The sequence below is a fragment of the Lycium barbarum genome, chromosome 4 (genome assembly GCF_019175385.1).
Source record: "Lycium barbarum isolate Lr01 chromosome 4, ASM1917538v2, whole genome shotgun sequence".
NCBI lineage: Eukaryota > Viridiplantae > Streptophyta > Magnoliopsida > Solanales > Solanaceae > Lycium > Lycium barbarum.
The window spans coordinates 2,242,222-2,314,310 of record NC_083340.1 but is presented as its reverse complement, the minus strand read 5'-3'; the positions used below and the strand labels follow the sequence as shown (position 1 = coordinate 2,314,310).

General features: G+C 36.5%; 2 protein-coding genes and 1 pseudogene across 3 annotated transcripts; all 3 read right to left on the bottom strand.

The window, feature by feature from the left end:
- Positions 1-929: 929 nt before the first annotated feature.
- Positions 930-6,175, bottom strand: LOC132634817 (uncharacterized). Of its 2 annotated transcripts, none has more exons than XM_060350907.1 (5): positions 6,023-6,175; positions 5,105-5,783; positions 4,508-4,627; positions 3,429-4,149; positions 930-1,508 (listed from the first exon to the last, which is right to left on the bottom strand). In XM_060350907.1, the coding sequence occupies exons 2-5, from the start codon at positions 5,760-5,762 to the stop codon at positions 1,322-1,324; spliced, it is 1,686 nt and encodes a 561-aa protein (XP_060206890.1). In that variant the 5' UTR covers positions 5,763-5,783; positions 6,023-6,175; the 3' UTR covers positions 930-1,321. The 2 variants fall into 2 exon arrangements, with proteins under 2 accessions (XP_060206890.1, XP_060206891.1); XM_060350908.1 differs by having other exon boundaries at positions 5,990-6,167.
- A 1,698-nt stretch (positions 6,176-7,873) lies between these two features.
- LOC132634816 (uncharacterized) lies at positions 7,874-17,512 on the bottom strand. The gene is made up of 9 exons (XM_060350906.1): positions 16,489-17,512; positions 14,163-14,862; positions 13,099-13,193; positions 12,621-12,776; positions 11,026-11,428; positions 10,811-10,937; positions 10,448-10,726; positions 10,239-10,352; positions 7,874-8,427 (listed from the first exon to the last, which is right to left on the bottom strand). The coding sequence occupies exons 1-9, from the start codon at positions 17,279-17,281 to the stop codon at positions 8,194-8,196; spliced, it is 2,901 nt and encodes a 966-aa protein (XP_060206889.1). The 5' UTR covers positions 17,282-17,512; the 3' UTR covers positions 7,874-8,193.
- A 21,560-nt stretch (positions 17,513-39,072) lies between these two features.
- Positions 39,073-65,627, bottom strand: LOC132637067 (uncharacterized; annotated as a pseudogene).
- Between the last annotated feature and the right edge of the window lie 6,462 nt (positions 65,628-72,089).

Here is a 72,089-nt window from a genome sequence, read left to right as displayed (position 1 = left end):
GAAGCAACGGTTGTAAAGCCGCCACCAGATGCAACAGTGCAATGGCTAATGAAGGTTGATATTGTGTGTATCACATGGACATCCCATGGGACCAAATCTTCCCTCCTTCACACATTGGTTCTTTCCCACCAACGTCATTTCCATCACAGTTGGGTTACCTATGCTTCAAGTTGTTTTTCTTCTTTCGAGTATGGTGGCAGTAGTATTCACACGGAAACTTATCGCTTGTTAATGCAACAATTTATTAGTACTTTCCGATATAGCAGCTTATTATACAAAATATTGCAATTGCAATTTGCAACAGCTTATCATATGATGCTTCAACATCTTATCACCTTATCTTTTGTCATAATTATCTTCATAAGATTAGTTTTCATCCTTTTCTTTTAGGTTGTAATCCTGATTTGTTTTCATATTAGTTGACGATCCTTACTCATATAAAGGCTTTGTGCTTTAGATTGATTCTTCTTAATAGGTGAATATCCTTAGAAATAGTCCAACTATTGTGGTCTCTTTATTTACTTTCGCGTTATAGTGACGTTTCGAACCTCATCAATATTGGCACAACTCGGATGCTCTGGTATCGTGTATATTATATCTCAACACTCTCCCAGATAATCCTATTCATGCTGGCTAAACCACTAAACGATAAAATGCCCCCCAGTTTAAGATTCTCAAAGCTCGAAATCGAAATCTTAAGAATAAATGAATCTCAATTGTCGCATCATGTCTCTTGATAGTTTCTTCTGATTCATTTTACCAATTAAAAACATACAAATTTAGCTACATTAGTGAACAAGATAAATATGTAAAAGCATTCAAAGTTGAGGTCTTTCAAAGCCAAACCAAAGTCAGCTCCTTCGACATTCTGTATAGCCTGGGGTAGGGAGGTACCAAAGCAGAAAAAGAGACAAATTAAGGAACCAAAGAGGTGACACGAAGCCAAAAGCGCCCAATATAAGAACCTTACATACAAAAGAGAACGAGTCTTCATCATGGGGATACAAAAAACCCAAACTGGCAGAAGCACAACTCCTATCTTTTTACATTTCTAGTATCATCTATGACCATGAAAACCTATATATATATATATATATATATATATATCAGTTGTTAACTATCCATAATCAGTTATCCACATCAAAGTCACAAAATAGGAATCAACAAGTCATCGTGGTTACCAACTTTTGTAAAACTTCCAGAGACAGCAAAAGGTTCCATCTTGTGCAGCAATAGTTGGGGACTGAGAGTTCATATTAGTATAGTTTTTCCTCTGCAACAGCATATGTGTAGCAGAAAGGCAGATCACCTTTCTGCTAAACTAGAACTTTGAGATTTGGCTAAACAAAGGATCCTCCTTGCTAAGGTATATCTGATATAGTTGATAGCAGTATTTAGTAGCTAATCTTTTACATTCGGCATGATCCTTTGGACGTACTTCTTCCACGGCTTTTCTGAGTTTATTTTCTCGATCCCCGTCGATCAGATATTCACCCAAAGCAGCTATGCTGCACAAAAAAAAAACATAAAAATAAGTTAGAGAAAGTCCCTAGAAAGTATAATGGATATAGTGCCAGTTTAAAGAAACTCAAATTCACAGCCAAAAGAAAAACAATCGCATTGATTATTAAAACAAATAGGATACTGCATGTTCCATTTGACATTTGGAATAAACAAATGCAATAAGATCTGATCAAGTAGTTGGAATCGGATCTAATCACAGATCACTTACCCCACCAATAGGCATGTCAAATATCTGTCTTGGGTGCATATTTTTTTTTTATCACAATCCTTCAGTAGACAATCCCCTTTTAAATTGTTTCTACTAAATTTGCATGCTGTCCCTTTTTATTGTGGTGTTATAACTTACAAATGTTTTTTCTCCCTATGTTTTCACTACTCCCACTTCTAACCACCTTGAACCTAATGCAGACACCCCAAAAAATGACGTTCTTCTGGAATTTTTGGACGCCAAACTCTACAGTAAATCGTTCAAACAGACAATTATAATTGATCATTTTCTGAGTAACTTGAGCATTGATGCTGAAAAAAGAGGAAAGTTTTAAGTCTCACAGAAGCCACACGTGAGTTATTCCATCAAATGAAGACAGCTTTAAATGTACCTTTCAAGTTCAGCCTCGTTAGCACCAAAGAAATACTTAAGCTTAAAGCAGTGTGTGCAAAGAATACAAGGAAAAATTCTACTAATACCTAAAGCCCACCGGCATGAAGTGTACCTCAAGGATAAACATTGATTGATCTCATGTTATGAAGACATTAACAGGCAAACCATGCAGAGAATGCAACAGTTAGTCATGAGAATCGACCAGAGCAATCCAATGAAAAGGGGGTTCAGATACCCTTTTAGGAACAAATTAACTAATCTAGAACTTTCCCTGAACCAGGAATAAATTTTCAATATGTATCATCAACATTTTGAAATATCCACATAAGTGCCATGTCCATCTGCTAGAATGAAGACACAGGTAAATTAAACATCTGGTTCGACTAGACAACCTTTTTTTCTTTGATAGGTTAACTAGAGACCGTTAAAGAAATGACAGTTGGAAGAAGTAATATCACCTGAAATGAAATACGAGGCATTGATCAAGGCTAGAGGCAAGAAAAAGGTAGTTCGTTAATTAGTACTAGTGAATCCAATATAGTATACCATGTTGTAAAATCAAAAGTAGATATTACCTCATATGACCCAAAAGACATTCAAGTAGGACATCGAGAGGGTAGACATTCTTTTATGTTAGTATACCCAATTAGTGACTTTTAGAGACATTTGGAACTTGGAAGTATGGTGCATTGTGAGAAACAGTACATTTAGCACGAAATACTATAACAGATTTTTGGACTACTTTCAGTCTCAAATTACACACTACGAACTTATTTGGGAGGAAATTTGTCGTACCAGTAAATCAAAATTAAGAATGAATATAATTTACATGACATGAAATATTGAGACCCTTCTGCTGCAATTAGGTATCCATTCTCATTTTTCAGTAAATTTTAATTTGCATGACAAGTTTCAGATTTACAATAAGATTTCTGTTCTGATTTCCTCTTTCTATCACTAAGTCCGTTTTCTGCAGAACGAAAAGGAAACATTAATGCATTGACCTATTCGTGAATATGTCTACAAAATAAACTACAGATTGACAAGAGTCATGGCATTGGAAGAAACATAGTTATGCTGTTTTTTTTTTTTTTTTTTTTTTTATGGAGTAAGGTGTTTCATCTGCTGTTTTTTCTCGATAAGTACAAGATTGGAATTCTTAATCTTCTTTGCTATTAAACACTGACAATAATACTTGCGTAGCGGTTACGCTGCTAAGGTAAAAATAGTAGTTCAATAACCAATCTAACAATGTTACCACTAGAAAGATAAATTGTCAAAAGATCAGGAAGTAATTACACACCTGATTTTATCAGATTGACTCAACCCCTGACTCTTGGTAAAATGAAGGCCCTTGGAGGAGATGTTTGGAGAAATTTTTTGCCTATAAAGTGCACATATCGCCTTCATACAAAGTTCGGGGTCTTTCTCAAAGGACGATCTTAAATCATCTTCCGATGAGAACATTTCACGCTTTATAATTCTTTTGATTAACAAATTCATACTTTTGTCACTCAATGGATCATCTGACTCTGAAGAACTATCATCACCAATATCAAGCTTGTATAAATCAGATCTTCTGGAAGAAAGTTGAGAATAAGACTTCCCCCCATCTTTGTCATCACATCTTCTTACGAATGCTGCTTTATGGGAATTTTCATGAGCAAAGGGCAGTTTTCCATCACGATCTAATTCTTGAATAGATCTTGTCTTTTGTGTGCCAACTGAGCTATCCCCATGGTCACTCTCACTTAAGCTTCTTTTCCTTTTGGACAATGGAGTTCCCTTTATATCCTCTTCTTTTATCTTGTGTGGAGAAGTTAAATTCCTGCCTACAGCATTACTGTTTGAAACACAAGCCTTTGCATTCTCATCATCGCTGTCATTAATGTGAACAACAGTTGAAGACCCAGCCACGCCAAATACTTTATTCAAGTTATTCTTAACGCAGTCTCCTGCTTCACATGCTGATAGATCTACAATAGGCGCTCTATTCTCACAAGTCATGTTGACAGGGGGAGGGCCTGAAAGAAAGCACAAAGCATTTATTCAGTTTGCACAAGCACGCAGTATCAGAAACATTTGTCTTCAATTAAATATGAGAGCCATCAATATAACCTGACCCATTGACATCCCTACCGACACCCATGTGATCATGTTAATCCTAGACTTTGAAACTAAAAACAAACGAGTATAAACCTCATCCACTGCATGCATCGGCAAATCAGTGTCTACCACATTTCCAGTTCCATACAAACACTAAAGTCCACAACCAAGCAAGAAAATCACATCATTCATGCAAAGATAAGTATAACCAAAATTGAAAACCCTACGCAAACACAATCTAACTGTAACAAAAAGGACATTTATAAGCACAAATACCTTTATCTCCTGATTTATCACTTCCATTTCCAGTCGAATCAATCAAAACCCTAGGTGAAAGCCGCTTCTCATCAGCACCAGAAGCTTGACAATTCATTTCTACAACATCATCCTCCTCCACTGCACGCAATAACCAAATCAGTGTCTACCACATTTCCAGTTCCACATAAATATTTAGGTCCACAACCAAGCAAAAGTTACACATGCATAGGTAAGTAAAGCTTAAGGACCCGTTTGGCCATAAAAATTATTAACTTTTTTCCGGATTTTTTTTTTCACTTTATTTGAAAATCAGTGTTTGGCCCTAAAAATTCCAAATACAACTTCTAGTTGTATTGGAAAACACCTAATGCCCTGTTTTCACTTTTTTCACTTTTAATACATTCAAGCAACCAAATATTCTTTGCAAAAACTATAACCAAACACGACTCCATCTTCAAAAATTCCAAATAAAGTGAAACTATTTGGTTTCTATGGCGAAACGCCAACTAAGATAACACAATCATTATCGCTCAATAACTGTAACTGCAATTAAAAACCCTACACAAATACAATCTAACATGTAACAAAAAGCTCAAAAAAGACACATCATAATACCTGCATCTGCCCTAGGAGTTAACTGAGCTTGACTATTCACTTCTACAACATCATCATCCATATCGGCTTCCAAATCTTCCACCAATTTTTGTATCACCGATACATCCACAGCATGTTTTTTCGCCGTATCCTCCTCCAAAAGCAACATTCTAACTTCCAACTCCTTGAATTTTTCAATATACATCTTCAATTTCACCTCAACTTCATCTTTTTCATTTTGTAAATCCTCACATTTCCTCTTCAATTTTTCCTCAACTTCATCTCTTTCCTTTTTCAGTTCCTCACATTTCCTCTTCAATTTTGCCTCAAATTCACCTTTTTCACATTTCCTCTTTAAATTTGCCTCAATTTCATCTTTTTCCTTTTTCATTTCCTCATGTTTCCTCTCCATATCCTTCAATTCCTTGTCATAACTTAGCATTTCCACGTCATCTCTCCCTATTTTCACGAAATCAATATACTTCTTAAGATTCTCAATTTCAGCATTCAGTTGTTTTTCGCGATCGATAAGAATTCTCTCAACTAGAGAGAATTCCTTATCACGAAAAGCGGATTTTAAATAAGTAATCAGTTCAGGTATAGAAGCAGCTTCAAAAGCAACTGGTTTCAACTCGTATGACCTAAGCGAGGTAACTACTGGCTTTGTTTCCGTACTCATATCGGGAAAACCTATTGAAAGCTAAACAATGACGAGAATTAGTGAAAACCTAAAATATAAACTACTGAAAGCTAAAACAAAATGACGAGAAAAAGTGAAAATATAAACTAATGAAAGCTAAAAAAATGACGAGAAAAAGTGAAAATCTAAAATACAAACTATTGAAAGCAGCTAAAAAGTGAAAATCTAAAATATGAACTATTAAAAGCAGCTAAAAAGTGAAAAACCTAAAATATTTTGTGAAAGAGAAGAGATGTTACGGTTTAAGGAGAGAGAGTGTAGTTCACGCGCCGGTGGATTTTTGGAGTGTGTGTTTGAGGAAAGGCGTTTCGGGGAGCAAAGGAATACAGAGGTGAGATGAAGCGGGAACCTCGGGACAATAACCACAAAAAAATAAACTGTCTTTATTATCCAATTACACTTTGTTACGTGGCTACGAACTAGTAGTACTAGTGGAGAAAAGGCTATCGATAGTCTGTTATATATGGGAGTAGGTCTAAAATGGTTCCTTAACTATATACTTACCGATTTTAGTCTTTTAACTATCCAAAAACTTATCAAATTTGGTCTCCATCTATTTTTTTATACAAACAACGTACAAACTCATAAACCTTCATGAGATTAATCATTAAACCATTTCTCAGATCTATATTTCTCTCTCCCTGTTTCTTTTTCCTCAAATTCCTCTTGTTTTTTTTTTTTTTTTTTAAAAAAGAGCATTCTGGCACTGGTGTCGCTCTCGAGTCTCTAAAATTCGAAAAGACAAACTCAGGCACAAAATTTCTATAACCATTCTTCTCAAACACTACTAAAAAACTGGTAAGAACCGACGGAAAAAAATCGATGGAAAAAATCAACGGAAAGACCGACAGATTTCGTCGGTTTTTTCAATAATTTTTTTAAAATATTTTTTTTTTTAAGAAAACCGATGGACTGCGTCGATTATTTTTTGCACAAAAATGCGCGAAAAAATATAATTATTTGTTATATTATTTTCTAAAATAAACCGATGAAGTCCGTCAGTTTTGTATTTTTATTTTTTTAATAAAAAAACCGATGAAGACGGAGTCCGTCGGGTTTTAGAGCGAAAAAACAGTATAAATTAAATCAATATAAGTATATGAACAAAAAATATCAGTGGTAAAGCCCTTTAATGTCAAGGAACATACCCGGGTTTGACTCCAAGTTCCTATGGAACATGAGGAATGTAAGTGCGTTTTTTTTTTTTTTTAACAAGAGGAACTTGACGAAAAAGAAGCAGGGAGTGAGAAATATAGGTCTGAAGAATGGTTTAACGATTAATCTGACGAAGGTTTATGAGTTTGTACGCTGTTTGTATAAAAAAATAAATGGAGACCAAATTTGATAAGTTTTTGGATAGTTAAAGGACTAAAACCGGTAAGTATATAGTTAAGGGACCATTTTAGACCTACTCCCATAAATAAGGGACTATTTATGGCCTTTTCTCAGTACTAGTGTTTAGAAGAATCGGGAAATAGAAAAGTTAGCAATTTGTATGAAAATGGGTTGAAAAAGAAATGAAAGTGATTAAGAGATTGGTTTAGTTTGTGAGATATCATGGACCTTCACTTTTAAACAAGGTCATTTCAAATCGGCTAAAGTGAGGAACTACTATATTGACGGGCTATAATTTTATTAAATTTTAGTTAAGATTAAATACGAGGTGATTCTCTTTATTTGTATAAATTTTGATAAACAAAACTAATATGTACTCACGTTGCCTTTGGGAGAATAGCAGATACCTCTTCTACATGTCCAAGTCATAATATAATAACTTGTATTGATGAGAAATAGTAGGTACCCATAAAATAGTCGACATGTGCAAATTAGTTGTTGGAAAGAAAGTTGATCATTTGGTTCACATGCTCGTTATGTGAAAATTATAATACACGAATAGTTATTCAGTGATTTAACAATGAACTTCTTGTTTATGTATTTCAATACTTATTAAAACACTTTGCATAATAGTTGATCCTTTGGTTTCTCACACGATGTCCAATATCCACATTGAACCCTGACAATATATGAATTTGCGTAAAAAAATCCCATATTAGGGAATAAAATGTTTCCTAACAAAAGTGACTCCATACTCAAGACTTGAACACGAAATATCAGATTTATGATCAAAGAGTACTTACTGCTCTACCACAACCCTAGGTGGTCGTACTAATTGATCTTAAGCGATGCAATAATGCATCAAACATCAAAACATAAATCAACTGAATACAATTTACAAAGATGTACAAACATATAACTTGTGTCAAATGTAGAATAACGACTTAAACATTATCATCATCCTTGTCTCCTCAAACTCATTTGGATTTTGGGACAAAAGATTCTTGCATGAACACGTCAACCTAAGACTTGGAGAATACTAACTTCTCTGCTCAACTCCTCATGATTCATCTCCTCATGATTCATCTGCTTCCGTTGTAGCTTTAGCACGAAGGTGATACTCGCGCTCAGCCTGCTGGTGCATCTCCTCGTCCATTTTCCACCGAAGAAAAAGTCCAAATGAGCCAAGGCCATAAGCTTTCCCTTTCTTCTTCCCACCAATCACTTTAAGCCAAACATCAACTTCATTAACAGCATCCTCGGCTGACTGAGTATGTTTGAGACGTTTCAAAATCTGCTGATATTCATTCTGCAAAGAAACCATTCAGAAAAACTTAAACGACAATAAATATAAAAAAGGGCAGCTCGGTGCACAAAACATCCCGCTTTAACAGGTCTGGGAAAGGGCCGCACCTCAAGTGGTGTGATGTGGACAGTCTAGCCTAATGCAAATAATTAATGGCTGTTTCCACGACTCGAATCCATAAACAAAAAGATCACACAGAGACAGTTTTACCGCTGCTTGCTCCAAGGTTCCCCTTCTAAACCACAACACACACACACATATATATATATATATATAACAAATTACAATAAAAACTAAACGATTCAAACATCCTTAGGTTATAAGCAAATCACTACAAATTTCAGCAAAGTTTTCCCGGTATCTGGGAATAACTCCATCACACAAAATGTGCAACAGTTCTCCTCGCTATACAAAAGCACATCAACCATCACATATAATATGAATTAAAACTCTCAGGTAAAACCATAGTTAACATAAATATAAGGGCAGAATGGCTTGGGACCCCCCTGAACTTGTCGATTTTTATTCAGTGTACACCTAAACTTTACGTTGACCTAATTACCCCCCTCAATTTGAAAATATGATAGCTTCGACCCCCCTAGACGTTGATGTGGCAAAGAGCGTGGATACACTCTCTTTTAGGTGCGTGGAAGGGTGAAAAATCGAAGAATCAGCTTCCAAATAGGGTATTTTTCAACTATTAATTGCCACATAATCAATTTAATGATTTATTTGATCCAATTGTATTTCTTATTGGTTTTTCTTAATATAAAACATTGCATATTTTATCCCAATTGTGTTTTTTTCTTTTTCGATGTGATGATTATTTATTTCAGCTATGTATTTTTTTTTTCTTTTTCGAACCCAAATCTAAATAACTTAGTTGAAAGTTTCAACTTGAAACTCTATTTATTTTAGCCAAATAAAAATAGGTTTAGCAAAAGTAATGAAGTTTAGACGGTGTATTTTCTACAAAAATATTGTGTATTTTTCTTTTCATGCAAGCACTATTTATTTCAACTGTGCAGTATTTTTTTCGGGTCAAATTCGTAAAATATTTGGTTAATATTTTATTTGATTTCTTTTTTAGATTCAATGATTATTTGTTCTTACTGTGTATTTCTTCTTTTCCTGGCCAAATATATAAAAATAACTTGATTAGAATATCATTATCTTTAGCCAAATAAAAAAAAATTATAGTCAAAATATTTTCAAGTTCTTTGTTTACATATTTGGCCCGAAAAAGATGATTCAAATAATTGTTGAACTTAAAAAGTAAAAAATATATATTTTATCCTTTAAAAAATGCCCCATGGACAAAAAAATCCATGTGGCAGCATGTGTTGACCATTTCCATGTGTTGTCTGCGTCCAGGGGGGTCGTGCCTATCATATTTTCAAGTTGAGGGGGGTAATTAGGCCAACGTAAAGTTTAGGTGGACACTGAATAAAAATCGACAAGTTCAGGGGGTCCCGATCTATTCTGCCTAAATATAAGTCTCTGTATTCACTTATATAACTATCAAATTTTACTCATACTGAACGTCCAATATTTTCTTACAAATTCACAAGATTCCCTAAAGATTTCGGAAAGTTTTTCTCATATCTAGGCATAACTCAACCTTACATCAGTTACTCGTTTCCCTTACTACACGAATAACCCACCAAACAGCACAATAGTAAATATAACTACACGGTCTTCTCCTTACTACACAATATATAACACACTTAACAATCCCAATTAACAAATCCAACAAGGCAACGACACAACTAAATTATTAAACCTTATAATTTCAAACTGAATTGCAAACTTACATATGTTTTCTCCGCGCGGGGCTCCACCCAGACCATCTGGCCATCAGGGAGCTTCTTCATGTGAGTACGCTGAAAGATCTCACCTAATGTGGGTGGTCTTCCCAACTCCTCCTCCTGTAAAACAACTTTTAAAAATATATAATTCCTTTAAAACAACTTTAAAAGGAAAACAAAATCCATGTGCACAAGATTGAAATTGAATAATAAACCATTCGCCTCCAAAGCGTCCCAAATGAGATGGGACCTCCAGTGTGCAAACAACCACCCTTCTCAGATGCACGGTTAGCCTTTGCTTGGGCACTCTTCTTCTTAAAACCTTCAGAGGACCAATGTTGTACAAGTCGATTCCATATCTGCTCCTCGATCCACTGGGGCCTCTCATTCTTATTCCGAGCCTGAGAAAGTAAGTAGGAGAGCCGATTTTTTGCTCGAGCCTCAAATGACTTCCATATCTTTCTCTCGTTCTCAGGAAACCACCACACATGCTTCTGCAAATTAAGTAAAAGGTTCAAAAGGAATGTTAATTTCTCATGTTACTCAATTAATTTTAATACATATCTATATAAGTTTACTTTAAACTCCTCAAATAATATCTGACGAAGTGAGTATGGTATGTCACTCCACGTCGGGTAATAGTCCTTATAAAATGCCTTGATGATCTCAGTGATTGCATGTACAGGCTGAGAGGAAGGATAAAACCTGCATCAAATCGAAGTGAGATACTAATCATATGTACACAAGACACAAGTTAACATGCCATTAATGAAATTAACAAGGTAATTCTTACGTGTTATTACAATCTGGGATGATATAGACCTTCCCACTAGCATCGACCTGTCCAGGCTGAATGGATGCGGAGGAAGCGGCACCACCTCCAACAAGAGCATCGGGAGAATCATGGATGGGGGTTACACCCTGGTGAAGAGATGCAGAGGGAGTGACAGATGAGGGTGGGGAGGATGATGATGGAATGGGATATGGTGGTGCAATGGATGCTGGGGTGGAAGATGAGAGTGGTTTTAATGTATATCCAGGGGGAGGCGTCGTATGAAAGCCATGGGTGAGAGGGAGGACAGGTGTACTAGGCGTATGAGTAACCTGCACCTTATCTGTACCACTAGACTGTTCCTTCTTGGTGATCTTCCTCGGTGTAGAATCACACCAACTATCACGACTTCCAGAAGACATCTCTAAAATAAATTTATAGTAACATACAGTAAGGTGAACAACATTAACCAAGTAATTAATGAAACAAAAAACATAAAACACCTTAGCATTAGATTTAATACAGATTAATCTAACTGCAATTCTAATTCCCAGTGTAATCTAATGCTAAGCAGCTTCAACTTAGTGTGAGGTAGAGAGAAAAGAGATCCAGTGTTGGAAATCAAAAGATCCACTAAGTTATATGTCTTCCAGATATTTGTTTTTTCACAGCAGGAGATTAAATTACTGATTGTTATACATCTTTGATGACTAAAAGTTATATAACAAGTCATGCTCTACTTCAGGATCATTACAAATATGATCGTAGGTGCCACTACTAACCATGTACTAAGAAAGGACCAAACACATTTAGAGTGTAAAAGTATTAAAAAAAAACATATTGTTTATTGGTTTTCAGGGTTTTGATAATAAAAGATAGTGACTCAAAGTATATCAAACTATTAGTAGGACTGAAAAGCCAATATAGGAAGAGAACACTGTTAACTGCCATCTTCTGAATCTGATAGTTCTTTTTTTTTTTTTTTTTTTTGACAGGATCTTCTGAATCTGATAGGTTACTGTCACAGTCACACAATATAGCCTGTTATATATAGATTTTTTTTATAAGGACAATCAATATCCTAATGCAAATGTATTGCATTGCCTTTGGATATTGATATCTAAGCAACAGAAATGGCCTATAACTTCTTGAAACTGCTACCTTAGCTCCTAATCTAACAGCTAAGTCCACTCCTGCTGTAGCTCTAATAAAAAAACCTGTTTTTGACAGTTTTAGGATACTGCAAATTAACTGATTCGCTAGTTTCACTGAAATCCTTAAATACTGCACCAGTTCTAATACGAGGATTTGAATTTCACTAAGCCGAATTTTAAAAAAGAGGTAAGCACCCTGCGATTCTTCATCTTAAGCACAAGCTGCAACTAAGCATTTTTGTTAAAGTTTGTGAAATCAATAAGAATGATTCCACATAGAATGATACTTTTGAATTTTATCTGATTACCACATGTGCATGGACAATATAGCAGAAATATCCTGGTTTTTGGAACCAAAAAGACCAGAGATTTTTACTCGTCACACCAAAAGTTAATACAAAACTGGTTCATGCCACAAATAACCAAAAAAATGTTTTGAAATGTACGAGAAATCAGATATACCTGTTTTCACTGTAGAACAACTTTTCTTTTCTTTCTTGGAACCATCGCTACTGACATGAGCTGATTCACAAGCAGAAGGCACGTAACCCAATGTCTGGGCATTGAGGCAATTAGACGGATTCTTTTTGGTTGAAACTAGGTCAGTATTACCACTCCCTGCAGCAACACCCATGAGACCATGTCATTTATAGACTTCAAAATAAAAAGGGAATACAAACCACATTTCTGCTGCACACTTTTACAACACTGGTGTCTACCACATTGCTAGTTCAAGACTCTACCCACAGCCAAACAAAAGTTACATCATTTGGACACATAAGTAAAGCTCGAGCATAGCACATATATTGTCATTTTTTAATAAGTACCAAGTACATAGCGCACTTATTGTCACTCTATAATTGTAACCAAAATACGTAAATACTTAGGCATAGTACTTGGTAGCAGTTACAAATGTCAAAGATCCATACAAGTGTAATACCTTCACCTCCTGATTGACCACATCCATTTCCAGTTGATTCACAACCAATGTGAGCCCCAGGTGAAAACTGCTCTTCCTTGGTAGAGTCCAAATTGCTGCATACGACCCAAGAAGACATTCGGTTAGGAAGTCGAGAGGGTTACTGCATTTGAGACTTCTACTTTGCAGAAGTTTTGGCACCCGAATGTCAGTCTCAATTAGCATTACTAACTTATTTAGGAAGAATTTGTAGTACCATCAGATCGAATAAAAAAAATAATATAATTTATGTGACGTGCAATACTAAAGCCCTTACACCGCAATTAAGCATCCCATCTCATTGTTCATTCAATTCTAATTTGCACAACAAATTTCATATTAAAAGTAAAGTCTCAGTTCTGATTTCCTCAACTGTGAGTTGTAAGTTCTTTTTCTACAGAACCAAAAAGACACATTAATGTATTCACCTATTCGTGAATACAACAACAAAGCCTCAGTCCAAACAAGTTAGGGTCAGCTGTTTGTGAATACATCCACAAAATGAACAGCACATTAACAAGTTATGGCATTGGAAAACACATAGTTATCATGATTTTTCCAGATCAATACATGATTTTTTCTATTGGATTATTGGTAAAGGTATTCTATTGAAGAGCGGTAAAGTACTGCAAGATACATGATTGGAATTCTTAAGTGGGTGTTTGTACATAAGAATTGTGAAATTTGGAAAAAAGTAGTAGTTATTTGTTTTCAAGTTGAAAATGGTATTTGGAAATTGGAGTTGTGTTCGGACATGAATACAAATTGGAGTTGTTTTTAAATTTTTGTGAGTGATTTGGAGTGAAAATTGTGAAACCAGCTTTTTGGAGTTTTTCGAATTCCAGAAAATTGTAACAATTCTATGTCCAAACAGTTTTCCGAAAAAAAGTGAAAACTATCCATGGCCAAACGGGATCTAATTTTCTCTGTTATTAATCACGGACAATAATACTTGCTTCATTGTTATGCTGCAAAGGTAAAATAGCGGTTCAATAATCAGACGAATAAAGTTACCACTAGAAAGGTCAGGCTGTAATTATACACACCTGAATTTATCAGATTGACTCACTTCCTGACTCTTGGTAAAAGAGAGACCCTTGGAAGATATGCTTGGAGAAATTTGTTGCTGATATAGTCCACGTACCGCATTCGTACAAAGTTCAGGGTCCTTTGTTCCTAAACTATCTTCCGACAAGCACCTTGTACCTTCTCTAGCTCTTTTGATTAACATATCCATATTCTTGTCACTGCATGAATCATTATCTGAATCTGATGAACTTTCATCATTAATCTCATTAAGCTTGTATAGATCACATCTTGTGGATGAAGGTTGAGAATAACACTTCACTCCAACTTTGTCATCACATTGTCTAATGAACACTGCTGCATTTCTGAAACTGTCAAGAGCAAAAGACTGCTTTTCACTACAATCTAATTCTTGACTGGATCTTGTCTTTTCACTGTCAGAATCCCTTAAGCTTCTTTTCCTCTTAGACAATAAAGTAGAAGATTCCTTTATATCCTCTTCTTTTATCTGATGAGGAAGTGTTAAATTTCTTGACACACGATGACTATTTGAAACACATGCCATTTCTTCATCACTGTCAATAATGTGAATGACGGTTGAAGATCCAGGGCTGCCAGAGATTGTATTCAAGTTTTTCTTATTGCAGTCTCCAACTTCAAACGCTGATAGGCTTCTACTAGGTGCTCTATTCTCACGAGCCAAGTAGATAGGTAGAGGATCTGAAAGAAAGCACCAAGAATTTATTGAGTTTGCTCGAGGTATCAGAAACATTTGTCTTCATTAAAATAAGAGCCATCAATACACATGACTGCACCTGTATATGTGTGGGTATGTAATATACACATTATCAAGAAGCTGTAAATGACTTGTTCCTAGAATCAACCATTATATTTAGAACTTACAAATGAGCGGAAAATGAATCTCAACTCTAATTTTTGGACAGAAAAAACAGAATCAATTAATTGATCTTTGAGTTATAATAAAAGTGTAAATGTGACTAAAAGATTACTCAGCCTTTGAATTATACACTGTTTAAAATTTAAAACACAAGTTAATAAAGTAACTATATTTTAAGAGTGGATATTATCTGAATTGATCCAAGTTAGAAACTTAACTTGAAATATGAAATAGGGGAAAAATAGTTTCTCTAAATAAACGTACAAATATCAACACTTCCACGAAAATAAAGGTAAATATCATGAACCTTAAAGAGCTGACCAAGTGCAATTATGCAATTATTAAGAAGCTTTACTGTGTGTCAATAGGTGTCTGAAGGAGAGAGAGAGATGAGAAGTCAGAACGAAAGACAGATCCACTCGCTAGGATATTAAAAGATCCCTAACTTGATTAAAACTGTCTTCCAGATATCTGCAATAGCTAACACGGGAGGAGATTAAGTTTGAAATATTATCATACATCTTTGATGATTAGAAGTCACCAATGTAGCAAGTAACGCTAAAATTCAGAAGTAATAGAAACAAAACCGTCAGAGCCACTACTGTCACAATTTCTAGAGATAGGACCAAGCACTATTATTATAGTGTACTAGTAGTCTAGTACAACAACAACAACAACATACCCAGTGAAATCCCACAGTGTGGGTCTGGGGAGGGTAAAATGTACGCAGACCTTTACCCCCATCTCGGAAGATAGGAAGGCATTATTATAGTGTACTAGTATAACAATATATTGATTTTCAGGATTTTGGTAATTACAAATGGTGGAAACATTGAATGAAGTATTCACCCAAAGTATATCAAACTATTAGTACAAGGACTTAACACTCCATATAGTTTCTTCCTTGCTACAAGGCAGAGCATAGTTCAACTGTCATTTATTTTTTTTCCTAATCTGATGCATTACAGCCAGAATACACAATATGTTCTGTTAAAGCATAGAACTTCTTTTGATAAGTAATACATCCAATATTCTAACACATTGGATTGCTTTTGAATATCAAGATCTAAGCATGAAAGATGCCCTGTAACTTCTTCAAATGGCTACACACAACTGTCACTAAACAACATGGTGCTAAATCAGACTTCTACTCCACTTTCTACCTGACTTCATTTGCTGCCGTTCGGCCAAGAAGTCCACCAATATTTGTCTTTCAGATATTTGCTTTAACAAAACAGGAGACTAAGTTAGAGATTGGTATACATCGTTGATGACTTAGAAGTCATCGATATAACAAGTCATGCTCCAATACAGGATCATCATAATACAGCTGCACCCATTTTCTAAGAAACTACCATGAGCATTAAGAGCGTACAGGAATAAAAATAGCAGGCGTAGTGCAAGGTAACTAACAGAAATGACACAACGGTCTATATAAAGTGTAATACCTTCCTTTTCTGATTGATCATTTCCATTTCCAGTTGAATCACAATTCCACCGAGCCCCATGAGGAAGCTGGCTCTCCTTGATTGAGTCCAAATTTTTACTGTTGTGATTAACTTCACTTCCTAAATTTTCACGAATTACAGTCTGCTTATCACCACCAGAAGCTTGATTATTCACTTGTAAACCTACAGTTGTCTCGAGTTCTAAATTTACGGGGATTTCTCTAACATGATTGTCCGCCATTTTCTCCTTTCGACGTGACATCCTGTCATTTAATTGTTTCAACTCTTGCTCCCAAACCTTTACTCTATCCTCGGCTTCTGATTTTTCTTTCTTCAACTCTTCTATCCTATTATACATCTCAAATATCAACTTACATTTATCTCCTTGTGCATTAGCAAGTTGTTCATTTATCTTTTGATACCTTTCTTCAGCTCTTTTCTCCCTATTGCAAAACAAATTTCTTTCCTCCTCCAATTTAGTCACATTATCACTCAATTCTTCGCATTTTCTACGAAAATTGTTTAATTGCTCCTCCATTTTCATCTTTTCTAGGAAACATAAAGCATGACTCTTCTCAATTACATCACGCTCTTTTTTCAGGTTTTCGATTTCAGCATTTTGCAACTTTTCCCGGTCTATAAGGATTTCTTGTACCAGAGAAAAGTTCTTTTCTCGATACCCTTTCGTTGATTTTAAATGAGAAATTAAATCCGGTATAGATGAAGCTTTCGAAATAGGTGGTTCTAATGTGCATGGGCTATAGGTGATTACAGGTTTTGTGTCGGAGATCATCGGAAAACTGAGAAGGGGAAATATTGTTAGAGTTTTAAGACAAGGAAATAGAAACAGAGGAAACCTAACATGCAACACGATACAGGAAATGGAGTGTACGGATTCTCCGGTGGCCGTGGCCGGTGCCGGTGCTGGCGAAGAAGAAGACTGAAGCTGGTGCAAAATGCCATTTGGAGTGATTTTCTGGAGTTTTTGTTTTAGGATAAAAATATAAGCAATTTAAAGCAGCATAAAAATAAAAAATAACACTTGAGAAAAGTCATTATAAAGCGGTCTGAAAAAAAAAGTAGTAATAAATATCATAGATAAATAAAATAATTAATGTATAAAAAACAACAAATAGTAGCACAAAACTGCGGCCTATCTCTGCCTTCATGAAGTCGTCCATAGCTAATCTCTCACACCTCCGCATGGAGGATCGGTGTCTCTCACACCTCCGCATGGAGGATCGGTGTCTCTCCTTTTCACGTGTTCAAATCATTTCAGTCTTGCCTCCCGCATCTTATCCTCCACCGAGACCACTCCACCTTGTCCTGGATGTCGTTATTCTTAATCCTATCTCTCCTAGTGTGCCCACACATCCACCGCGACGTTCTTATTTTCGTAACTTTCATTTTCTGAACGTGAGAGTTCTTGACTGGCCAACACTCTGTCCCATACAACAGAGTCGATCTAACCACCACTTTGTAGAAATTGCCTTTTAAGTTTTAGTGTTAACTTCTTATCACACAGCACTCCAAAAGCGAGTCTCCATTTCATCCACCCTGCACCGATACGATGTGTGACATCATCGTCAATATCCCAATTTCCTTGTATAATAGACCTAAGATACTTGAAGCTTTCTTTCTTTTGGATGGCCTGGGTACCAAGCCTTACTTCTACGTCAGCTTCATGTGGTACGTTACTGAACTTGCACTCCAAGTACTCAGTCTTGGTCCTACTTAACTTGAACCCTTTAGATTCTAAAGTTTGTCTCCAACTTAGCGTTAACTTCGTCACGAGTCTCGTCAATCAAGACTATGATATGATCCTAAATGGCATAAGAATTCTTAGAAGGACATAGGATGTCTGGATGATAGCATGGGAAGAGCTTGTAGAGGCTTCTACACTAAGTGTCTAAAGCGCAAAGGGCTAAAAGTGCAAATTGTGACTATAAGATGCAAATCATGGTCAAGATCCCAAACTCAAGGCTAGGGATGTAATTTGGGCTACAATTGCAAGACAATTGGTGTTTGGAAGATAAAGATCCCATGTTGGGCTATTTTCACAAAGAGCCACTTTAGGGGCTTTGTTGTAAGAGCTTTTAGTATAAATAAGACACTTATAGTCTTTCATTTCTCCCTTAGCTTATGCATTATGATGAGATGAATACTCTTGTTGAGTGATAGATTGTTTAGCTAGGATTAGCTTTAGTGATAGATAATGGTGGATTCCATTGTTGGTTTTGAGCCTCATTTCCATTGATTTCATAAAGAGTTGCTCATTTGTGGATTTAATTGAATTTCTCTTGCCTTGAATTCAAATAGTTTAGGCTCTCTTGATTGAATCCAAATGGAAGGGTCTAGGTTTGATATATCTAGGTTTGTCCAAAGATTCATTATCATTAGAGTCTAGCTTCTATCCCTCTTTTCTCATCCCCTTTTCTTCAATTCCTCATCCCAATTTCTTGTTATCTTTACTTTCCGCGTTATAGGTATTGATTTGGGGAACCCAAATCGATTCTTATCACTTGGTATCAGAGCTTAGGCTAGAGTGTTATTTCTACAATCCTCAATCCTAGGTTCATCTTATTTTGAAAATCTCAAAAAAAAAAAAAATGAAAAAATCTGAAAATTCCCCCAAAAAAAATGAAAATTTGGTTTGTTGTTGGATTTGTGCGAAATTGAGTGCAGATTTGAGTTCCTTGATATCAAATCTACTTAGATCTAAAGTTTTGGAGCATTTGGAGGTGTTTTAGGCCATTCACCATTGTTGAGTTTGAAGCTTTTGAAGAACAAGCAAGTGGGTCTTCAATTTGTGGTGTTCAGTTGGTCTCAATTTGGAGTGGACTTTGTTCTCTAGGTTGAGGGAAGGCAAGATCCAAAATTTGGGATCAATTGGAGATGAAATTGAAGGGGTTGATAATTTGAATGTTCATAGTGTTCTTGAGCATCTTCATAAATTCATAAGGAAGAAGACACCCAAATAAGCCTTTTGATCTAAATTTTTAAGTACGAAAAGTGAAAAAGTGTTTGTTGGGTCAAATTTAGCAAAACATATGATATAGTGGGCCCAAGATACCTCAGATACAAGGAATATTCAGAACAATCCAGCCCAAAGATCAAGGTACGAAGTACAATACGTCATCACTGAAGGATTTTTATGGAGGCAATTTACGAACCATAAATTGAGGCATGAATTGGTTCCAAAATTTGAGCTCACTATTGCAGTTTTATGGTCACAAAATACGGATCGTAAAGTGCACTTCTCAAATGCATTTTATGCTTCTGCTTGTTATGGACCGTAGATCAAAGACGGTCCATCAATCTTGACCATCAAATTGACCCCAAAAACTTGTCTACTGTTGCTGACCAAAATACAGACAGTAAAGTGCACTCCTCAAATGCATTTTATGCTTCTACTTGTGGTCCCACAACGGCCCTTTGCAGGGTCATATAACATGCCATTACAAAGCTATATGCAAAGCCACGATCCCTAGGGGCCTGTTTGGAAAGCCACCCAGGTAATTGGAAATGGGTGTAATTGCACAGTTTGACCTGTTTGTTTGACCAGGTAATTACACAGTTAGGTGGGAATTGAGTGTAGTTGAGAGGGTGTAATTACACTCTCCAATTCCCAAGGGGAGGCTAAGAATTGGGTGTAATTACACCCTGTAATTACAGGGTTACTTTTTAGTCTATTTCTTTTTAATTTTATTTTAATTTCTTTTCTTTCTTAATTTATTTTTTATTTCTATTATTTAATATATTTTTTTATTTATTTATTTTATTTTCTTTTCTTTTCTAATTTATTTTTCATTTCTATTATTTAATTTCTTTTTTATTTTATATTTCATTTCCTTTCTTCTCATTCCTAACCTTTACTTCTTGTGGTTCCATGTAATTGCTCATACTTGTTTTGTAGTTTTTGTTTTATTCATTAACCGTGTTAATATTCTAATTTTTTAAACTACATCTCTTAATATTAGAAAGAATGAGTCATTAACAAATTTGACATATAATAAGTGACGTTATTAAAGTAGAATTTCGTTGTGAATGAGGTTATAGACTTATATTTTCCCTTTCTTTTGAATTATAAGAATATTTACTTATGTTACATTGAAACTTACTTATGTAACGTTGGAATTTGACATAAGAGTATTATGTTAAAAAAAATTCTTTTGGATTTTGAATTTAGGTTATAGAGTAAAGGGTAAAAAACATACCTAAACTATCACTTTTTTTTGTGTTTCATACCTGAACTATCCAAAGTGAGCAAAACACACCTAAACTATCACTATACAGTTAGCAAAATACACCTGGACTTATATACTATGGTGTGTGTACTACACACTCTTTTTTTGTTTAAAAATAGTGCCACGTGGCACTCCACGTGGATAAATAATTCCAGTGTGGCAGGAGTTTATTCCACATAGATAAATAAAAGGTTTAAAGTTAAAGGGGTAATATGTTTGGGTTAAATTAGAAATCACTGGTCATTGTAAAAAATTTGTAAAATTCACACCGGATATTCTCTTCTTCTCCGACATTGGTCTCATCTCTGTTGTGGATGGTGTCTTGCTTTCCCCCATTAAGCTTCAATTTCATCATGGATTCCATATTAGTTGCTGATTTTCTTAAAAAAAAAAGTTAGGGATCTTCATGTCACAAAATATTGGGGATTTTGTATAAAAATTTAGGGTTTTAAATATAATGAAGAAAAAATAAATGAAAAAAATCTGCACAGGAGAAGATGAAATGAAGAAAAATGGTTGAGAAATGATGAAGAAGAAAGGGGAGAGCTTAGGGTTTTAAAGAATTAATTGGAAAATTTTAAAAAAAAAATAATAATGAGTCAGCAAAATATAGCTGTTACCTATGCCAAATGGACCAAAAATTTTTGATAAAATTTTGCTTCACGCGCTTTTAGGTGAGTGAGGTCAAACATTTAGTCTAGTCAGCGTCCAGGTATGTTTTGCTAACTGTATAGTGATAGTTTAGGTGTGTTTTGCTCACTTCAGATAGTTTAGGTGTCACGACCCGACTAGGGGCCGTGACGGGTACCCGGGGCTAACCACCAAACACCACTCGTTCTGCTACTTATCATGCTCATTAAACGTTCTTTTATCAAATTCATACTCAAATCATAAGAAAATCATTTTTCTTCTGAGAACATAAATTCTTTTATATATACATAAGCCTTTCGGCCATCAAAATAATATATACATAAATACATAATAGCAACCTCGTGAAACCATATAACCCACACTGCGTATCTACGAGCCTCTACAAGAGTACTAGACATATGGACGGGACAAGACCCCGTCGTGCCCAAAATACATATACATATATATACAAAAGAATGAACCAAGTAGCACCTCCGGAACAATGGAGTGCTCTCAGGTCAGTTGACAACTCCTACGAGTCTGGATCAAGATCACCTCCCTATCTACATGTGGGCATGAACACAACGTCCAAAGAAAACGGACGTCAGTACGAACATTGTACTGAGTATGAGAGGCATAAACAATAATGATACGTCAAGGAAATAAAGGAAGCATCAATAAGGAACATTTGTATCTGACTGTCACTTATAAAAGAAATAACACATGCTGGCTTACTTCATAATCATCATCATATCATATATGCATAAATGTATAAGCTACCCGTCCATATCGGATCGGTGTGATAATCATTAGCCTGCGTCCAGGCCTCTCGCGTCTGGGGTATCATCTCATGCCGCCCACTAGTGGTGTCTGCCCATGCCATCTAGACATGGTGTATACATATAGCTGCCCACCTTAGCGGTGTCTGCCCGGCCATATAGGCGCGGTGTAATATCATCAACATGTACTCATCATAATGCATGCATAGAGACTCAAGATAGCTATACTTTATCGAGGTGACATAAGGTCGTGAACCCCCGATTCCATTATGGAACATTTATAAACATTCTGCCTCACCTTGAAGGAAATAGTAAATAAGGTGAGTGTATACAATAAACGACATCATTAACTCTATACGAACATCATAGCATGAACTTCTAGAATCTTTAGACTTAAACTCATCATCATCATTATTCAACTCATAAATATGTCTCTCATCTCGTATGGCTTTTCATGAACATAGGCTATTAGTTTTTCGGAATGTAGGAAATTCATGAAGAGGAAGGAAAAGTCATGTTATAGGATTCATGCCATAGAAAGAAAGGACTAGCCTCACATATCTTTTTGTCTAGCTACTCTATCGCTTGAACGCTCCTCTTCAATATTCACGTTTTTACCTTCAAGAGAAGTCGCACGAACATTAGCTAATTGATCACTTAAACGTGCTTACTAAAGCTAAAGAAAATTGGCAGCATTTCCTTTGTTTCTACTACTTTCCCCATATCATATTTCAACTCCCAAACGTCAATAATAACATTCATAATACCATCGTCATTATTCAATTCCTACAATTTACTCTCATGGTCATCCATAGTTATAATCATACTACAACGTTACATTCATTCTCATCTAATGTTTATCCCATACTCCTAACATTATTCATAACGTCATTACAATCTCAACATGTCAAGATTCATGATTCATATTAATCTACTATTCACAATTGTCACTAATCTCATCTTTTGTAATCCATTTTCCATTTTTTTCCAAAATCCAAGTGTTTCAACTTTTCCTTACCTTAAAAAACATGAAATAATCATTAAACTCACCTTTGAATGCGTAGGAACGGGTTTTGGTTAGTAATACTTCACTTGGAGAAAACCTTAACTTCACTCCCAAGAGAATTCTTGACTTGGAGAAACCCTAGTGAGCTTCCTTGCACTCTATTTACTTGAATCTATGGTATAAACCTTTGATTACCCTTGTATTCTTGAAGATGAAGTATGTGGAACCTTCTAGAGGTCCTGAGAGAGATGAAGAAGTGTGTGGGAAATGAAATTAATGAAGTGGAATCACATCTATATAATTGAACTTACTCAGCCCGTCGGGACTTCCACGGACACTTGTACGGTCCGTGGAACATGGCACGGTCCGTGAAAGTGGTAGTGGTCCACCACCATGGAATACTTAGTTGCTGTTGAGTTATATGGACCATTATACGGTCCGTATAACATTCCACGGGCCGTATAACATGGTCGTGTAACTCACAGTTTTTCCGAAGTTGTTCTCGTCGTTTCGTTTGATCTCCAATCCTTATACAACCTTATTAACACTTGTTTAATACTTCATTCATGATCTAAACATCCCTATAACTCATCCTCAAGACCTTACCAAACAATTCTTAACGCAATAATTTACGAAACCTTTCCTAAACCTCACTTATACTCCACTTATTCTTATCAATCCTTATTCCATCAATTCATATAGCTCCAAGATCTTAACGTACGCATTCTAAGACCACTAATTATCCGTCTTATAATCTTAAGAACTTCCTGTTATCCTTAAGCTCGCAGTAGTTCACTCACTACGCGACGACATGAAATTTCCAAGGTGTAACATTCTTCCCCCCTTTTGGAACATTCGTCCTCGAATGTTAAACACTCGGGAATTCTACGAAAATTTCGCCAAAGTTTCCCCTGTAATATGGCATTATCGTCCTGTAACAACAACCCATAATAACATTGCCTCATAGGGCTACAATACAATATCAATATATTTATGGCCACACATGACCCAAAAGCATGAAAAGTAAGCATACATACCTCAGAATGTTGGTGTTTCATCTTGAATCTCTCTTGGGGTTGGAATAAGCGCGGATACTTGGACTTCATTTTCTCTTCCGCTTCCCAAGTCATTTCTTCTCGGTTGTTGTTTCGCCACAACACTTTAACTGAAGCTACTTCCTTATTTCGAAGTCTTCGTACTTGCCTGTCTAAGATGACAATAGGTACTTCTTCATATGCTAGCTTTTCTGTCACTTGGACATCATCAATCGGGACAATCCTCGTAGGATCCCCAACACACTTGCGGAGCATCGAAACATGAAATACTGGGTGGAATGATTCAAGTTCTAAAGGTAAGTCCAATTCGTAGGCTACTTGACCCACCTTGCGGATAATTTTATAAGGTCCAATGTATCGAGGACTTAATTTTCCTTTTTTGCCAAATCTCATCACCCCTTTCATTGGCGACACTTTCAAAAATACCCAGTCATCAATTTGAAATTTCAAGTCTCGCCAGCGGTTGTCCGCATAAGATTTTTGGCAACTTTGGGCTGTCAACAATCGATCTCGGATCACCTTGACTTTTTCTACCGCTTGCTGAACCAATTCAGGGCCTATTAGCTATACTTCCCCTATTTCAAACCATCCAATTGGGGATCTGCACTTCCTTCCATATAATGCTTCATACGGAGCCATTTGGATACTGGAATGGTAGTTGTTGTTATATGCAAACTCAATCAAAGGTAAATTATCATCCCAGATACCACCGAAATCTAGTACACATACTCGTAGCATATCTTCCAAGGTTTGAATAGTACGTTCGGCTTGTCCATCAGTTTGCGAATGGAATGCCATGTTGAGCTTTACTTGGGTACCTAAACCTTCTTGGAAAGATTTCCAGAACTTGGCTGTAAATTGTGCCCCTCTATCTGTGATGATGGATAGCGGAATACCATGGAGTCGTACAATTTCTTTGAGATACAACCTTGCATAGTCTTCTGCTGAGTATGTGGTTCTGACTAGAAGAAAATGAGCTGCCTTCGTTAGTCTGTCCACAATCACCCATATGGAATCATACTTACCTCGAGAACGAGGTAAGCCCACAATGAAATCCATGTTGATCACTTCCCATTTCCAAGTAGGGATTTCTATTGCTTGCAATAACCCTCCTGGCTTTTGATGTTCGATCTTCACTTGCTGGCAATTTGGACACTGAGCTACAAATTCCGCTATGTCTCTCTTCATGGCATCCCACCAATATATTAGTTTGAGATCATGATGCATCTTTTTTGCACCTGGGTGAATAGAGTACCGAGAATAATGGGCTTCCTCTAGAATTCGACGGCGCAATTCTACGACATTTGGCACGCATAGCCTGCCTCGGTATCTAAGAATTCCATCTGGGGAGATTCCGAATGGAGACTTCTTTTTTTCATGAAATACGTCTCTATAATGGCTCAACTGAGGATCTTCATATTGTCGCTCTTACACTTCCATATTCAGGGACGAAACTGTGGGATCATTAATACCAATTCCTGCACTACCCGAATCAACTACACGTACTCCAAGATTAGCTAATTGGTGGAGCTCATGGATCATCTCTTTCTTTTCCGGAGGAACTTCACATAGGCTGCCCATTGATCGGCTGCTAAGTGCATCAGCTACTACATTTGCTTTTTCGGGGTGGTATAGAATATTCACATCGTAATCTTTCAATAACTCTAACCACCGCCTCTGGCGCAGATTCAACTCCTTCTGTTTGAAAATGTACTGGAGACTCTTGTGATCTGTATAGATATCAACATGCACACCATACAAGTAATGTCTCCACATCTTTAATGCATGAATAACTGCAGCTAATTCGAGGTCATGAGTTGGATAGTTCTTTTCATGTTTCCGCAGCTGTCTCGAAGCATAAGCAATGACTCTACCATGCTGCATTAACACACATCCTAACCCAACACCAAAAGTATCACAATACACCACATAACCATCTGGCCCTTCTGGAAGTGTTAAGACTGGAGCTGAGTTCAATCTATCTTTCAACTCTTGAAAGCTACGCTCACAAGCATCGTTCCATTGAAACTTAACTGCCTTCTAGGTTAGCTTCGTCAATGGGGCTGAAATAGACGAAAACCCTTCTACGAACCTTCTGTAGTATCCTGTCAATCCCAGGAAACTACGGACTTCTGTAGGCGTCGTAGGCCTTGGCCAAGTCTTCACAGCTTCAATTTTCTGAGTATCAACTCGAATACCATTATCTGAAATAACATGGCCCAGAAATGTTACAGAATTCAGCCAAAACTCGCACTTTGAAAACTTTGCATATAATTCTCGAGTTCGAAGAATTCCAAGAACAATTCGTAAGTGATCGGCATGTTCTGATTCTGTGCGAGAATATACCAGAATACTATCACGAATAGATCCAAGAGTGGCCTGAATACATTATTCATCAAATTCATGAACACTGCCGGAGCATTGGTCAACCCAAACGACATCACCCGAAATTCATAATGGCCATATCTTGTTCTGAAGGCTGTTTTGGGAATATCTTCTTCTTGAACTCTCACTTGATGATAACCCGACCTCAAGTCTATTTTAGAAAACCACTTGGCACCCTGTAGTTGATCAAACAAATCATCAATCCTTGGGAGAGGATATTTGTTCTTTATTGTCATCTTATTGAATTGCCTATAATCGATGCACATCCGTAGGGAATCATCTTTCTTTCTCACGAACAAGACTGGTGCTCCCCACGGCGATGAACTGGGTCTAATAAACCCTTTCTCAAGCAAATCTTTCAATTGTGCCTTTAGCTCTTTCAATTCTGCCGGAGCCATCCGATAAGGAGGAATAGAAATAGGCTTGGTGTCTGGCAACACATCAATGGCGAAATCAATCTCTCTTTCTGGAGGAAGACCTAGAAGTTCATCTGGAAATACGTCCGGAAATTCATTCACTACCGGAATGGATTGGAAAGTTGGCGACTCTGCTGTGGTGTCGTGAACTCGGACTAGATGATAAATATAGCCCTTAGCTATCATCATTCTTGCTTTAAGGTAGGAAATAAACCTGCCTTTTGGAGATGCTGTATTACCTTTCCATTCAAGCACAGGCTCTCCCGGAAATTGAAATCGAACTATTTTCATTCGGAAATCAACATGAAGCCAACCAATCCATACCCATTATCACATCGAAATCTAGCATTTCTAGCTCGATTAAATCGGCTTTGGTCTGGCGATCGCATATCACAAGTACACAATTTTTATACACTTGTCTAGCTATCACGGGATCACCAACCGGAGTAGATACCTCAAAAGATTTAATTGGCTCAGGTTTCACCCCAATACAACCAGCAACATATGGAGCAATATAAGACAAGGTAGAACCCGGATCTATCAATGCATACACATCATGGGAAAATACAGATAATGTACCTGTAACCACATCTGGGAAGGACTCCAGATCCTGTCGTCCAGCTAAAGCATACACACGGGGCTGAGTGGCACCAGAAGTAGATGCTACCCCTCTGCCTCTACCTCGACCTGCTGACATCTGGGGAATCTGCCCTACCGGGCGCACTGAAGATGAGCCAGCCACTGATCCTGTGGGCTGAACCCCAACTCTACCACTACACGACGGACAATCTCGTATCATATGCCCAACCTGGCCGCAGGCATAGCAAGCATCCGAACCTTGGCGACACTGTCCGGAATGTAGTCTACCGCACTGGCTGCACCGCGGTATTGGGGGTCTCCTCTGACTATAATCTTCCCTGAACTGAGAATCTGAGACCCTCGAACTCTGACCCTGTCCTGAACAAAAGGAGCGATCAAATCTCCTACCTGCAAGTCGTGGAGGTGCACTACTCACCAGCTGGCCTGAATGTCTGGAATAAGTCTGCCTTGATCCCCCTCTATAATCACTGCCTGTCCCCATAGATCTGGCCTTTTTGTTTTGCCTTCTATCACTATCACAATCACTTCTCTGTGGTTGTTGTCGTCCCTCTAAGTTCTGGGCATAGGCTTGTATTCGGGAAATATCCATCCCTTCTTGTAATGAAGCCGTCAAACAATCCTTGAACAAATGTGGCCCCAAGCCACTCACAAACCTGTGCACTCTGTCTCCCATATCGGCCACCATAGTCGGGGCATACCTAGCCAACGAATTAAATTGAAGGCTATATTCCCGAGCACTCATGTTTCCTTGCTTTAGATTTAAGAACCTATCCGTTCTAGCTCGGCGGACCTCGGGTGGCAAATAGTGACGGATGAAAGCATCTACAAATTCTTGGCACACGGGAGGAGGCGCATTTTCCTTTCTTGATGCTAGCCAATTATTTAACCACAATACCACCACATCTCGGAGTCTATAAGATGCCAACTCCACATATTCATTTTCGGAGGCATGAATAGTCCTCAATGTTCTCAACATCTCATCAATAAAACCTTGCGGGTCTTCAAACTCCGGAGGATTCAAACTCATAAAATCACGGGCTCTAGTACTAGCTGCCCGATCACTTGAACTCACATTCTGCCGTTGTGCCTGGGCGGCAACCAACTGTGTCAATAAGTGAATGGCTTCGGTCACTTGTTGACCCGAAGCAACCGGTGGAGGAACTGGAGCTGAAGCTCCTCCTCATTCTTCTACATTGGGCGGGGTGGAGGAAGTATTAGATGGAGCCTCATTTGTGACTCGCCCTCTTCTACATTCATTGGAGGCTCTTTTTCTACCCGCCTTTTCGTGGTAGTCTTGCCCTTCTGGGCGGCGGTAGCTTTTCCCTTTGGCGGCATTTCTGAAATCATAACACACTATTAGGAGGGGAAATTCTTATAACACAAATCTATCGCACGATCTCTTAAGATGAAAGATGGTCATTTTTCCTAAATGCCCTGTAGCCTCCTGTTTATTAGCATGGCGCGCAACACACCATAAACAAGACTCTTCTAGACACGGCTTGTAGACACTTCCTAGGACTGAACTGCTCTGATACCACTTTTATCACGACCCGACTAGGGGCCGTGACAGGTATCCGGGGCTAACCACTGAGCACTACTTGTTCTGCTACTTATCATGCTCACTAAACGTTCTTTTATCAAATTCATACTCAAATCATAAGAAAATCATTTTTCTTCTGAGAACATAAATTCTTTTATATATACATAAGCCTTTCGTCCATCAAAATAATATATACATAAATACATAATAGCAACCTCGTGAGACTATATAACCCACATTGCGTATCTACGAGCCTCTACAAGTGTATTAGACATATGGACGGGACAAGACCCCGTCTTGCCCAAAATACATATACACATATATACAAAAGAATGAACCAAGTAGCACCTCCAGAACAATGGAGTGCTCGCAGGTCAGCTGACAGCTCCTACGAGTCTGGATAAAGATCACCTCCCTATCTACCTGTGGGCATGAACATAGCGTCCAAAGAAAAAACAGACGTCAGTACGAACATTGTACTGAGTATGAGAGGCATAAACAATAATGATACGTCAAGGAAATAAAGGAAGCATCAATAAGGAACATCTGTATCTGACTGTCACTTATAAAAGAAATAACACATGCTGGCTTACTTCATAATCATCATCATATCATATATGAATAAATGTATAAGCTGCCCGTCCATATCGGATCGGTGTGATAATCATTAGCCTGCGTCCAGGCCTCCCGCGTCCGGGGTATCATCTCATGCCGCCCACTAGTGGTGTCTGCCCATGCCATCTAGACATGGTGTATACATATAGCTGCCCGCCTTAGCGGTGTCTGCCCAGCCATATAGGCGCGGTGTAATATCATCAACATGTACTCATCATAATACATGCATAGAGACTCAAGATAGCTATACTTTATCGAGGTGACATAAGGTCGTGAACCCCCGATTCCATTATGGAACATTTATAAACATTCTGCCTCACCTTGAAAGAAATAGTAAATAAGGTGAGTGTATACAATAAACGACATCATTAACTCTATAGGAACATCATAGCATAAACGTCTAGAATCTTTAGACTTAAACTCATCATCATCATTATTGAACTCATAATATGTCTCTCATCTCGTATGGCTTTTCATGAACATAGGCTATTAATTTTCTAGAATGTAGGAAATTCATGAAGAGGAAGGAAAAGTCATGCTATAGGATTCATGCCATAGAAAGAAAGGACTAGCCTCACATACCTTTTTGTCTAGCTACTCTATCGCTTGAACGCTCCTCTTCAATATTCACGTTTTTACCTTCAAGAGAAGTCGCACGAACATTATCTAATTGATCACTTAAACGTGCTTACTAAAACTAAAGAAAATTGGGCAGCATTTCCTTTGTTTCTACTACTTTCCCCATATCATATTTCAACTCCCAAACGTCAATAATAACATTCATAATATCATCGTCATTATTCAATCCCTACAATTTACTCTCATGGTCATCCATAGTCATAATCATACTACAACGTTACATTCATTCTCATCTAATGTTTCTCCTATACTCCTAACATTATTCATAATGTGATTACAATCTCAACATGTCAAGATTCATGACTCATATTAATCTACTATTCACAATTGTCACTAATCTCATCTTTTGTAATCCATTTTCCATTTTTTTCCAAAATCCAAGTGTTTCAACTTTTCCTTACCTTAAACAACATGGAATAATCATGAAACTCACCTTTGAATGCGTAGGAACGGGTTTTGGTTGGTAATACTTCACTTGGAGAAAACCCTAACTTCACTCCCAAGAGAATTCTTGACTTGGAGAAACCCTAGTGAGCTTCCTTGCACTCTATTCACTTGTATCTATGGTATAAACCTTTGATTTCCCTTGTATTCTTGAAGAGGAAATATGTGGAACCTTCTAGAGGTCTTGAGAGAGATGAAGAAGTGTGTGGGAAATGAAATTAATGAAATGGAATCACATCTATATAATTGAATTTACTCAGCCCGTCGGGACTTCCACGGACACTTGTTCGGTCCGTGGAACATGGCACGGTCCGTGAAAGTGGTTGTGGTTCACCACCATGGAATACTTAGTTGTTGTTGAGTTATGAGGACCATTATACGGTCCGTATAACATTCCACGGGTCGTATAACATGGTTGTGTAACTCACAGTTTTTCCGAAGTTGTTCTCGTCGTTTCGTTTGATCTCCAATCCTTATACAACCTTCTTAACACTTGTTTAATACTTCATTAATGATCTAAACATCCCTATAACTCGTCCTCAAGACCTTACCAAACAATTCTTAACGCAATAATTTACGAAACCTTTCTTAAACCTCACTTATACTCCACTTATTCTTGTCAATCCTTATTCCATCAATTCATATAGCTCCAAGATCTTAACGTACGCATTCTAAGACCACTAATTATCCGTCTTATAATCTTAAGAACTTCCTGCTATCTTTAAGCTCGCAGTAGTTCACTCACTACGCGACGACATGAAATTTCCAAGGTGTAACATTAGGTATGAAACACAAAAAAAGTGATAGTTTAGGTGTGTTTTTGACCCTTTACTCGTTATATTTTCAATTTTAACAATATTTGCTTAAGTACTATTGCCTTGTTATTTTTACATTGTATGTTGTTTATTTTTCACTTACAGTTGATAGAATTATTGTCAAACATTTGAATAGTGTTATGGCATTATATTTATAAGTATTCTTTTTTTGTCAAACATCCAATCCCATGATGTTCTCACAAAAAATGTATGCTTTTAAGTTTTATAATCAATTAAAATTAAAATATTATTAATTTTGAAATTATATAACAATTATTTTTTACAATATTAGTTACAAATATATGATTATTAATTAACATATTTTTAATAAACAATGTATTATTAAATAACTAATTTAATATCATTTAAAAAGGCACATATTTTTTAAATATTAATTTTAATTTTTTTTATAATTAAATTAAACTAACTGTGTAATTACACTTGTGCAACCAAACAACACACTTGTAATTACACTATAATTACATTATGACAAACAAACAGGTCGTAGTAATTACAATGCTGTGTAATTACTACGCTGTGTAATTACTAGGGTAGTAATTACACCAATTCCAATTATCATGTGGCTTTCCAAACAAGCTCTAGATGTGAGTGCATTTACCCGAAATTGCATTGCAAGTTTGTTCTTCAACTCGGTTTCACTTCATTTTCAGTTCTAAGTTTTGTTAGGTATGTGTTCATCCTTCCTTGATCTTCCAAGCTAATTAACACTAGTAATTGACCTTACTTAGTTGTTGATTAGTTCTTGAGTCTCATTTCTTTTTGTGCTAATTATTTTTCAAGCTTTTCTCGTTTTAACCTTGTTGAAACTTCTGTGGCTCAAGTCATTTAATTTAATCGAGTCGTCCGTCTTTCAATTAACAAGAATCTACTCTTCCATAAAAATTAGCAACCTTGTGAATTGATTTGGATAAAGAGCTCTTGACCAACTTTGGAAGAAGCTTTAGGTTGAGTGGTAAGCTTGAGTGGAAATACGAGTGATGTGAGGAACTTATACTACTAATCTTGTTTGCTCATTCTGTAGGTACAAGAAGGGAAGTCATAAGGAGAGGATATATAAGGATGTCATCCATAGCTTCAGAATATTGTGGTGATGATTTGGAGAGTTATGCCTCTAGCAATGGAGGGTATGACTATGATAGTGAAGGAGGCTATGGGGGAGATGATGTGACTGATCACAATGGTCGATATGAGGGTGAAAAGTACTACTCCGAAGGTGAATATGAGACAAGTGGATCTTATGGGCCTTATGAAGATGATGAAGGAGTAGAAGAGCTTAATGAAGAGTCCTATGGTGAAGACGAGAGCTATGAAGAGCCTCATGCTACACACCATGGACATGGAGGCGACTTGAGGTATATTCCTTACTCACACTTACGATATGAAAAAATTGGTGGAAACTCGCATGAATTAGTAAGTTGTGATGAATAAGAGCCTTATGGTTATGCGCTTTGTGGTGACTATGTTTATGAAGATAGTAATGTTGAACATGATAATTGAGAAGAATCTTCTAGTGGCTATTCACGTACATTGAATTGTGATATCTCTTATTCCAAGCGAAGTGGTATAAATGTGTGGGTTGGACCAAGTAGGAGTCGTCCTAAAAAGAGTAGAGAGTATACATTTCCTACTTCAATAAATACAATGAATCATACTTCTTATCCTAATACGAAGGTATCATGTTCTCAATATGGTTATGATGTCGAAGGAATGAAGAGGAAAGTATTGAAAGGTGATGGAAGTGGAAGAAATGCAAAGTCTCAAATGAGAAATGACCTGAAGAGGCGAATTCTTGAGACAAAGGTGAACTTACTTGGTAGTGTGGGGTATGTCCCTATGTTGGATAATTATAGCTACGGCAACGACCTTGCCCCTCAAGTGGTTGAGATATTGGGTATAGAGTGTGTGATGAAACGAGACCCTTACTATGATAAAAAAAGGTACTTGGTTGATAGGAGCGCAAGGATGTTCTTTACTCATGTCAAATACTAAAAGGAGGTTTGGTATGATGTACTTCCATTAGACAATTGTCACTTGTGTTTAGGGAATCCTTGGTTCCAAGAACATAAGGTTTCATATGGGCAAGAATGGTACAAGTATGTAGTTGACAAACAATAGAGACCTCTTTTTCCACCCGTACTTCCTAAAAATAAAGCAATTACAAGTGAACCCCGTCTTATGGAGAGTGGTCCCGAAATTCCACAATGGGAGAAGAAGAATTTAGAAGAGATTCACCTAATGATGGAACACTTACGGAAGGAACAACAAATGAAGGTGAAAAGGTCTAATCCTTGTGAAGCGAAAGAAAAGAGTAAAGTGGCGGGTTCCCTTAACCCTTGCAAAGAAGCACTTGGCACTTGTCCCAACTCCCATGAAATTGAGAGAGAAAAGATTGAGAGGAGTAAGGGAGTGAAAAGTGACAGCTCTAGAGTGGAAAAAGGAGAGGTTGTGAGGAGTGATGTGAGGGAGTTGTCACAACCCCATTCTAACTTATGTAACTTTGCTCTTATCTAGTTGTCTTAATGATGGTGCAGGTATTCTTGGAATCAAACCAAATGATGAACCTCAAACTTTGAAAGTTCATAAGGTAGTTGAAAGCTTCCCGAAGGAGCAAATGGACTCCAAAGTTGAAAACCGAGGTAAAGAGAATGTTCTATGCCAACTTCAAGGTAAAATAGCTAATCTTAATACTCCAAATGATGTGAGTAACCATGATGCTAAAATGAGTGTGAATGATAGCTTATCCTTACTTGATCTTAATGAGCCTTTACCTTGTGATGATCTTAGTGAGTCTTCATTGATTGTTGACAATGTAATTGATATGGGTGATCCACCACTAGTTGATCCTATTGATGACCATCTTGATTCTTCTTGCGAGATAAATTTGTGTCCACCTTATGTTGATCCTTATGATTTTCATGTTAATACGTTGTCATATGATTTGCTAGTTCACCCACTAGTTGATCCTAGCGATGACCGAGTTGATTCTTCTTGCAAGATCGATTTGCATTCAACTAGTGTGGATACTTGTGTTGATCAATTTGATCTCTATGATAGTCCACTAATTGATAAATTTTGTGATGTGCTTAATGAGCCTCAATTTAGTGATGTTGTCGATATAATTGATCACTTGGATAGTCATGAAAATGAAAATGCTTTGAAAGGTGACATTTGTAATTTTGAGAGTGAAATTGTATGCTTTGATTCGCCGTTGTTCATAGAATCTTTTCTCTTAATCTATGTCTTATTCAATGATAACATGACTATTGAGGGTGATGTGCATAGTGGACTGTACGGTCATGATGAAAATGTAGCCATCTTTAGTGGTTATAGTGTGTTTTGTGAGTCACTATGGGATGATGAGGAGCATGGTCATAATGACAAGCATGGGGTGGACGAAGTTGTTGACACCATCCTCGTTGACGAAAAGTCCTTCTTGAGGGTTTGTTACCTACTTGATGGACCCACATCGAATTTGGGAAAGACCTCCTAAAGTGATGGGCGCCCTTTAAAGAAAGGGATTGTCGAAAAAGAAGGTGATGCTTGCCTACAAATTGCTTATTCTTCATTGCATGTTCAAAATCTTAGTAGCCCAATGCATAATATTGTTCTTGAACCTAGTGAGGCTACATTGGAGGATGACATAGGTGAAGAAGTTGTTTTGTGTGACACCTTTCTTTATTACTTATTTGCATATGATGACGCTCTTGTGTGTGATATGGGTGCATCTTATGTTCAAAGAGGTCTTTATGGATTAGATGATTTTTCTCTTAACCAAGATATGTGTATACTCTTCCCTTTTAATCCCGATGATACCTTGTGTGATTTAGTCTTGACACTACCATGGAGGAATCAACTTTTTGATGCCTCATATGTGGAACTTTTGTTTTGGGTAGTGGTTGATGTGTGGTTGCACCACAAGTTTTTCCCTCCTTGGGGTGAGATTATGATTATTGCCTTTTGTGCTAACCCTCATGCGTTGAGGAATATGTCTTCGTATGTCTTCCCTTGGATTTTGCTAGGTTCGAATTCGAGGACGAATCCTTTTGAAGAAAGGGAGGATGATATGATCCTAAATGGCACAAGGATGCTTAGAAGGACGTGGGACGTTGGATGATAACATGGGAAGAGATTGTGGAGGCTTCTCACCAAGTGGCTAAAAGCGCAAAGGGAAAAAAATGCAAATTATGGCTATAAGATGCAAAGCATGGCCAAGATCCCAAATTCAAGGCTAGGGATGTAATTTGAGCTACAATTGCAAGACAATTGGTGTTTGGAAGATGAAGATCCCATGTTGGGCTATTTTCACAAAGAGCCATTTTAGGGCCTTTGTTTTAAGAGCTTTTAGTATAAATAAGACAATTAGTCTTTCATTTCTCCCATAGCTTATGCATTATGATGAGTGAATACTCTTGTTGAGCGATAGACTGTTTAGTTAGGATTAGCTTTAGTTAGTGATAGATAATGGTGGATTCCATTATTGGTTTTGAACCTTATTTCCATTGATTTCATGAAGAGTTGTTCATTTGTGGATTCAATTGAATTTCTCTTGCCTTGAATTCAAATAGTTTAGGTTCTCTTGATTGAATCCAAATGGAAGGGTCTAGGTTTGATATACCTAGGTTTGTCCATAGATTCATTATCATTAGGGTCTAGCTTGTATCCCTCTTTTCTCATCCCGTTTTCTTCATTTCTCATCCCCTTTTCTTGTTATATTTACTTTCTGCATTTTAGTTATTGATTTGGTGTTTTCCCCAAATCGATTCTTATCAGACAAATCGATTCTTATCAGACTATGTCATTTCAAACAACATACACCATGGCACCTCACCTTTAATATGCCGCATCAATCCATCCATCACCAAAGTTAATAAAAACGGGCTAAGAGCTGATCCCTGGTGCAGCCCCATCACAACTGGAAAGTGCTCCAAATCTCCGCCCACTGTCCTTACCCTAGTCTTGGCTCCATCATACATGTCCTTGATCGCCCTAATGTACGCCACAGGTACCCCTCTAGCCTCCAAGAATCTCCATATCTGGCATAAGAAAAAGATATCCCAAAATAAATGTGTTTAGCTCATTTTACCTCATTAAAAATATTGTTAGAGAATTGAGCTCTATCAAACAAAAAGTAGTTTTTCAATATATTTTTTTTCATTTCAAAACGAATGAATTTTTAGGGTGTGGCATGCCTATTAAGAAATCTAATTAGTTACAATAATTAAATGGTCATTTGATTAAATCACTTTAAGTCTTTTCCCAAATTTTTTTTAAAGATTGAAATAGTGAGAGAAAGCTATTAAAATGAAAAGTAACGTCGGAACAATTAATTAATAACATCTTGGACTTTGAAAAATTCACTTATTTTGGATCAAGAAAAAATCTCAAAAAATTATTTATTTTGGAAATGAATGGAATATAAGGTTATAATTGAAAAAAATACTAATTTTTATATTAAGCCCCCGTTTGGCCATAAGAATTATTCGCTTTATTTCGGAATTTTTTTTCACTTTTTTCCGAATCAGCGTTTGGCCATGAGAATTCCGAATACAACTTGAAGTTGTATTCCGGAATATCAAAAACTCAAAAAACTTATTTTTTTTAAAAAAAAATCACTTTTTTACAACTACATTTCACCAAAAATTACAATTTCAAAAATTATAACCAAACTCAACTCCAACTCCAATATTCCAAATTTTTTTTTTTTTTTTTTTGATATTTATGGACAAACGGGGCCAAAATTTCTAAAGCGACGGTTGGTTTGGGACCTTTTTTGGGGGACGGAATGAGTAGGTACTTGATAGATGAAAAGGCAAAGTATTTTCATTGATCTCGATTCGGCTGTCCAAAAAAAGAAATATAGCATTTTGGATGGGAAGGATAAAGAATAGGCTAAAGCCATCAATAAACCCCTGAACTTGTCTTGATTTTTCATTTAGATCCCTCAACTAAAATATTGATCATCTCGACCCTCGAACATAAGCTAAATTGTGTCATTTGAACACATCGTGCCAGCTTGGCACATGCGTGCGGTACACTGCTTTAAACAGAGCGTGAGAGACTAAATTTTTTCTTTTTTAAAATTTTTAATCATTAAAAATTAATTTTAAGAAAAACTATATTTTAAAATATATTTAAATAATTAAAAAAAACTGAAAAACCCTACCCATACTCTCCGATAGCCCACTTCGCCGCCGCCACTGCCGCTGCTGCCTCCGCCGCTGCTCCACTTCAAAATCTATTTAAACAAATCTCCAACGAAAAAAGGCAGCATTTTTTTAATTATTTAAATAGATTTTGAAGCGGCGGCAACGGGGGTGGCGGCAGTGGCGGCGGAGGCAACGGTGGCGGCAGCGAAGTGGGCTATCGGAGAGGATGGGTTGGGTTTTTCAGATTTTTTTTAAATTATTTAAATAGATTTTAAAGTTAATTTTTCGTAAAATTAATATTTTTTGTCGACATGACTTATTTTTATTGGTCTATTTTTCCATGTCATAGCAAATGTAGCTCACGCACCACACTTGATCTGGACTGTGTTCAAATGGCACAGTTTAGTTTGTGTTCGAGGGTCCAGATGGTCAACGTTTCAGTTGGGGGGTCTAAATGGAAAATCAGGACAAGTTCAGGGGTCCATCGACGACTTTGGCCAAAATACGGAAATTTTCAAAAATAAACAGGTCAACATAAAATTTTATGTAGTCCAATGAAAAACCTTGTTTGGCTACTAGGAAGAATTGAGAGAAAATGGTAAAAAAAAAAAAAAAAAAAAAATTGGTTGGTAGAAAGATTAACTTGGTGGAAAACACATGCAAGTTTTTTCATTTTCAACTAAAGGATTAACTATTTCATTAAGGATATCGTGTGTACAAAAAAGTGAGCAGCATTATTTACAATCCAACTTGAGCATATCGTCTCCAAAACATACCACGAACCAAAGAAATAAAAATTTCAATTAAGTTATGAGCAATAATATTAAAGGTCTTAGAAATGTGTATAAAATCAACATAATCTAAAGTTGAAACCATGTTTCATATATCTCGCAATATCCACTGATGGGAATTATTTTGATAAAGTGTTAGAAGTTCACGACAAAATTAATTATTTGTTTCCTATTTTATCCTTAGTATAATTATTGTTCTTGAAGACTACAAACACATCAAATAGTTAAATATTTCTCCTAATTAATGTTTCTTAAGAAGTTGTAAAAGAGAACTACGACAAATAATTTGAGACGGAGGGAGTACATTTACTAATACAAATACACATCCATAAGAATCTGCTTAATTCGAACATGTATCTAATATTGTAGCCCCGCATGTGATAAAATACACATCCATAAGAAACTGCTTAATTTGAACCTGTATCTAATATTGTAGCCCCGCATGTGATAGTAACTCAGACATGCATTGCTGCAGGTTGGTTAGTGGCAAGCACAAAAATTGCCTTGGCTCGATCAATCTCACCCAATGACCTCTCAAACTCAATGAATTTGCTCCAATTATAGCAATTTTCAGGCGACCATTCTAAATACTTCTCATAAAGGTTTCGACAACGATCTACATTACCAAGTTGAAGTTCCATTTCAATATACTTCCTAAAAATCTTGTCTTTAGGAGCCTTTCCAATTGCTTGTCCAAGTATTAATCTTGCATCCCTCAATCTCAACTGCCTGATTTCAAATTGAGCAGCCATTAACCAGACCTTCGCGAACGAAAATCTCTTGTGAGGAATCAATTGTTGGTGATAATACAATGAAATTACAATTACAATTGAAAAATAAAATGAAGAAATAAAAATACCTTCGGCTGAGGCGCGGATATCTCGCTCTCTTTAAGGAGATTCAGGCCCACTGCAGCAAATCTACCGGTCCAGCAGTAATCTTTCTGACTTGTCCCCTCCAGGATACAACATCCCGATCACGTCGTACAACTCAACAAACTTTGGACAAGATGTTGAGTCCAAAGCTCCACCAAAAAGAAGAACACCTTCCTTCAACTAATAAACTCTCTTTATTTTCCTCACTTTTCAAGAACTCTCCAAAGTATATATTTTTCTCTACCCCACAAGTTAAGGATGACTAACTATTTATAGCTAGAAAAATCATCCTTGAATTAATTTGATATGAATAGGCTAGTAAAGGAGGTAGATAAATGGAAGAATTATTATTTAGAGGTTACAAGAAGAATGTGCATGAATATTGAGTTAATGAGATAACGGAGAAATGAGTTACAAATAAACTTATGGCCTCATTTTTCCAGCAGAACGCGAGGGTAAGAAACAGACCATTCATTGCTTCTTAATGGCCACAAACAAAAAACTATTAGAATGTGAATGCAGCAACAGAACGTACCATTCAATGCCTCTAAATGCTACCAACGTGAATGACATGGTCAAAGGAAGAAAATGAGACACTTTAACATGTCAATTAAATAATATTAAAATGCTCAAAAGACCTATCAATCCCCCACTCAATTTAATATTATACAAGAGAGTTTACCAGCTGAAGGTAGATTATTATGCGTAATGAAGGTGTGCTCTGCATTGAACCTCCACTTAGTAAAACAATAATCTTTACTCCAGAGCCGTAATGGTCTCAGACTTGAACTATGACTGCTTAAGGGAAATAAAGAATTATTGCTCACACATAATAATCAAGGTGTTAACATGAGCTTTAACAGCCAGCACATTACGGCCTTGTGCTATCCCGGTTTTCATGAGTGCTTTTGAGAACGAGCCCAATTCTCATAGGAAGCGGCCTACTTCCACACTCACATAGGTGAAATCTGTCAAGGATGCTTCTGTAATTTAACACCCCACTTATACAAGCTACAAAATTTCATTAAGAGTTTATATACTCAACCTCCACACACTGTTACAGAATAATGCACTTACACCATAGGGAGGGAATAAATAAAATAGTGCATTTTTCTCAACAAGTCATCATATGATTCGTTTTTCCCATTGAACCTGGTTATAGGATCTCTAGCCCCCAGGTTGGGTTTCCTCATATACGACTCATGAATTTATGGGCTTCAATCCCATCCCCCTCGATGTGCTCCAGACCTTTTCTCTTGCCAAGGCCTTAGTTAGTGGATCTGCAAGATTATCACAAGATTTAACGTAATCAACGTTAATGGTACCACTTGTCAAATATGATCTCACAGTACTGTGTTTTCTCCTTATAGGTCTGGATTTACCGTTATAATAACGGTTTTGAACTCTACCAATCGCAGCAGTGCTATCACAATGAATTAAAATAGGAGGAATTGGTTTTTCAAAATAAGGAATTTGAAACAATAAATCTCTTAACCAATTCGCTTCTTCACTAGCTGAAGCTAAAGCAATTAGTTCAGCCTCCATGGTAGATTTAGCAATAATAGTTTGCTTTTTTGATTTCCAAAAATAGCACCACCTGCCAACGTAAAAATATAACCAGTGGTAGAACAGGAATCACCAGATAAAGTGTTCCAATCTGCATCAGAAAAGCCTTCAAGTACTGCAAGATATTTTTTATAAAACAAGCCATAGGTTTTTGTACCAATTAAATATTTCATAACTCTCGTTATGTCATGCCAATGTTCACTACCTGGCTTGCTTGTAAACCTGCTAAGTACTCCAACAGGATACGCAATATCAGGCCTAGTGCAATCAGTCACATATCTCAAAACTTCCAATTAAGCTAGCATATTCCTTTTGATTTATCACATCATTTTCACTTTGAACGAGAAACAAGTGAACACTTGAATCAAAAGGAGTTACAACATGCTTGCAATCAAGAAAGTTATACTTTTTCAAGATTTTCTCAACATAATGTGACTGGTCAAGGAATATTCCATCACATGTTTTAGTAATTTTTATTCCAAGAATTAAGTTTGCCTCCCCAAGATCTTTCATGTCAAAATGGCTTCTAAGAATATTTTTAGTTTCACCAATACCATTCATGTTAGAGTCAAAGATCAATAAATCATCAACATAGAGGCAAACAATAACATGTGAATTATTCCACGACTTATGATAGATGCACTTATCACATTCGTTTGTTTTAAAACCATTTTCAATCATGCAGGAATCAAATTTCTCATGCCATTGCTTTGGTGCCTGTTTCAAGCCATATAGGGATTTAGTAAGTTTACACACTTTGCTTTCTTGGCCTGCTTCAACAAAACCTTCAAGTTGTTCCATATAAATTTCCTCATTTAGGTCCCCATTTAAAAAATCAGTTTTTACATCCATTTGGTGAATATGCAAATCAAAAATTGCAGCAATAGCAATTAAAAGCCTTATGGATGTAATTCTAGTTACCGGAGAAAAAGTATCAAAAAATTCTAGGCCTTCTAGTTGTTTAAAACCTTTAGCAACTAGTCTAGCCTTATATTTATCAACAGAGCCATCCGGTTTTAACTTTTTTCTAAGGACCCATTTACACCCAATTGTTTTACAACCCGGTGGTAAATCAACTAACTTCCAAGTTTTATTGGAAATAAGTGATTCCATTTCATCATTTACAGCCTCTTTCCAAAAAATAGCATCATGTGAAGATAAAGTTTCTTGTAAATTGAGAGGGTCATTTCCAACATTAAAAACATAAAAATCAGGACCAAAATCTTTTTCTACTCTAGCTCTTTTACTTCTTCTTAACTCAAAATCATCACTTTCTTTATTTTTCAAAACAGAAGTAGAAGAACTAGGTAGTGATTAAATTTTTTTCGTTAGTCCTATGACCCCCACTATTTTTAGAATCAAATGGAAATTTATTTTCATGAAAAATAGCATCTCCTGATTCTATTATTATATTATCTTCAAGACTAAAAAATCTATAGGTTGTACTATTTGAAGCATAACCAAGAAAAGCACAAGTAGTAACTTTTTTACCCAATTTACTTATTTTGGGATCCATTAGCCTTACATAAGCTAGACAACCCCAAACTCTTAGATATCCCAAATTTGGCTTGTGACCTTTCCACAACTCAAATTGTGTTAATTTAGTCTTTTTATGAGGCACACGATTCAACACATAACAAGCAGTTAAAATAGCTTCACCCCAAAAATTTAGAGGTGCACTAGACTCAACTAAAGTTCTATTTTTTCTCTCCGCTACACCATTAGACGCAGGAGAATAAGGTGGAGTAGTTTCATGAATTATTCCCAATGATCTAACAAAAGAATTAAACTCATTAGACTCATATTCACGGCCTCTATCACTTCTAATTCTTTTTATTTTTCTTCCAAACTGGTTTTCAACTTCACGGAGATAAATTTTAAAGTTTTCAAAAGCATCACTTTTATTTTTCATCAAGAAAACATATGTGTTATATCCCGTATTTTGTACATTCGGATATTTCAAGATAGCCGCGATAAGTTAAGGGTGAGGCTACTATTTTCCTTCCGATTTTATTTTAATACACAAGTTGGTCATTAGTGGTATGAAAATATTGAGAAAGGCTAGGGGTAAAAAGGGAAAAAAATTCAAAAATTATGGTCATGAAGCCACAAGTGATCGTGTGGCATGTGTCCACATTTTTAATTGATGGGGCTAATTATGTATATGGACCAAAGCTTACATAGCAAGATATTATTCATCCTTGCTTTATTTTAAGAAACTTCAAGAAAGAGGGAGAAGGGGACATGTGTCCACCTTGTATTGGTAGAAGCTATATATATATATATAGACAATTGATGACAAAAATAAGAGATATTCATCTTTTAAATCAAGAAAACTTGGAGAACCTTCAAGAAAAAAAAGAGGCCATATTCGGCCATACTTGGCCGACCAAGAACCTAGAAAAATTTGATCAAAAAAAATATTTTCTACTTGTATTTCAACCAATTGGAACGTTCTCTTTAACGTGGAGTAGTTATTGGAACAAGCCAAACATTCATTTGGGTGATCTACAAACCCTAGCCAAGTTAAGAAGTGAAGTGAGAAAGGTAAGATCTAATCTTCTTTTTCATATGTTATGAATATTTTGTACATGTTGTAGTGTGTGGAAATGGATGAAAACCATAAAAATTGTGTGTTGGGGTGGTGGCCGAAAATAGGCTACTTTGTATGGCAAGAATGAATTAATTCTATCTAGTATTTTGGTTGTTGTCGTCATGGATTCTATGATGAAAATGAGAGTTTAATGATTCAAATTGAAGTTGAAATTGTTGTGGACTGTTTTGGAAGCCAATGTGGATCGAATGTAGTCTCTTGTATTTGTGGAAAATAATGTGGTTAGTGTGTGAATTATTGGTATAGTTCATGAATTTGAAGGAAGGAAATGTGTTGTTATTGTTATTGTTGCACTTTGGAGGTTTCGGGTGGAATGGCATATTGGTTGGGTTGTTTTGAATATTGTGTAAATTATTTGAAGTGTTCTTGAATCATGTTAGAATGATTTCGGATTAACACTTGAACGTGAGATCATTGGTGTTAGCTTGACTATATGTGATTAAATGAAATGCCGTTGAATTGTGTAACAAGGGTTGTTAATGTTAGAATATATTTTGGATGGATTGTTGAAGTTGTTAGTCTGATTGTTGGTATTGTTGTTGATAATTTGGCCGAGTTGAATTCTCGGATTGTTGATTAATAATTTGGCCGAGTTGGACTCTCGGGGATGGTTGTATTTACAGGGGAAATGCTGCCGAAATTTCGGCAGATTGTAAATGAATTCATTTGAAGGACTAAGACAAGTATATGACGACAAATCTAATAATTGTGTAAATTTTCTTGAATGTATACTAGCGATAGCGAGCTTGGACAATTAAGCGTAGCTAATAGGACGTGGAGCAGGTATGTAAGGCTTACCCTTTTCTTTCTTTTGGCATGTCCTAGAGCTAAGTAAGTTATGATACGTATCCTGGGGTAACTCCATTCTTGATTCCGAGCTTGCTAATGATTCTTATTCACTTCTTGTTATGAGTATACTTAGTATAGTTGAGCTTATTGTACGATTGAATAATAAGCAAAGCATAAAGAGTTCTTGTTTTCTTTTAAAAGAGTTCTGTAAGTAGTAATGTCCCTAACTTTTGTAAGTGGTCTCGGATTGTTTTGGAAATGTTCGTAGAGGTTTCTATAATGAATAATGTTCTTAACTTTCATATGCTAACTCGGATTGTTTTGGAAACGTTCATGGAGGTTTAGAATAATGTCAATAACTTTCTTATGCTAACTCGGATTGATTTGAAACGTGTTTACGGTTTACTAATGATTTCGAGAAAACTAGTTTTGTATTAAAGGAAACATAAAGTTGATTTTCAAAACCACTCCGAAGGGGGTGCGAGATTTTATTATTTAGTTTCCAAAAAAAACCACTCCGAACGGGGTGCGAGATTTTACTATTTGGATTTTCAAAACCACTCCAACGGGGGTGCGAGGCTTTACTATTCCATTCCACTTACGACTTATGTACATTCCATAGTATCATTATTATTATGCCGGAAGCGGCATGCCCGAAGTGGCCATTATTATTATTATGACGGAAGCGGCATGCCCGAAGGGGCCATCATTATTATTATGTCGGAACCGGCATGCCCGAAGGGGCCATCATTATTATTATGTCGGAACCGGCATGCCCGAAGGGGCCATCATTATTATTATGTCGGAAGCGGCATGCCCGAAGGGGCCATCATTATTATTATGTCGGAACCGGCATGCCCGAAGGGGCCATTATTATTATTATGTCGGAACCGGCATGCCCGAAGGGGCCATCATCATTATTATTATGCCGGAAGCGGCATGCCCGAAGGGGCCATCATCATTATTATGTCGGAAGTGGCCGTCCGAAGGGACTATTGTGATACTAAATTTATATTGTGTATTCTAGAATTTGCGTATGCTGTATTTATATTGTGCATGCTGGCATTTGGGTAAAGGCCACAGGACTTGGTTCAGAATGCTGTTTCAGGTTACTCACAGTTTGACTTCTAAACTTGTTTACTACTGCACTTTCCTTGTTTATGATTCAGTAATGCTTTACATATTCAGTACATATTCCGTACTGACCCCTCTTCTTCGGGGGCTGCGTTTCATGCCGCGCAGGTGCATACAGATGAGTAGAGGATATTGCTAGAAGATGTTCCAGCTGAATTGGTGAGCTCCATTTCCTTCCGGAGTGTTGCCGAGTCAGAGTACTTACTGTCACACCCCATTTTAACCCCGGAGAGTTAAATTTAGAAGTATGACGTATTGGTGATTCCTACTTTTGTTTATTTGTTTTAAGGAGTCGCCATCTAATTATTTATGGTGAATTAGGACACCTAAAGTTTATTAAAGTTATGTTTAAAGTTAACTTTGTTTAAGGTCTGCGAAACTTAAGATTCTCGGTAAGGGTTCAATTAGTCTAAAGGGAAGGTATTAGGCATCCTTTAAGACCCATTAACAATGGCCCTGATTGATAGACTTGACTGTTGATCTCGCGATTTTAAGTTCCTGCACTCAAAGAAAAATTTTTAGTTTGGGAGGGGGAAGTTGATTCGTGTTGACTCGAAGCTTGACGTTGTTGGCTGCCCCATTTGTCTTATTTGTTTGGATCTTGTGACCTCCGTTCAAAACTGGGTAGATGAACAATAGTGAAAATGATTGAAAGAAAGTGTTTCATTCAAAAAGTGTATATGTAAGTGTATATATAAGGAAAGATATATATGTAAGTATATGTATATAAGGAAATATATATGTGTAAATATATGTATGTAAGTTGTAAAATATTTCTGCCAACTTCAGATTGTGACACTTCTAAAGTAATTGGTCTATAATACTTCCTATCTGGTAGCCTCAATCTTGTCGATGCACAACTGTTCTTTTGTCTATATCTTTTCAAAATATGCCCCAGTTTTGGGTTCAGAAGAGTATGCTAAATTTATGTTGTGGTGTGACCGAACCTTATATAGGTTGCCTACGTATCTTTCCAGGGAATCAGGTCAGAACGTAGTTCGTAAGGTATATAAGAATGGTTTAAAATTTTCTAATAAGGGACCGAACCCGATCTGGATTGCCTACGTATCCCGCCATGGGAATCAAGTCAGCGCAGTTCTGTTATGTAAATGGCTAAAGGTTTGTAGGATTTCTATCTAAATATGATTGACCTGTATGTTGATAGTCTACGAATCCCATCGAGGGAATCAGGCTAAGAATAATTCTCCTCGTATAAGGATTTTTTTGGATTTTCTGTTATAATGCAACCAAACCCTATGTGTGCTGCCTACATATCCCACCATGAGAATCAGGTCGGAACGTAGTTCGTACTACGTAAGATTTTTTGATCTTTTGTTCTAGATGCCACCGAACCCTATGTGGGTTGCCTACGTATCCCCCCATGGGAATCAGGTCGGAACGTAGTTCGTACCGGGTTGTTAAAGGAAAGGTTGCAAACTAGGTTGTCTTAACTAATGTCGTCCTTTGATCTCTTCTTGGATTGCTAGCTTTCAGGCTTATGTCATCACCTATCAGCTATTTCAATTCCTTTTGAGTGGAATCTTGTCTTGTCCTCTAGTTTCTTTGTATGTTGTCTATTCGTTCATTTCATGTCGCAATCGTAGAGTTGGCAGATTTGATAATTATAGTAGAAAATAACAATAGTAGATGATTAAGGAAAATTAGAAATGCATTCATAGATTTGCAATCCAAAAGATGAAGCAAGGCAACAAAAGTTTTGAGCATGATTCAAAAAATAAAATTCACTACATGTTCAGTCTACCAAGACTACCGGCGCATCAGAGACGGAGTACAAGTCAAATTCTTCGTCACCCCTTATTGTCAGTGCCTTGGTGTTGTGAGTGGTTGCAGCAGTAATCTTCATGTGTGTCTGTCTTTGGATTGTTCCCACGGGAGCGACAAAGTTGATGACCTGGCCCTTTCCACCCTTCTGATTGACACACTGGATTCTTTCAAATCTTGGCATCTTCGTGAGCAGGTAAAGGATTGTTGACCATATTGGGCTTAGCTTCAGCGAGTTGGATTACTCCTTCCTTAATCAGGGCTTCGATTTTGTTTTTAAGCCCATAGCAATCTTCAGTGGCGTGCCCAGCAACTCCAGAATGGTATGCACAGCGCTTGGAACCATCAAACCATTTTGGGATAGGATCGGGAATTTTTCCTTCAATCGGTTGTATTATGCCTGCTGCTTTCGTTCTTTCAAACAATTGAGCCAATGGTTCAGCGAGTCGAGTGTAATTATGAGTGTTTTTGGTGTCAAGGTTTGGACGAGCTCTAGGTGCAGCATGTGGTCGATTTTGGTAAGTTGGAGCTTGGATGGGTTGATACGGATGTGGGTTTTGATGTGGAGGTGCTCGGGGTTGGTAGTAGTTAGCTTGGGCGTTGTAGACAGGGTAAGGAGATAGTGGAGCTTGGTAGGGTTCAGGGTAGTGGTAAGGGTAGAAAGGTTGTTGTGGATGGTCAAGGTGTGTAATGGCTTGGTTTAGAGGAGTAATTGTAGGTGGTGGGTTAGTGTTGATGGGTAAAGGAATGTAAGGAGTATGACCTAGTGATTGATTTGGTGGGTTGACGGGTGGTGGATCAGGAGTAGCATGGGTAGTGTAGGTTGGAGTTAAGTTGTTGCGGGTAGGTACAGTGTTTTGCGGAGGAAAATGTTCAGGGGCTGGAGATTCAAGTGATGGAAAACGAGGCGGGTTTGGTGCGACATCCCTAGGTTCAGGAGGCGGACTTTGGAATGTGACAGATGAGTTGGTCATGTTTCTAACCCGATTCAGTTCTCTGCGTAGATCCTCAATCTCTTGAGTTAGGCGGGCGATATGTTCATCCCGTTGGATAGTAGTGCCATGTTCAGAAGTCTCAGGGGATCATTAGAAACCATGATGTTTTCCGGACCAGTTGAAATAAGTGCAGCTGGATCAGACGTAATATTTGCTTTTCCTTGAACAACCCAGTTGCGTTGAGGTAACGATGATGTCTTTGACCTTGTGATGTAAGGATGGTCGGCCATCGAGTGTCAACACGAATCAACTCTCTTTTGGGAATAAGAAACATAAAGTATAAACGATGTTAGTCTCGTGAACATATCTGGGTAAAGTCATGATCACGTAAAGTCAAGTAAGGCATGTGGCAAATAATTCATCAAATAGAGTCAAACAAGTTGTCAAACAGATGTAAACGATTATATCAAAAAATAATAACGCTTCCTAATATGCATTTGACCTCTTTGTGCCAGAGGTAGGCCTAATGTTTGTTTGAAGGGTAAAGTGTGCCATAATATGTCATCCCGTTGCTTTGATTAATTAAACAGATTCTATTTCTCAAAAAATAAAGTACAAAATAATGTAATATTTATTACATGTCAAATGAATACAACATAAAGTGTTTCCTAATCTAAATAAAGTAAATAAAATTTCTATGCCTAACTTCTAGCTCCATTTGTGATGCCCTTGATCTTCGTCATTTGTTGTACTCCGATGCAAATGCATACCTGTCATAGAAACGTTAGTCATTCTCTCCTTCCTAAAGTTTAATTAATTTGAGCAAATAGTCAATATTTAGGCACAGTTATCCTTCAAACGTGCATATAAAGTATGATTGGTGTCACTCGGGGTCGTGAACCCGCTTGGACGTTCGGGTAAAAGTCATCTAATGGGCTTAATACACCAAGGGTATTAAACCTACTAGGTTATGAAATGTATGTTCTTAATAAAGTGTGTTGGTTTAGCTCTATCTTAGGCTGACTAAGAGTTGGCTTCTTATGACACAAGGTTCCCCCAAGCGGACAACTTGGGAGTGGAAAGTCCGTGGCCGTCGACTGCACCGCTGATCGACTAAATCCACAAGATCAATCCAACTAAAGGGATAATTTAGTAGTGAACGGGCGCGAACCGCGAAACCGTTTCAAGTGTGTGAATATGTGTGAGTTTTCCAGAAGTGGAGGAAATATGAACGGAATGACAATTTTATCAAAGCAAGTAACACATAAACAGTTTATATCAAACAAAACAATTAATAGCATGTAAAAACAGTTAACAAGTAATAAACACACAACCTATTTAAACTAAGTCCGTTATGGTTAGAACCTAGGTATCTCCCCAGCGGAGTCGCCAAGCTGTCACACCCCATTTTAACCCCGGAGAGTTAAATTTAGAAGTATGACGTATTGGTGATTCCTACTTTTGTTTATTTGTTTTAAGGAGTCGCCACCTAATTATTTATGGTGAATTAGGACACCTAAAGTTTATTAAAGTTATGTTTAAAGTTAACTTTGTTTAAGGTCTGCGAAACTTAAGATTCTAGGTAAGGGTTCAATTAGTCTAAAGGGAAGGTATTAGGCATCCTTTAAGACCCATTAACAATGGTTAACCGACCGGACTTATGATTAGTTAGGCTAAGTGTAAATAATATTATAGGATAGAAAATAGCTTTGTAAATATGGCTAAAGTTGTAAATAGCCATGTAAAAATGTTATTTAAAATAGGACTTGTAAAAAATAATAATTTGTATAAAAGAGTACTTCTAATGCTATTTTGAAGACACGACTTATAAACGTTGTTAAGGTTTTAAACGAAAGTATAATAGTGTTGTTTAAAATAATACTTGTGGAAAACATAGTATTTTGCGTAAAAGAAGACTCTAAATGTTTAAATGAGACTTAAAAGACATTGCTAAAGCCTTAAATGAAAATATAATAATGTTATTCAAAAATAGGATTTGTAGAAAATAGGATAATTTGCCTATGAATAATAGCCTTTTAAAAGATTATTTGACAATATGATCTTTAGATAAAATGATATTATATGAATATGGTGGTGTAGAAATGCCTAGACTTATATTCTTAAATATGATGAAAAGGCCATTTGAATCTGGAAATGAGAGAAAGGACGTTGGGTGTTTTAGTCTTTAAACTCAAGTCAAATTCTATGTGAGAAAGAAAACTATTATAGCTATTGCCCTCAGGGACGTGTAACGCTATATGTGCTAAATATGCTTTGGGTTGTTTAAAATATATGAATGTATGTTAAATGTTCAGCGTCAGTACCAATGGTCTCTTTTAAAACGGAACATTGAAAAACAAGTCGTGATTAAGGTGAAACCTGCAATACTTCATTCATTTCTAGAAATATTACTAACCGGGCAGAGGATCTAAATGTTCAGCATCAGTATCGTGACTTTAGCAGCTGATTTTATAGTTGAAATTTACTTAAAACAAAAGTCATTCTTACCAAAAGTACTTGCTCAATACCCTTTATATTCTACATGTTTCATTCCAAACAAATGCTTTCAGTCTATTGTCAACTATAGGGAACTTTTAAGTAAATTTTGTTATAACTATATAGTGCCTCACGTTAATCAATCAATGACATTAAAATGGAAATAAAGAGGTTAGTTCTATAAGGAGTTTTAAACACAATAATGAGCAAATCAAAGGAACGTAGGATGATAATAGGAAAGCCATTTTGGCCTTCGTAAAGGGGCAGCAATATTCTACCAATTTCAGTCAAGTGAAATAAGAGTATAGGTGATGGAAGGGTGTGAACTCCGTAAGCGGTGTCGTTGAGTTTCGAAGTGAAACTCTTCGGCTCCGGTTGTACATGCGAAAGAAAAAAAAAATAGGATTAGAAAGAAAACCCGATTAAAGAAATTATGGAGGAGAAATAATAAAATTAAAGGACTCATGCCAAACAAATTCAAAACATCATGTGTAATTAGAATGCTGATAATCTGCAGAAACAAAACAAATTTCAATATCGAAGGCGACGAACTATAACCGATGTGAAAGTTGCAAGAAAACTTATGGGTATGATCGAGTGAGGAGTGGGTAAAAATAGACAAAGAAATTGTATGCAAACAAGTGAACTACCACGATAGACAAAGAGAGATGTATGCAAACAGTAGCTGTGTAGGTGGTCTGTGGGAGAAGAAATACTTAAACAAAGGTAGCATCAATTTCTTTCAAAGATAACAGGGGTAGCCAGACCAAACAGTCGCGAGACAAATATATAGGACAACATCTCGAACATAATAATGGTTCAATCAGCGAGCATATCATCAAGCCAGAGAGTAATAATTCATGGTAATGGCCACGAGCAACAGCTCGAGTGTAGCATCTGTTTTTGCTTAAAGGAAAACAACAACTTGCTAAAAAAAAGTAGCCTATTTTAGTTAAAAAAAAAAAAACGAGTCTCAATGATATAACCACTGATGTATCCACCTTATTTAGGGAAAAGAGACAAACCTAGAAGCACAGCAGCAGACTCTTTTGTGTGCAGTGAAGTGGGGATCATCGAGGTCTCGAATCTACGTTTTGAACGCGACGAACTCAAATTCGACAAACCTTTCAAACCGAGAGTTTCGATATCGACGGAAATAATATACTCGTTAAAGAAAAAGGGAAATTCTGTTTGTCTCCAGAACTTCAACTGTAAGTAGGGTTCGGACTGGATTTTAAAAAAAAAGTTAGAAGGAAAACCAAGACTTTCAAAAACAATAAAAATCTGGTCAAGATTTGTTGGAGATTCGAATCGTTGGAGGAGTTTTGGGATTCAAGATTTTTGTTTCTCGATCTGTCTCCTCTTTTTTTTGTTCGAGTTGATTTTGGGTTTCTGGTCTTTGATTTTTCGATTCCAGACCCTTTGATTCTTTTTCTTTTCTCTTCCTTTTTCGATCTCCCCTTAAACGATTCAACTCCCCTGTTTTTTATATAATGGGGAGAGAGAGGAGCGGTGTGAGGTAAGGAATGATGAAGGAAGGGAATCGGGGAAAGGGCACGGCGTGGTCGGGAAAAGAGAAGATGAGCGGCGGTGGTGGGGTGAGTGAGACGAGGGAGATGAGGCGGAAAAAAGGGAGAGAAAAGGGGAAAGGGAGAGATGAGCGGAAAAGAAGGAAAAAAGAAAAGAAAGAGAAAGATGAGGGAATTAGGTTTTAGGGGGGAATTGGACCGGGTCGGGTAAAATTGTGATGTGGGCTGGTCCGTTTATTTAGGGGTAATGGGCTGGCCAATAATTCGTTTGGGCCGGTCTATTAATTTAACTATGGGCTGATATAAATGTGGGTTGGGTATTAAAATGTGGGTTGTTTGTTTGGGTAGGGGAATAACATTGTATTTGTATTTTGGGCCATTAATTCAGCTGAAAATTGTTGATCCTTCCTCCGCTATTTAATCATTTTTTGGGCTTCCAATTTAATAACTGGTATAATATATATTATGTAAAGACAATAAATAATTAATATGTAGAAGAATAAATATTTTGCAAAGTGTTGTCTTGTAATTAATTTAACGAGTCCAGACCCGAAAACGAAACGATGATGAACTGTTTAAAAGCAAAAATAATAGTAGTGAAAATAAAGTGTTTAGCTCGTCAATAAATTTAGACGCCCGAGTGAATAAAAATGAAATAAAGGAGGGACAAAATTGGGTGTTAACACTTACGATATGGTATTTCGTCTATATTAGAGACTTTGCAGACAGTGTCCTGTGGATAGGGCGACGAGGAGTCGACAGTTATGTAAAGCGACCATATGGGTCGATGTGTCTTTATGCTTTGTTTCCTTTGTAAAGATTTTATTTGTGACTAAAGGTTTTCTTGAATTAACGATAAGGGAGAAGTCCCTGACTTGGAAAAAAAAGGGTTTTTGACTAGTTTGCATTTCACTTCGTAACTTAAAAGTCCAGTGAGGGTATGAACATAACGAGGGCTAAAGGGGTTCGCTCGGCTCCGAATATGGGGTCGGGTGCCCATCACACCCTAGTAAGATTAGGGTGTGACAATATGTATACTTAGAAAAGTCATCAATAAAAGTGATAAAATATCTATTTCCTCCACGAGTTAAAATTCCTCCAAGTTCACAAATATCAGTATGAATTAACTCTAATAATTCAATTTTTCTTTCAACTTGAAAATGAGGCCTTTTTGTGATTTTGGCTTTACTACAAGCTTCACATTTTTCAAAATCCTTTTTAATCATTGGGATTAATCCTAAACTACTCATAATTCCCACATAACGATTATTAATATGACACAAACGAGCATGCCAAAAATTAGTGGAAGAAAGCATGTAAACAGAATTAGTAACTTTATTCATCTCAACATTCAACTTAAACATCCCATCACAAGCATACCCCTTTCCCACAAAAATACCTTTTTTCACTATTACATATTGATCAGACTCAATAATTTGTTTGAAGCCTGCTTTATTAAGAAGAAAACTAGACATCAAATTTTTCCTCATGGAAGGAGTATAAAGTACATCTTTTAAAGTTAACACCCTTCCTGAGGTAAAGCTCAACTCAACATCTCCCTTTCCAAGCACTTGAGTAGTGTGAGAATCACCAAGCATGATGGTTTTGGGCTCCTCAAATGGAGTATACACTTTGAACCAATCTTTGTCATAGCAGACATGACGGTTTGCACCAGAATCAGCCCATCATCCATCAACATTTTCAACCATATTTATGTCTGTTATCACCGCCACAAGTGGCTCTTCGGTAACGTTTGCTTGTGGTGTAGGACCACGTTTCCGAAACTTGCAAAATCGAGCAATATGCCCACTCTTGCCACAGACAAAGCATGGTCCTCCATTTTGTGCTTGTTGATTTTGTACTTGGTTGTTACCACCATTATTTTTCTTGGGAGGTCTACCATTATTTTTCTTGAATATTTTCTTTTTAGGCTTCATAGAGGTATTTTTGTTAGCATTAGGAGCAGCATTATTTGAAGTAATTAAATTTACCTTGTTTGTGACGGGTTGTAAGTTGCTTTCTTCCGTTTGCAAAAGTGCATTTTGGCCCCTTGCCTCTTCTTCCATGCGGATTTGCATAATCAACGTCTCAAGAGAGGTTTCCTTTTGTTTGTGGCGCATAGTTTTTTGAAATTCCTTCCATGAAGGTGAAAGTTTACCTATTATGCCACAAACAATAAGGTTATCTCCAATTTTTATCTCCTCGGACCTGAGCTCTCTAACGATCATTATAAAATCTTGGGCTTGGTCTACCACTGATTTGTTGTCCACCATTTGGAAACGAAAAAATCTACTAGCAGCATATTTTTTCGCTCCAGCCTCCTCGGTATCATATTTACTCTGCAACGCTTTCCAAATTTTCGTTGCGGTAGAGTAAGTTCTATCATAATAATCATAAAAAATATCTAATAGACAATTAAGTAAATAATACCGACACTTGTATGAATCTTCCTCATACTTTTCAATTTTTTCTTGAAGAGAAATAAGTTACTCATCATTCATGGAAGAGTTATCTACTTTGTTTGGATTCTTCTCAGATAACACATAAGAAACATTGAGAAGACTTAAGTAGAAAATTACTTTACCCTTCCATCTCTTAAAATGAGTACCGTTGAACCGAAATGGCTTGTTAAGATCTCCTACTTTGGCATCCGCAGATTTTTCAGTTGTAGCCATTTGAATCTCCTTAAAATTGTTGGTGATAATACAATGAAATTACAATTACAATTGAAAAATAAAATGAAGAAATAAAAATATCTTCGGCTGAGGCACGGATATCTCGCTCTCTTTAAGGAGATTCAAGCCCACTGCAGCAAATCTACCGGTCCAGCAGTAATCTTTCTGACTTGTCCCCTTCAGGATACAACAGCCCGATCACGTTGTACAACTCAACAAACTCTGGACAAGATGTTGAGTCCAAAGCTCCACCAAAAAGAAGAACACCTTCCTTCAACTAATAAACTCTCTTTATTTTCCTCACTTTTCAAGAACTCTCCAAAGTATATATTTTTCTCTACCCCACAAGTTAAGGATGACTAACTATTTATAGCTAGAAAAATCATCCTTGAATTAATTTGATATGAATAGGATAGTAAAGGAGGTAGATAAATGGAAGAATTATTATTTAGAGGTTACAAGAAGAATGTGCATGAATATTGAGTTAATGTGATAATGGAGAAATGAGTTACAAATAAACTTATGGCCTCATTTTTCCACCAGAACACGAGGGTAAGAAACAGACCATTCATTGCTTCTTAATGGCCACAAACAAAAAACGATTAGAATGTGAATGCAGCAACAGAACGTACCATTCAATGCCTCTTAATGCTACCAACGTGAATGACATGATCAAAGGAAGAAAATGAGACACTTTAACATGTCAATTAAATAATAGTAAAATGCTCAAAAGACCTATCCATTTCAAACACTCCTTGTAAATTTCTCGAGTTCTTTCCATGTCATGTGCTTCAATCTCTTCATATAACGCGTAATTAATCCATAAGTAAATGTATCTCTGCCAACAAGTTTTCTCTTCAGGAGGAGGAACATTAGCAATTGCTCTCTCATAAACCTCTCTGATTCTCTCTTTATTGCCTAAACTTTCTTCCAATTGAATTAAATCAAACCAAGAATCTGAGTTCATTGGATTTTTACTCACTTCATCTTCATACTCAATCCTCCTTTTTCCAATTATAGCATCTTCAATATCTTCCTTATCACCATATTTCTTCTCAAAAGCAACAAATTTCTTGTACAGATAATCAATTCGATTCTTTCAGTATATGATCAATTGCAAACTTATATATACACCTTGCCCTGTCTATCTCCTTACACTTCTCCTCAAACTCCGCAAACGCCACGAGCAATTTCTCAACCTCTGCATCATCAATAAGCTTATCAACAGCCCTTTCATAACAGTTTCTAGCCTTCGTTATACCACCATTCTTTATCTCAAAATTGGCGTACAAAATCCATGTATTAACGTTAGGATGACACCATATGAACCTCTCGAAAATTGCTCCCTGCTTTTTCTACTTCATTGTACCTTAATTCGAGCTTAATGTACGATAACCAACCTAGTTCATCAGGCTGCCACGTCATCCATCGTTCGAAAATCTGACGACAAAGCATAACATTCCCAAGCATCTCTTCCACGTGAATATACTTGTATTGTACCTGATTAACTCTAGGCAATACGGTTATTGCCCGTTTGTAACACCTCGTAGCTTCGGGCGAAAGTTTGACTCATAAGATGATAACATAATGGAACCAATATGAGGGTTATAAGAAGTGTTTTGAAAACCAATTAAGTCATAAGAAATGTCTTTAGGCAAAGAAAAGTTGGAAGCCACTCTACGGGGCATGTTTGCAAGTGAGTTTATAGAAGGTCTTACTTCCAACGACCATAACCCCTCTATTAATTTGGAATTTGGGAAAACTTCCTTGATGAAAGTTGTATCCTTTTGAAATAGCTTTCCAACGGTATATTGTGGGTCTTTAACGGAGCTGTGTATAAAAAGTTATGCCCATTTTACTAAACAGTGTTCTGTCAGTTTACGGTGGAAACATACGAACCGTAAAAATTATACGGTGGAACATACGGACCGTAAAAATTATACGGGCCGTATATTCCAGCCGTATAATTGGTCCAGAATGTCCAAATCACTGGAATGATTATACGGAATGACATACGGTCCGTACAAATTGTACGGGACGTAAAAATGGGCGTAGAATTGCCCGACGGATCAGATTTTAAAATGTTAATAAGAGACCCAAGCTCATTTTTTTCATTCCTATTTATCCTCCACGACTCAAGGGTTCTCTAGAGCCATCCAAACACTTCATATGCAAGAATCCAAGTGAAACTAAAGATCCACTTCATCAATCCACAAAACTAAGTGTGAGAAACACATCAAATCCATTCAAGTCAAGAAATTCCATGGAAGGTGGAATTAGGGTTTTGTTCAAGTGAAGTATTTCAACTCAAGGCTTATTCCTACAATAACTAAGGTAAGTTTTATGATGTTTCATGATGATTAAAGTGTTGATAAGTTCTTGGGAGAATAGTAAATGGATTTGATAAAGAGAATTATATGAACTATGCTAGGGTTTTTGGATTGTTGACTTGGGATTGTTGTATTCATATGGGTGATGAAGAATGATGTTAATTACATCTAATTAAGATTGTAGAATCACCTAGAAGTAATAGAATGGGAATTGGGTGAAGAAATCACCATTAATGGGGACTGTGGAGCTTCAAGCCCATTAAGTGTTTGATAAAATGCTTAGATGACCAAAGCATGAATATTATTGCTAATATAGAATCCCTTTGACTTGTATTGATATAGATCAAAGTTGAAAGGGTTGACGAACATTGTATTACGCTCAAAGGCTGGAATTAAGGTATGTGAGGCTAACTATCTACGTTAGGGAATGTTCATGATTCTCCCTACGCCTCATTCTTCATACTTGTCAGTAATTCGACTCAAAGTAGAGTTTAGCCCTAGTTTTATGATATGTTATAGAACTGTTATCTTCTAGGTTTGCAGTTACAGAATTCGTTCATGGTTATCAATTTGAATATCATGAACTCAGCACGTAATCTTTATAGACTTATGTATTGTTACCACATGAGTCTCAGTCTAGAAATTCAGTATGCTCAGAAACAGTCAGTGTTTTCAATTCAGTCCAGCATGTCTATTTCAGTTCAGAATTGTTCATTGTTGTTATGGTCTCAGTCCTTATTAATTAACCATAATTATACATATGTGATTTTGCCCGAGGGCACATCACAGTCTTGTGTATACGTATACATGGCCGAGGCCATTGACTTACGCACTACTAGGCCGAGGCCATAGCGTGCATTTATTATTGGGCCGAGGCCCCACATATACAAACACAGATAATACAGATGATTCAGATACAGAGCAGGGAGCATTCATATATTTACTTCCTTGCTATTACAGTTACAGTTATCAGTTTCAGTTTCAGTATTTTATTGCTTCAGTTGCTTTACATACCAGTACAATTCAAATGTGCTGATGTCCCTTTTTATTGCTTGGGGGCCTGCATCTCGCGATGCAGGCAACGATACACAGGTTGACGACTCAGCTATTTAGGAGTGCACGTATCAGCTACTGGTGAGCCCCAAATTCCTTCGGGGCGTTGTCAGCTATCTAGTTAATTCAGTTTATAGACAGTTATATTATTCAGTACTCTTAGAGGCTTCATAGACACAGTTCAGACAGTCGGATATTTGTTATGTTAGCCTTGTAGACAGTTATACTCAGTCGTTCAGTTGTTTTGGTTTAGCCATGTTGGCTACTTTCAGATATATTTCAGATTGTCTAAGTATTTCCGCATTATGATTTCAGTCAGACCTTTAGTATATCAGCATGTGTTTAATTGTTTCCACATTCAGTTATGTTTTGATATCACATGTTGATTCAGTCAGCCAGTTGGTTCGCTCGGTCACATGCAGTCAGGCGCCGGGTGCCGTGTTACGTCCAGGCCCAGGTTCGGGGCGTGACAAAGCTTGGTATCAGAGCCCTAGGTTCAAGTGTCTTAGGGAGTCTATGAAGCCGTGTCCAGTGGGGTCTCTTTTATATGTGTGAGGGATAAACAGTTGACCACCAAGACATTCAGGATTTGTCTCATTTCTTTCTATTCTAGATCGTGCCATGAATCTTAGAGCAATAAGTAACTTCTCTTCCTATCGAATTACGTACGTTTCGAATGCGCAGGAGACGAACAGGTAATTCAAGGTCCAAGTAAGGATGTTTACCCATAAGGGGTACAATTGTGCAGTACCTACTGGTAACGAATGAGACTTCAAGTGCTATTGAAGGTGGAATACAATGTAAGATGCCCGAGAAGGGGTGTAGTAGAATGAATGGTATGTTGAATGATAATGATGTTCTTGAGAAAGGAGAATGGGATACCACAGGGAGAGGATATTAGAGAAATTAGAAAAGGAGCTAAGTTTGCAAGAAACGTAAATCATGAAGGATCTCAAGGAAGTGGTGGCAGACAGTTTTCTACCGGAGGTCATCAGGACCTACTCCATCTGCAGTTAAAGATTAAAAGGGAACATAAACAAGAAAGTGTAACAGGTACAGTTGGAGTTGGACATATGAGGTAAGTTCATCATTTTTATACTGTTGTTGAAATTGGGAGCCCTGTGTGGCTATGATGTGATATGATATATATGTATATATATGCTGGCCTTGTGAGGCATTGTTGGTATTTCCTGCGTGCAGGTTTTGGGATAGTAAGAAATACAGAGGAAACTCTGCCAAAATTTTCCTACAAATAGAAGGAGAATGAGATATGGGTTCGTAATATGTCTGGAAAATCCATGTCAATAGTAATGATAAGATTTGACTAAGTTACGAGTACGACTGACTTTGAGAAATATGATTTGATTTCCTATTCAGATGAACACCTTAAGTGGGTGACATTTCGGATACATCCGAATGTGTGTTAGAAACCAAGGGCTTAAGTTAAGTTCAGAGCAGAGTGATTAGTAGAAGAAGGAATCAGCTAAGCTGTAAGAGAGCAAACTACAGAAGAATAGCCTTTAAGAGTTGTCAAAAGGGGTTGACCTAAGATTTACAATGTGAGCAGAGTAAAGTCATTAAAATAGAGTCTGCCAGTTATGAATACAGTAGCAACCCGTTCATGTAAGTAAATTTAGTTTTTCCCCATGAGAAATTGCTCAGATAGGAGTCAAAAAAAAAAAAGATTCATCAATGTTGTAGAGTACAAAGGAATTACAAAAGATAAGAAATGTTAATTGGATCCCATCAGAAGAGAAGAATTTGTAAGTATAAGATGTTAGCCTTGGTCTAAAGGGGAGATGCATAAATCGCCAGTAAGTACAATGAGATAATTGAAGACCCGAAGGGTTAGTATGAAATATGAAGAACCTCGGTTCAGTTAGGTTGGCATAATGAGATAGTCTTCATAAGGGAATATGCCTCATCTTAGAGAAAACCAGAAGTGAGTAAAATGATCATCGAACGAATCGTGTCAAGTTCAATTACTATCGATTAGGCGATCACAGAAAAGCTATAAGTTCATGCCTAGTTATGTGTCAAAAGGGTAGTGCCATTGCACAAGACTCTAATCTTTAAGGTGCTAGTGAAAGACTTAGCACACAACAGTACTATGAGTATTTTAGGAAGTATCTCAAAAAAAAAAATACCAAGTATGGGAAGTATGGCTCAAGATTTAGACAGACAAGAGAACTATAGTGAAAGAAGTTCACCGTTTATCCAAGCTAGGAATTCGACTTTCAGGCTTCGAAGTAGGTCGAGTTGTTGCCCAGAACATGGCTTATTCCTCCTTCGTCATCGAAGTTAGAGAGAAGTAGCTTGGTGATTCCTACTTGCTGCAGATGAAAGAGGGGATTCACGAATAGAAAGCCTTAGCTTTTGAACAAGGGGGAGATAATGGTACCTTGAGATACCGAGGCAGATTATGCGTTCTAAATGTAGATGGACTCAGAGAGCTAATTATGTCAGAAGCTCACCATTCTAGGTCTACCTCGTTCAGATAGGAGACATGATTTAATTTGGGTTATTGTGGACAAACTTATGAAGTCAGCGCACTTCTTGGCAGTTAAGACCACAGATTGAACAGAAGATTATGCGAAGTCATACGTTAATGAAATTTCCAGATTGTATGGGACCCTAGTGTCCATTATTTCAGATTATGGTGCTCAGTTCACAGCGAACTTCTGAAAATTCTTCCAGAAAGGATTGGGTACCAAGGTGAACCTTAGCACAGTTTTTCATCCTCAGACAAATGGTCAGACAGATACGCTATTCAGATCTCATGTTATAATATTCATGTTAGTTCAATACTCAGATATTTATGTCAGCTTAGTACTCAGATATCAGTCCAGTACTCGCGTATTCATGCCAGTTCAGTATTCAGTCAGCTCAGTATTCAGCTAATTTAGTATTTAGTCAGCTCAGTATTTAGTTAAGCAGTATTCAACTAATCCAATATTCAGTTAGCTCAGTATTCAATCAGCCCAGTGTTCAGTCAGTTCAATAGACATTCAGTTTAGTATCTCAGCAGGTTAGTAGTCATGTATTCATTCAGTTCAGTAACCATGTGTCCTTGATTTCAATGGTAATTGGGATGACCACCTGCATCTTATTGAGTTTACTTAAAAAAATAATTACCATGCTAGTATTGGGATGACTCTTTTTGAAACCTTTTTTGAGCAAAGGTGTAGATCACCAATTGGTTGGTTCAAAGTTGGTGAAGCAGGGTTGTTAAGATCAGATTTGGTTTACCAGGCTATGAAGAAAGTTAAGTTAATACAGGAGCGTTTGAAAACGGCTCAGAGTCACCAGAAGTCTTGTACAGATGTGAGTCGAAGGGACTTAAATTTTCAGTAGATGATTGGGTGTTCCTTAAAGTCTCACCCATGAAGGGTGTTATGAGATTTGGCAAGAAAGGGAAGCTCAGTCCCAGATATATTGGACCTTACAGAATTCTGCGAAAGGTTAGTCTAGTAGCTTATGAACTTGAGTTGCCACAAGAGTTAGCTGCTGTTCATCCAGTGTTTCATGTATCCATGTTGAAGAAGTGTGTGGGAGACCCTTCGTTGGTTGTTCCTGCTGATGCTATAACAGTTAAGGATGGCCTCACCTATGAGGAGATTCCCGTAGTCATTCTTGGCTGTCAAGTTCGCAAGTTGAGAACTAAGGAAGTAGCCCCAGTAAAAGTCCTGTGGAGGAGTTAGAAAGTTGAGGAAGCTACATGGGAAGCCGAGGAGGATATGAAATCCATGTACCCGCACTTGTTTCAGCCTGCAGAAGAGATTTATGATGAAGCACCAAGATTTTAAGGTATGTAAGCTTTCTTTTCATGCTATTGGTCGTGTGTGGCCAATTTATAGTGCTATTGTGATGTATCCCTGTGAGGCAATGATATAATGGGTTGTTGTGACAGTTTGGTAGTGCCATATTACAGAAGAAACTCTGGCAAAATTTTTGTAGAATCCCGAACGTTTATCATTCGAGGACGAATGATCCCAAGGTGAAGATATTGTAACACCTCGTAGCTTCGGGCGAAAGTTTGACTCATAAGATGATAACATAATGGAACCAATATGAGGGTTATAGGAAGTGTTTTGAAAACCAATTAAGTCATAAGAAATGTCTTTAGGCAAAGAAAAGTTGGAAGCCACTCTACGGGGCATGTTTGCAAGTGAGTTTATAGAAGGTCTTACTTCCAACGACTATAACCCCTCTATTAATTTGGAATTTGGGAAAACTTCCTTGATGAAAGTTGTATCCCTTTGAAATAGCTTTCCAACGGTATATTGTGGGTCTTTAACGGAGCTGTGTATAAAAAGTTATGCCCATTTTACTAAACAGTGTTCTGTCAGTTTACGGTGGAAACATACGAACCGTAAAAATTATACGGTGGAACATACGGACCGTAAAAATTATACGGGCCGTATATTCCAGCCGTATAATTGGTCCAGAATGTCCAAATCACTGGAATGATTATACGGAATGACATACGGTCCGTACAAATTGTACGGAACGTAAAAATGGGCGTAGAATTGCCCGACGGATCAGATTTTAAAATGTTAATAAGAGACCCAAGCTCATTTTTTTCATTCCTATTTATCCTCCACGACTCAAGGGTTCTCTAGAGCCATCCAAACACTTCATATGCAAGAATCCAAGTGAAACTAAAGATCCACTTCATCAATCCACAAAACTAAGTGTGAGAAACACATCAAATCCATTCAAGTCAAGAAATTCCATGGAAGGTGGAATTAGGGTTTTGTTCAAGTGAAGTATTTCAACTCAAGGCTTATTCCTACAATAACTAAGGTAAGTTTTATGATGTTTCATGATGATTAAAGTGTTGATAAGTTCTTGGGAGAATAGTAAATGGATTTGATAAAGAGAATTATATGAACTATGCTAGGGTTTTTGGATTGTTGACTTGGGATTGTTGTATTCATATGGGTGATGAAGAATGATGTTAATTACATCTAATTAAGATTGTAGAATCACCTAGAAGTAATAGAATGGGAATTGGGTGAAGAAATCACCATTAATGGGGACTGTGGAGCTTCAAGCCCATTAAGTGTTTGATAAAATGCTTAGATGACCAAAGCATGAATATTATTGCTAATATAGAATCCCTTTGACTTGTATTGATATAGATCAAAGTTGAAAGGGTTGACGAACATTGTATTACGCTCAAAGGCTGGAATTAAGGTATGTGAGGCTAACTATCTACGTTAGGGAATGTTCATGATTCTCCCTACGCCTCATTCTTCATACTTGTCAGTAATTCGACTCAAAGTAGAGTTTAGCCCTAGTTTTATGATATGTTATAGAACTGTTATCTTCTAGGTTTGCAGTTACAGAATTCGTTCATGGTTATCAATTTGAATATCATGAACTCAGCACGTAATCTTTATAGACTTATGTATTGTTACCACATGAGTCTCAGTCTAGAAATTCAGTATGCTCAGAAACAGTCAGTGTTTTCAATTCAGTCCAGCATGTCTATTTCAGTTCAGAATTGTTCATTGTTGTTATGGTCTCAGTCCTTATTAATTAACCATAATTATACATATGTGATTTTGCCCGAGGGCACATCACAGTCTTGTGTATACGTATACATGGCCGAGGCCATTGACTTACGCACTACTAGGCCGAGGCCATAGCGTGCATTTATTATTGGGCCGAGGCCCCACATATACAAACACAGATAATACAGATGATTCAGATACAGAGCAGGGAGCATTCATATATTTACTTCCTTGCTATTACAGTTACAGTTATCAGTTTCAGTTTCAGTATTTTATTGCTTCAGTTGCTTTACATACCAGTACAATTCAAATGTGCTGATGTCCCTTTTTATTGCTTGGGGGCCTGCATCTCGCGATGCAGGCAACGATACACAGGTTGACGACTCAGCTATTTAGGAGTGCACGTATCAGCTACTGGTGAGCCCCAAATTCCTTCGGGGCGTTGTCAGCTATCTAGTTAATTCAGTTTATAGACAGTTATATTATTCAGTACTCTTAGAGGCTTCATAGACACAGTTCAGACAGTCGGATATTTGTTATGTTAGCCTTGTAGACAGTTATACTCAGTCGTTCAGTTGTTTTGGTTTAGCCATGTTGGCTACTTTCAGATATATTTCAGATTGTCTAAGTATTTCCGCATTATGATTTCAGTCAGACCTTTAGTATATCAGCATGTGTTTAATTGTTTCCACATTCAGTTATGTTTTGATATCACATGTTGATTCAGTCAGCCAGTTGGTTCGCTCGGTCACATGCAGTCAGGCGCCGGGTGCCGTGTTACGTCCAGGCCCAGGTTCGGGGCGTGACACCGTTCCCACACATTACGCGCATTGTTAATGCACTTGTTAGGTGTGCGAACAAATTACCACATTGATAGCTAAAAAGAAAAGGAAGTTATTTATAAGGAGTTGGATACTCTTAATGATGTGAAGCCTTTTGGAGGAAACCGTGCGGGCTTGGCCCAAAGCGGATAATATCACATCATGTTAAGAGTATCTTTGGGCCGTTTTAGCCCAACAACTGGTATCAGAGCCAATGGTTTGGCGGAATGAATATGAAGATGGCGGAGTGTGGCGTGGGGCCCGACTTAGTGCCTTTGCCCGTCTATGGGCCGGTTTATGACCTTTACTCGTAGCTTTGAAGACGCATTCACAGCCTTTGAGCTTCGGTGACCGCAAATACAACATTGATAGCTAAAAAAAAAGGGAGTTATTTATAAGAAGTTGGATACTCCCGCAAATACCATATTGATAGCTAAAAAGAAAAGGGAGCTATTTATAAGAAGTTGAATACTCTTAATGATGTGAGGCCTTTTGGCAAAAACTATCTTTGGGCCGTTTTAGCCCAACAAAATTCAACATATTTCGACCACACTGCACGATCATGAGAACCCAATTCTAGTGCACGTTCAAAAACTGACCGTGCACGATTGAAGTCCTTTTGTGTCTCTTCCCATTTTGCGTATTTCACCAATGCATTCTTGTTGTTATTCCTTTGACCTTCGAATTCCTTACGTTTGCGGTTCTGGTAGTTATTGAGTTCAGTTATGTCAGTTATTTGATGTTGAGGTGGCGTTCGGAGTTCTGATTCTTGATGTTGTCTTGCTTCATAGAGGATTTGCTTGGCGATTATTTGAATTGGTGGATGAGATTTTACTTTCACCTTTATAGGTCTAGGGAGATTTACTCGGTTTAGTTGTGATTTGGACACCATTATTGGAGAAATTTTACAATGGATATATGGAAACTCAAAATAGAGAAATTGAAAGAACAATGGACATGGAGTGGATAGGTTGGGTTTTATAGAGGTGAAATTCACAATCCAAATGGAACTCGGTCCTTTTTTCCCTCTTCTGATAATTCTGGTTTGAGTAGGATTGGGAATTAATTTCACTTACTTAACTGCCTATTAGGAGTATGACAAGTAAATTATAAAATTATTTTTGTTACATTAACTCATTAAGTAACGAATTTTTACCTAATATAACATTAACGTCATAATTTTTTTTTTTACATGGAAGTAATTAAATTTTACCTAATATAACAAAAACACAAAACGTTATCCACTCTTGTCGCCGTAAAGAGTAAAGTTTAGTGACTTTCTTGTACATTGCGTGAAGTTTAGTTACTTTACGGTAATAAAGTATATGTTTTTATTTTACTATTGTAATGGATAAAGTTTAATAATTTTATTATTATAAAGTTCATGTATCTTAATATGAAAAAAAAAATTATTGGGCATTTTGGTTTGACATTGCTTCACCCACCCACCCACCTCAACCCTCCACCCCACAAAAAAAATAGAGGGGGAGGGGGGGGGGATATCTATATCTGAGTTAAAATTGGAGATGGAAGTTTTCTTTCCTTTCTCGACATTCGAATAAGACCAAGCTCATGAGCTTATTATCTTAGGACGGAAAAAATTGATAGAATCCCCTTTTCTTTTTTATGTCCCCATGTTACCTTGTGTGGGGACATGGGGCGAAAAGAGAAGGATGGGGTTTCTCTTATTTTTTGCATAGCGGGCTGTCGGTGAGATGCTCGCTCGACGGGCTAGTAACTCAGTGATAGAGTGTGCCCCTGATAATTGCATTTTTGTATCTGGGCTATGAGCATTTTGAGCCACGTAGATAGTTCAATATGCTTATCCGCGCCAGACCTGAATTTAAATAATCATCTCCTCACATCTCTTACAAGTTGATTTGGTTTTATAACTTCCCAGTAATTTGTTTGCAGTTAATTTGTGGCCACAACCACCATGACTTGTTATCACCACTATCAATCTCCAATTTAAAGGCGTGTTTGCGCTTTAAATATATATATATATATATATATATCGTAAAGTTAAGTACTCAAATGGGTAGGGTGTCAAATTTGGCCCAAAAAGTGATGGCCCACCCAACCCACCTAAAATTTTATGAGTTGGGCTCAAGATATTTTCATATTGGGTTGATTTTAGCTCAATCAAACATAGCCCATTTTAAAGTGATCTTCAACTTAGCTCAATCCTAGCTTAATTCTAGCCCATTTTTAAAATTTATTTAAATTTGGGTTTATTGATTGAGATTTACTTTATTTTTTTTATGTATGCACTTTTCTTGTATCACGTGTCTTATAAGTTTGTGGTATGTTTAATATGAAGGGAAATATTTTTCACGAAAATATGTTTAATGAAGGGAAATATTTTTCACGAAAAATCAATGAAAATATTTTTTGCAAAAAATGTTTTTCTAGAAAATAGACCCTTCAAAAAAACTGGGTCAAGTTGGGCGGGTCATGACCCAGCCCATTTTTAGCCCATTTCAGCCCAACCCATTTCAGCCCAAGTAATTTTTGGATTAATGTTAGCCCAACCCATTTATTACCTCAGCCTATTTTGATTGGGTCAATTTCAGCCCAACCCGCCCATTTAACACCCCTACAAATGGGGTTCATTTTGTTAGTCCTCTTACATTGGATCCGGTTTTTGGTAAGTTTTTTCCTCTTTGTCTGTATAGATTTGTATGTTACTAGCAAAAATGTAGAGAAATCTCTGCGTCAAAGAACTCCTAACTTAATTCAAAAGACAAAGTAACGAATATTGAAGTGACAAATTATCCAAAAAAGAAATAGAATAAATACCAAAAAAACACTTAACTAGTTTAGGAATTAGGCCGTTGCGACTTGTGTGAATAATGGCTGTATCTCTTTGTTCAAACAAAAACATGATGGCATTTTCACTAAACAGTAATTAGGCATTTTGTCAAAGGTTATAGTTAGACAATTGCATCAGTGTAGAGACAACTTGGTTATGCTTGTTGGCCACCTAAACTTTTGTATTTTATAATAATCTTTTTTCAGATGTGGTAATTGTCTCTTATGCATGTGCAGGTGTACTTCAACTAATATATTTTGGCCAATACGATTCTCTTAAGAGTTCTACGTATTGACGTCGGCCTTTTTATTTCTTAATCTTTCGTTTTAAAAAAAAAAAAAAAGTACTATAAATTATATAACTTTTTATTATTGAAAATATTTAAGAGTTATTTGAGATCAAAGAAAAAATTATTTGACTCCATAAATAATTATAATCCAATTTTATATAGACTAGAACAAAGAAAATACTATTCATTTTTCTTAAGAACAGTGTTTAGAGACTGAGGGTGTATTTTGGTACGAAGAAAAATGTCTTCCTGAAAAGTATTTTCTATTTTTTTTTAAAAATAAATAATTTTCTTACTAATTTTTTGTATTCGATAAGTCAGAAAAAAAAAAGGTTATTCCTAAAGTATTTATATATAATTGAGGAACCAGTTTATTAGGCTAGTAAGATTTCTTGATTACAACTTGGAGTAACATATATTAAAAACATTTTCATTGATTTGAGTATTTATTTTGTCTTTTTTAATGGGGAGAAGGAACTGGCTTGGAGTTTGAGACAGTTAAATCTCACAAACATAAATATAATGGAGGTGTTTTACCATTAAAATTACCGATCCATCATCTTTCATAAATTTAATGATTTAAACAAGTTAACTTGGGGTTAGTTCTTTTTTTTTATTCTATAAAGCTACTTAAGGGCTAAGGCTGATTAAAAAATTAAAATCATACTGAAGAGTTCACATGTGAACATGATCCATGTCGTCAAGTACTTGAGGAATTGCATTCAAACCTTGAAAATGACATTTTTAGTATATTCAACTTTTTTTCAAAATAAACCAGGACTAGGATTGGATTTTTGAATTTCGAGGTGGATTCTTGCTTTAAACCTTAAAACCATTTATCATAGATATAGTTTTTACTCTATTTAATAGTCAACTACAGGTATTCCTTCCGTCCCAAATTAGTTGGTCACATTACTAAAAATATTTGCCAAAATGTTTGTCCATTTACAAAACCAAGATACAATTAATTAATTTTTTTCCTATCTTATCCTTAACATTAATTGTTTTTCAAAGCAATCAATACTGACTAGAGTGTAATCTATTGGAGAGAGATACAGGTAATATAATAAAAATACACTTTCATTTATGATTTCTTAAAGGGCGTGTAAAAGAGAAAGTGGCCAACTAATATGGGACGGAGGGAGTAATAATTTATACTCCATTCGTCTCAATTTATGTGGTACTATTTGACTAGGCATGGAGTTTAAGAAATAAAAGAAAATATTTAAAATTTGTGGTCTATAACAAGTCTTAGACATTTGTGTAGCTGTAAAGAGAAATTTTAAAATTAAATTGTTTCTAAATATAGAAAGGTGACCTTTTTTAGGGGACAGAACAAAAGGAGAGTGTGTTACATAAATTGGGACAGAGGGAAAAGTGCATTTGGGTTAAACATTGTTTGGTTTCCCACCTGGTGTCTGGTACCCACATTGGAGCCCGACTATATCCGGATTGGCGCCGCACCCATTGGAGTCTGACTATATCCGGATTGGCGCCGCGTAGGGCCTCATTTGGGGGGAAACGCTCCCTACCAAGAATTTTTCCATACTCAAAACTCGAACTCAAGACCTCTAGTTAAGGGAGGAACAACCTCATCCGTTGCACCACATCCTTTTGTGGTATTTTAAACAATATAAATGATGAAGGATGATTAGTAAAATTAGTATGTAACACAGTACTACTTACAATCTATTAGAGTTTATTTTATATTATCAATATATATACATAAAACACACGATAATCGGTGCACTGATCCAAAGAAAGCTGTAACGACTATATGACGCATCATTGATCACGCCATTCAATCCATGTCGATATTATGAGAATTCACCATAAATTGACAAATCTTATGTTGATTACCGATTGACATATTAGTATGCAAAAGCGCACAACAACTATTCACCAACCCAAAGCAAGTTGTAAGTTGTAACGGCTATATGAGTCATCATTGATCACGCCATTCAATCCATATATGTATTACTAGAATTCATCATAAATTGACAAATCTTATATTGGTTGCATAGCGTCGAAATTTCCTGACGAATTTTACTCTATCAACATATACAACTTAGACCTAAATATGATAATTGATTAAATTAGATTCTCTGCACGTGCGTTGCACGTGAATTTTGATTTTAATATAATTTTTTCTTAAAGACTCTTGACTCATTTTTCAAAATTAGAATATACATTCTCAACTATGAATTTTTCAGTATTACTAATTTAGGTGAGTTTCATAAAGAGAAAACTATTTTGATGAAATTTTATGTAAAAAATTATATACTACATAACTCGATATACACGTCGTGAATTTTGATTTTAATATAATTTTTTCTTAAAGACTCTTGACTCATTTTTCAAAATTAGAATATACATTCTCAACTATGAATTTTTCAGTATTACTAATTTAGGTGAGTTTCATAAAGAGAAAAATATTTTGATGAAATTTTATGTAAAAAATTATATACTACATAACTTGATATACACGTGCAGCGCACAATCTATCACTACTATATAACTTGAATATGTATAATAAAACCAAGGCAAATACATATACCAAGTACAAAAAAGCACTGCGACAGCAAGTTGTAGTGGCTATACGTCATGATCATGCCATTCAATCCATATATGTATTATAAGACTTCATCATAAAGTTATAAATATTATGTTGAATGTCGACTGACATATTAGTATACAAAAGCCCACAACAACTATGCACCTACTCAAAGCAAGTTGTAACGGCTATATGAGTCATCATTGATCACGTCATTCAATCCATGTCTATATTATGAGAATTCATCATAAATTGACAAATATATTGTTGGTTGCCGACTGGTATATCAATATACAAAAGCACATTATGCACCAAACCAAAGCAAGTTGTAAGTTGTAGCGGTTGTATGAGTCATTATTGGTCACATCATTCAATCCATATGAATTATGAGAATTCACCAATTTTTAACTAAGCATATATTGGTTGGCGACTTGCATATCAGTACACAAAAGCCCATAACAACTATGCATCAACGTTAAGCAAGTTGTAACGGCTATATGAGTCATCATTCATTATGTCATTCAATCCATGTATATATATTATGAGGATCCATCATAAATTGACTAATCTTATATTGGTTGTTGTGCAGCAGAAATTCCTAATGATGTTGTCAACATATATAACTTAGACCTAAATATGATACTAATTGATTAAATTAGATTCTCTACACGTACACTACACGTGAATTTCGATTTTAATATTATTTTCTTTAAATACTTTTGACTCGTTTTCCCAAAAATTAGTATATATATTCTCAATTTTGAATTTTCAGTTTTACTAATTCAGGTGAGTTCCATAAAAGAGAAAATTATTTTGATGAAATTTTATGTAAGAAACTATACGCTACATGACTCTAACTCAAAGCAAGTTGTAACGGCTATATGAGTCATCATTGATTATGTCATTCAATTCAATATGTATTATGAAAATTCATTATAAATTGTCTGATCTTATGTTGGTTGTCGACTGACACTACCATTACACAAAAACACACAACAGCTATGCACCAACTCAAAGCAAGTTATAATGGCTATCTGAATCATCATTGATCACATCATTCAATCTATATATGTATTATGAGAATCCATCATTAATTGACTACTCTTACATTGCTTGCCGAACGACCGAAATTTCTTGGCGAATTTTACACTATCAACATCTATAACTTAGACCTAAATATGATAATTGATTAAACTAGATTCTCTGCGCATGTGTTGCACGTGAATTTGAATTTTAATATTTTTAAAAAGACTCGTGACTCATTTTTTTCAAAAATTAGAATATATATTCTCAACTTTGCATTTTTCAGTTTTACTAGTATGGGCGAGTTCCATAAAGAGAAAAATATTTCGACAAAATTTTATGTAAGAAATTATATACTACATCTACATGACTCGATGTACACGTGCATCTCACGTGCCAAAAATTTATAACTATCTAACTTAAATATGTATAATAAAATCAAGACAAATACATAAGCCAAGGATAGAAAGCACCGTAACTATTCACCGTAACAAAGAATGATCTGGTTAGCCGAACCACAAGGCTACCACTCAAAAAAATGTAAATAATATAAAACCAATCTATAAAAAAACAAAAATAATGGTGTTCTTGTAATATAACAAAAATCAAAAGGAAATTTAGATTCAATAAAACTCCAAAGATTCCATCTTCTTTCCCTTCAAGAAAATTTTTGAAG

What these genes read in the sequence shown, in the direction of transcription:
- LOC132634817 (XM_060350907.1), bottom strand. Translation starts at nt 5,762, where the DNA reads ATGAGTACGGAAACAAAGCCAGTAGTTACCTCGCTTAGGTCATACGAG. An exon ending in AACTCCTAGGGCAGATGCAG is followed by an intron (nt 4,628 to 5,104) that starts GTATTATGATGT and finishes TATTGCGTGCAG; the next exon opens with TGGAGGAGGATGATGTTGTA. An exon ending in TGATAAATCAGGAGATAAAG is followed by an intron (nt 4,150 to 4,507) that starts GTATTTGTGCTT and finishes GCTTTCTTTCAG; the next exon opens with GCCCTCCCCCTGTCAACATG.
- LOC132634816 (XM_060350906.1), bottom strand. Translation starts at nt 17,281, where the DNA reads ATGATCTCCGACACAAAACCTGTAATCACCTATAGCCCATGCACATTA. An exon ending in TGATCAATCAGAAAAGGAAG is followed by an intron (nt 14,863 to 16,488) that starts GTATTACACTTT and finishes GCTTTCTTTCAG; the next exon opens with ATCCTCTACCTATCTACTTG. An exon ending in AGTCAATCTGATAAATTCAG is followed by an intron (nt 13,194 to 14,162) that starts GTGTGTATAATT and finishes GGTCGTATGCAG; the next exon opens with CAATTTGGACTCTACCAAGG.